The following is a 60948-nucleotide window of genomic DNA, read 5'->3' as shown; positions in this document are numbered from 1 at the left end:
AGCTTCAAACCTTCATGTTCTCATTTGGGGCAGGATCACAAGTTCTAATCCACAGTCATACTGACCTGCATTCATCTGCTTCTTTTTTATACCTCATTCAGGGCAGCTAAGGTGAGTTTTATCTCTCATACCTCCTATTTACTATGATTCATTGGCATTCCTACCCAAGGCCTAAGGTTTAATTTGCCCACCAGAAACAAACTGCATTTACTCCTTTAGGGGAAGATCTCCAGGCTTAAATCCACATCCATAAAAATATACCCCATTTATTTTATTTAGCTGTGAATCCATTCTGTGTTTCCTTCAGGAAATGCATGTTTCTAGTTCAGAGAATTTAATCATTTTAAATGTGAAGAGTTTCATGTTGTTCAGAGAAGGAGTTTGGTCACATGACAACCAGAAGAATCTGCAGAATCTTTCAGCTTATTGAAGTTAGGTCAAAATATGTAATGTGTTCTGTAAAATGGCACACACACGTAATTTATAAAATATGTAAATAACTGATTAATTGCATAGAGAGAGCTTTTTCTTACTGTTCACTTGAGGAGGTCCCTATGTCTCCCTGTCTCTACATTTTCAATGTAGTTTTATTGTCAATGACTGATGGCCACTTCAGCCCTTATTAAGGAGATGTTTTTAGATGCATGGACATGGTGTCGATACCATCAAGTCCTCAACCCCACAGAAGAATTTTGAATAAAAAAAATACACGAAGAAGAACAAATTTCTGGTTCAGACAATCCAAACCTCTGGTAGCGAAACAAAGTTACAAATAGTTTTTTCATTTTCCGATTCTGAATTTTCAATTACGAAAAGAATGATTTATTGATTCATTAAATAATCCACTTTGAAAATGAAATTCAGGTGAAAATAAACAATCAGGCAAAGTAATTATTTATAATGTTTTGCTAAGAAAGGTTTCAGAGCTTCCGAAGAAACCAGCAAACCAACATGTTTTTATTTCTTTGAATATAAGTTATTACTTATGTACACATCAAGAATATGACAGCACAGTGACCACACAAGTGCAAATTGCACAAATAACAGGCATCACATTAACAACAGCAATTGTGCTGGACATCAATGAGCTCCAGAAGAGAGAATCAGTGAAGTAACTGGACAATCAATCAGTCAATCCATCAATCAATCAGTCAATTAATCAATCAATCAATCAGTCACTCAATCAGACAATCTCAGATAATTTCCGTTCATTTATCACATCTCACCCTTGCGTTATAATATTGCATGCCATTTCATATATCACTCACATTAATGTGCAAAACTTCTAGTATCTTCTTGGCGTTTTTCTGTAGTTGCCACAAACATGCCTACACCCCCAAAGGTGCAGCATTGGCATGGTTGGTGCGGCTGGTCCAGTCCGTGCTGGTGTTTGTGGTTAAAATTGTGGCTTTAGACCTGTGCTTGTGTACAGCATCCTCAATTCAATACATTCAAACACTCTGATAAATATACAAGACATTAGATATAATATATGATACACGTACTGTATATTCAGTGTGCTGTACTGTATGATACACATAATTCACAGTCTTTAGTAAGTAATAGCAGAGCTGGAATGTATATTCAGTCACATTCATCAACAATGAGATGCAATGGAACACTATATTTGTGGGCATGTGGAATGTTTGAGAAGGACATTTGGCAATAAATAATTAAATAAACAAATAAATAAATAACTATATTTAAAAAGTCAATTCATTTTAACAGCTTAAAGAGATTTTGTGAAATCTTCTGGCTTTTTCAGTAGGACAGTGTTTTTCACTGGGCTCAGAAAGTATTTCCCATTATAAGCAGCCAGAACTGTAAGTATTGTGTGCATAGTATTGCTCATCTATACCATTATTTATGAATACTAAAATTATCAAATAAATTAAAATAAAAGGGCATCATGATGCCATGAAAGATCTCTGTACCATTCACAAAAAAGTAAACATATATGCTAATCACAAAACATGACTTGACCAATGACTGTATATAAAAAATGAGTACTTTGCATTTTTCTCAGTAATGCATTTTTCTTGGAATAAAATGGCCTATGTGATCTAATTAGCTGCTATCTAGCTGGATCAGATTAGCGTTGTTAGCCTAGTGTGAGACTTAGTAGTAGGACTGCATAATATTTGCATTGTTTGCATGTCATTTGCATGTCTGGGTCAGTGCTCTTGACCAATTTATTTTTTTGATCTGGGCTTGATTCCAAATATTGTTTAATACAGTATTTTTCCTTTTTTTTTCCTCATTACTGGGGCATAATGACCCTCTTGCAGTAGCTGGGGGGTTAAACTGGACTGTAGTAGCTTCAGTTTGTAAACAGTTTGACTGAAATCTAAATAATTTGGTAACTAAATACACTGACTGCACTTTTACTGTTAAAACCTTAAACATTAAACTAACAAAAATGGTTATGCAGTGGGAAAATCCAACCCCATTTGCTTCTGGTATTTAGGCTGTGCTCTAAACTCAATGAAGGCAGTCTGAGACACTTGGTCTGGGAGAAGGGAGCAGGCCTACCAAATATTTAAGTCAATTTAATCGCAAATTAAACCCCATGGCTGTTAGAAACTGGATAGTTTACAACAGCATCATCCCCAAAAATGGCTATGCAATGGACAAATCTATCCCTATTTGCTTCTAGTCTTTAGGCAGTGCTCTAAACTCAATGAAGGCAGTCTGAGACGCTTGGTCTGGGAGAAGGGAGCAGGCCTACCAAATAAGTATGTGAATTTAATCGTAAATTAGACAACATGGCTGTTAGAATTAGCATTGTTTACACTGGCATCACCACAAAAATGACTATGCAGTAGGAAAATCCATTGTCATTTGCTTCTGGTCTTTAGACAGTGCTATAAACTCAATGAAGGAAGTCTGAGACGCTTGGTCTGGGAGAGGGGAGCAGCCCTACCAAACATTTTAAACGTTTAATTGCAAATTTGATAACATGGCAGCCATGGTTTTGACTTAATTTCTCTGAATCTGAATGGAATGGAACCCTAAGTATGATGTCCATGCTTATATACAGTCATTGGACTAATTTAACCAGTTAGAATCAGCATTGTTCACATCAGCATCACCACAGAATCAAAAGTGACAGGAAAATGTACAAAAAAAATAATGAAACAAAACCCAGTACAAAAAAATACAGTACAAAAAATACCATAAGAGAAATAAACAGGCTGATATAAGAGTGTTCTGACCCTTAGGTGAATGTGTTCAAAGTAAAACGAGAACAATGTGTCGTGTAGCACTGCCATAGACTGTTCACCTCCAACATCTGGGATGAAAAGTGAATCTGGACACCGCATCAAAGCCGACATCACCTTCAAAGCGGACGTCAATTCCCTCCTTCTTTCCGATGGCGCTGATCTCCTTTCAAAACAGCTAAATGTTTCAAGCAAATAAAAGCCCGTCAGTTCTGTCTGCAGGTTGATGTTTGAGCCATTCAGCTCCCAGAAAACGTCTCAGAGAACCCATTAAGACGTAATGGATGATAACGATGACTGTCTCTCATATGAACCTTCTTACTGATACTAAACAACTTTCACCTGCCTCTGCCTCACCCACCCTAAAGATGACCATCACATGCCCTCCTGCAGACCCTCACTGCCGTACGCTAGCGTGATGATCGCAGTGTTCAGCCGGCTGCTTGGTGACTCCACCGAACACCTCCACCTCGCGGCTGTTCCAGGGAACGATGTTACCCAGCATGCCCGTGCTGCAGTGGGCGAGGGCGTAGAGCTCGGCGTGAGTGAGCACCCGGTCCCACAGGTTAAACTGAGAGAGCTCTCCCACCAGAGCCCGCGAGGCCACAAAGCGAAGCCCACCCATGGAACTCTGCAGGAGAGGAAAAGACAATATTCAATAATGGTTAAGCCAAAAATCAATAATTTCGAGAGAGTTTCTCATGAGAAATCGATTATAAACACTGATTTTCCTTTTTATAGACTTTTCAGATATCATTCTTACAGGCTTCAACATGACTGCTAGGACCGTTTTAAAGTATGGGACATACTTTTATTTCTGTCAAAATATTCTACACTACAGCAATGATAATCAGGTCTATTTGAACTTATTAAATTCATATGGGTTAAAAATGATCTACTGGCTGCTCAGTTTAGCATGACCACCTTATGGTTTACCTGTCAGAAACCAAACATGTCTTGACTTAATCAATGCATTCCAGGGCATTGATCCCATTTTCTCCCCAATTTAGCACAGCCAATTACCCAATCCACTTACTATGACTCCCCCTATCACTAGTAATGCCCCAACACACCAGGAGGTTGAAGACTAACACATGCTTCCTCTGATACATGTGAAGTCAGCCACCGATTCTTTTCGAGAGAGAGCCATCTACCCACCCGGAGGGAGCAGGGCCAATTTTGCTTTCTCCGAGCGGCGGCAGCTTGATGGCAAAGCTGCATGAGCGGGAGTTCGACACTGAGGCTTGGTTGATCCTGTGCTCTGTTTCATCCAAATAAATTGTAAAATAAATAATGCTGTTGGCCTATATGGACAAAAGTATTGGGACACCTTCTTATTCATAGTTTTTTCTATATATAAATCTTTTTTGTTGGAATAACAGTCTCTACTGTCCACAGTAGTTAACAGAGTGTTAACAATAAACTACATCACTGCAGTAAAGCTGAGAACATGAAGATATCTCCAGGTATGGTGAAGAATTGGTGCCAAATTAAAAAGCCATTACTGCAAATAGAAGTAAAGCGCTTTTTCATCCTTCCATCCAACCGTTTTTTGAATTTGTGTGGTGATGAAATGTAAAATGTAATTCAAAAGGCACAAGGGAAACATTTGACTTAATTCCAATCATAGTGAAAAGTCTGCTGTGTAGGAAAGCTGGTAGACTATGAAGAAAAAAATATGTAATTAACTCTAATTAACTCTAATTAACTTTAACATTTAAATTCCCTACCCATTCAGGCTTATGTGGGCTTTCTCAGAATTCTCAGTAATTATATATTTTTTCCTAAATAAATCACATGACCTTTTCTGGTATATTTCTGAGAATATTCCCTTCTTATTTCCAACCATGTGACTTTATCCCAAAGGCCAGTGGCCATTAAAGCTGTGGCTTAAAAGAAGCACAGCCCCAGTAAAAGCAGGAAAAACTCAGCAGTAAACTGGACAGGCTGAGGAAGTCTTTAATGAAAGGAGGAGAAAAGCAGAATTTAATGAGGGAGTGATGAAGATAAGAGAGAGAGATGCACACAGGAAATGAGTGGATAGAGGACCGAAGAGACTTAATTGAGTTTGCAGAAGCCCTGAGGTTTTCCAATTCCAACTGGTTTTGCTAGAGCAGAAACAGCAGCTTTCTAACAACTGCAGGACTAGAACCAGTAACTGCACTCAGTAACCGACTGTAAAAAAGTAAATGGAAGTTTTGTGGGTATACTGTTTGTGAAATAATAAAGAACTGCAGCGATTCTTCTGCTTCACACTGATGTATGTTTGATGAAACTCCATTGTGAAAAACAGTGAAAACTGCACTTCTTTTCCACAGCCATGCTTTTGTAATGTGTGCAACATATGGTTTTGCATTCTCTTGTTAAAAAAAAGACACAGGCTTTTTTGTCATGTTGCCTTATATAACATACTATAAAAAGAACATAAACTTAATTAAATAGCAACATTAGCAAATATAAGTTTTAGTGTCCAAAATGTCTGTCTCTACTACGCTAGTGGTGGTGGTAAATTACCCAGCTATGGTTAGCAACCTTACCGAAGCTCGGTGATTACCTGTTCAGCAGAAAATAAGAAAGCTCATTGTTTCCACACTGTTTGCATGCTGGCAACCCTGGGTGTGGAAATGGGACTGGGGGAATGGCATTGTGCAGATTTGGAGGTTAAAAACCACAGATTACTGTGACGTACCACACAATTCAGGATACTGGCTGAAGCTCTTCTGACAAGAGCTGTCAGTGCTTAAATCTAGCTTTTTTTCTTAATATCTGATGATACATCCTGAAAATTTAATGAGTCACTACAGAAAATAGAATATTTAATGGTCCTTTAAGAAGGTTTTTAAATTTCCCTGTAAAGTTGCCATTTGGGAGATTCTTTGTTTTTTGTCCAATAGTGATAAAATGTTGTGTAATTTTATTTTGTATATACTGTGTTTTGATTTGATTTTACAAATCCTCTAAATAAAAAACATGTAAAGATAGTTTTAAAATAAACCCTTTAACAAATGTTAAAATGCTGTTTGCAGATTTTTTTAAGCATATAGTCAGCATATTGGAAGAAACCAACCCTGTCACAAAAAAAACATTGCATCTACAAAAACTTTACAGGGTATTTTCATTGATTCATACAACATAAACAATGTAAAGAATCACTGCTAAATTATATTAAATTATGTCAAAGTTTTTAACATGAAAATGTCAATATATAAAAATAATATTTTTTTAATTACATAAAATTACAGTAATTGTCAATTGAAACTGATAAACGTGTTCTCTGTTAAAGACATTAAATTGTTCTCACCTAGAAACATGTAAACTGAGTGAGGGAGCCCAGAATGTTTGCACATGACTGCACATACACATATGTGTCACATACACCATATGTGACCTATTGGTATTTTGCATTAAATCTACACGCAGAGCGGAAGTGCAGCCAATTGAGCGATTCTGTGCTATCGCTCCATAAATCTGGTCACCCAGCATCTGAGCCAGGGAATGACTCACCTGTTCCTGGCCCAGGATAAGTGTTCCTCCAGGCCGGATGGAGTGGCGGACTGCCAGGTCCTTCCCCTCACCTTTCAGCTTGCCCCCCAGATAGACGTGCCACACTCCAGCTCGTCTGTTCCAACTGACACACACATGCTGCCATGCGTTTACTGTCAGGTTCAGGGTGAACTGCGCCACCTACAGAAGGGAAGGACATTAAATCAATTAAAAAACAGCGTTTCTGATATTTCATAATATTTCATTAGCACACATTTTATGTGAGACAGCTCCCTGGGGTTCCATCCCTAGAGCTGCATAAATGCTTGCATATTAAACTATAAAATCATAAGCAGAGCTTACGAGGAAAAGGCTGAATCGCATTAAAACTGAGTCTCATGAGTGCCTATTAGGTTACTATTTTGAGGAAAAACACAACCTCAGGGATGCTCATTCCAGTGGAGTCCTGTCAACACCATGCTGAAATTCAGCTACCAGTTTAAAGAGTAGCAGAGGAATCAGGGAACGGTAACAATATGCCACTCACAGCACAGTCCTGTCTACATGTGACAGCTTAGCTGGAAACACAGTCAAAAAAATTGACAAAAAAAATAATACTCTCCGTATTGCTGTAAAACTCGGCAGCAAGTTATGTCTCAGGCAGATATGTAAATAATTATAAGTGTGATCTAATTAAAATGAAACATTGTGGGCCCTATTCATTCCTTTTCACGCCTTGTGCCTGCCTGCGCTGTTAAAATAGCAACGAAGTTTAGGAATATATCTACACTGATGGGTGTGGTGGTCTGAAAATAAGGTGTGTTCACGTAAATATCTGGCGTGTTTCTATCTTGGTGGCAGAAGGTGAATTTTTTCTCTCCCCACATCACTCCAAAGGGAGATGCGCTTTCCTCTAAGCGCGCTGGGATGCTACTCGGCAATGATGCATAAGTAGCAGTTCAAAAAAAGGCGTGGCTGACTTCACATGTATTGGAGGAGGCATGTGCTAGACTTCACCACCCTCCTGGTGTTGGGTCGTTACTAGTGATAGGGAGAGTCCTAATGGGTGTGTTGGGTAATTAGGCATGTAAACTAGGAGGAAATGGGGGAAACAAAAAGAAATAAAATAAACTAAACAGCCAGTCAGAGGGAGGCTATTTTGGGTAGTCTACCTCTTAGTGATAACAGTTGGCTAGACATGCTTTTACAACACATTTGAAGACATTTTGCCTAGTTGTCAGACTTGGATGGGGGCACATCATTGGACAAGAGAAGCAGGATGGTTGTTTAGACATCTTCCAAGACATCCATCAGCCATCCATCAGCCAGCTATCGTCACGTCAATGGACTAGAACCTCTTTGTATGTAAAGACGATTCCAGGTTCTGTTTTAGATCCGATATTAGTGATACAGAGCAATACAGTATGTGCACGCCATATCGCTTGCCTCTCTTGGCAGGCCTTCCAACTGGCTTTTTTTCAGCAGGATAATGCTCGCCCACATACAGCAAGTGATTCCCAGGAATGCCCCCCCAGATTTCAACACTTCTTTTTGTTTTTTGATCAATCAAGTTTTTACAGGACCAGCTGGTATGCCAGCTTCGGCAACCTTTAAGTATGTGCACGACATCCTTTGGCCATATGTGTTGGCAGGGCTTGGCAGGGCTTCCAACTGAGATTTTTCAGCAGGTTTGCATCTTGACAACCGGGGTGTGGAAATGGGACTGGGGAATGGCAGCGTGCAGATTTGGAGGTTAAAACTCACACAAATTGATATCCCACAGTTCAAATAATAGGATACTGGCTGAAGCTCTTCTGACAAGAGCTGTTGGTGCTTAAACTTAGCATATTTTCTTGCATAATATCTGATGATGTATCCTGATCATGTTATGAGTTACTGCAGAAAATTTAATATTTAATGGTCCTTTAAGAAGGTCTTTTCATTTCCCTGTAAAATTGTTATTTTGGATTTTTTTGTTTTTTTTCCAGTAGTGACGAAAGGTTGTGTAATTTTTAGGGCTTATTACTATCCTCTTATTAGGGCTTTCAACTGGGATTTTTCAGCAGGATAATGCTCACCCACATACAGCAATGGCTTCCCAGAAATGTCCCCCCAGATTTCAACACCTCTTTGTGTATTTCAAGCAATCGAGTGTTTATGGGAAGTCATCTTCGGCAGCCTTCAAGGATTATACACAGGATCTACAGGCCCAGCAGCAACATCTGTTTTTAAATGTGCAGCACGATACAACTGGGAACCTGTATACTTCCAAAACCAACAGTATCTCACCTTGTATCCAGGCTACCCATTAAAAAGTCATTATTACATTCAAATTAAATTAACTATTGTTCAGGAATGGCACAATCTGATACAAAATAAATGGAAAAATAGCTGTAGATGACCTAAAACAGGCTATGGCACATTGGTATTCAGTATGTCACGTTTCACAGCATTGGTGCAGTGTGTACCTCATTATTGATGATAAACTCTATGGGGCCGTGCACCAGCTGCTGCAGCACCAGCTCATGACTCTGCTCTGGCACGGCGTAAGAAAATCCAGTTCCCAGGACGCTCTGCGTGGGTCTCAGCCACATGCAGACGGTGATGGCGTGGAGGGCAGGCATGGTGTGTTTCACTACAGCGTACATAGAGCTGCTCCTCACAGGAAACGAGAGCCTGTAACCTTCTGGAAACCTGTTCTCAGACAGACCTGCTGAAAACACATAGCCATATATATATATGAACTGGATTAATGAAATGTATACTTCTGATATATTATCAGTCTATAGGTTTAACTTACATATCATCAATGTCACAATAAAATTCATAGTAAATTCATAGTACTGAAATATGATGAATATATGAAGATACTGGACATCCTTCATACTCAATCAAAAGAAATGTGTTTGAGGTATTATTAGCACTATTTTCCCCTTTATTGTCTTTCAGTACATGATATAAAAGGAAAGGGATGGAAATGTATTTTATCACCACTGAATACAGTGAGTGCTGCATACAGTATATGCTAGAGCTGGGCAATATATTGTTATTCTATTAATATATTGTGATACATTTTTTTATCGTATGGACAATATACTTCAATAAGAACACAGAACACTGATACTTGTACACAGAACACTTGTACATTTCATTACAGAGAGAGTAAAACATCCTGTTTAATTGAACAATGTGCAGCAAAAAAAAAAAATGACTGTACTACTGTATGCATGAAACAGCATTAGAACAACAAAATCAGTCAGATTCAAATATTTTTTTTTACTTAACCAGGTTATTAACTGAATTTTCTTTTGTATGTATTTGTTTATTCATTGTCTTTGTTTTTGTTGTCTGTTCTGACACAGAGATACGAGCATGTTTTTCTGTACTGTAAGTAAATTCCACCAACTTGTTGTGTGGTCATTAATAAATAATTTAATTGAATTGAATTAAACAGCCGAATCTGTAACTGTCTTTTTAAATATCGTAATACAATATGTTTATCATATAGTCGTAGCTCTATAAGCACATGATTACATACACCAAAGGCAGTGGCTTACTGTTCATATTGATATTGGAATTATATCATATTGACCGAAATGATTAAAAAATAAACGACCACAAAGGTGTTTCCATGTTTCCTTTCTAATGGGGAAGCTGTAAACAAAACTGTAATAATACCTTTCTTTCAAAGTCATACAAGTGCTGAAGATTAATTTACACAGATTTCTCTTCTAAAAACTGTTTATTTGGGTGAGTAAAGAGCTTCCGTTTTTTTTACAGTATTTAGTCCAAGGGTAAGCGCTAGCTGCGGTTAGCAATGCTAGACAGCACTAATTTAGCAGTGCTAGCCGCAGTTAGCAGCACTTAGCGCTAGTAAATGCTGCCCGAATGCCCGATAGCACTAGACTAAGGAGTGTTCCGGTAACCCAGGGCACTATCAGCTAGCGGTTTGCCCCACGTAGAGTACAGCAAGGAGGAAGAGGAGGAAGGAAACCTCAGCTATGAATGTTGGGGATAAATATTTCCTGCCATTCCAGAGGATTGAACCAGGTCCAAGCTTACTTTTCACGTCTTTTGGCCAAAACTGCTATTTAAAAAGTCATAATCTGAGTCAAATATACTCTCAACCAATTTATATACTGTAGTTAATATCACTTAATTGTACCCAAACCACTATATTACTTGTTTTTATGCTGTTCTTTAAAACATACTAATTAATATATTATTTTAATTTGATGTTCATTATTGATAGTCTTTAGATTTAGAGTTTTAGACCACTAGGAGAGATTCATTTTTGAGAATCTGGCTCTAAAACTAAATCCTTAAGCAGTAAACAGAAGTCCTCTGCCAACAAAATCCACAATCGCTAACTGAAACAGTATTTAATGCATGTAGTTAACAATCACTAATAGCAAATGCCAGCAACGTATCTATCAATAATTCATGCTCTGTTCTACAAAGAATAGCAGTCTTTAGTAAAAGTACCAATACGTGTTTAATCATACATGAAGTCGCTTTAAGCTTATGTCGAATCTGATGAAATCCTTGGTTTATTGGTGCAACAACACAGCAGGTTATCTCCTGAATACCATGATAAGAGCACCATCACACGATCCAATCCGCCCCAAAACCTCAGCCAAATCAATCCTGTGCTGGATGAATAGAAGGAGTGCAGAAGGCGAAACGTGATATAGAGTAAGATGTATTGGACTGTCTATTTATAGCCCCTCAGTGGGCGGCTAAATATTGAACAGTTCTGCATAATTGATCCAGCGCACTGAAGCGGTAATGAGTTTTCCGTTAAAAATCAACCTTTTCTAAAAAACTGTAATTGCAGACACTGTAAGGCCTTGAGAATATTCTGCAGAAAGTCTCTCCTGGCTTCTGTTTGTGTTTATGGTTTCTTTTTAATATAGAATTTCTTTTCTTTTTTATGATTTTGCTGAAGATTTGCAATATGCAAATAAATAGATTTGGATATGCAAATAAATGTAAGAAGCAAAAAATATTGTCAATTGATAAAAAAAAATGTATCATATTAATCACAACAATATTCTGTGATTAATCGTGATTAATCAAGTTAAAATGCTAGAACCTCTTCTACAACTTCTTAGCAAGGAGGGAGACAAAACAAATGTTTTGAAATAAATGTGTATTATGGTATGAATAGTAAACTGGCTTCAATATTGTATCTTTTTGTAGTTTTGATGGTTTTGAATTAGATTTGTTTATAGTAAAAATGTTAAAGCTTTATCATGAAACCTAACAAAGCTCAGACAAGGATGCTTTAATAGAGCTTCTTACATTTCCAGCGTTTGTCCGACATTCATATCCAGAGTAATTTACACTTTAATCTTGTTACACAGGAAGGAAAATGAGCGTAAGGACTTTTAAACCAGTTAAAACAGAGAGACTATGTAAAAAAAAGGGCGGTAACTTCTAAATAGTGCACGCAAAGTTTCTGTTTTAACCATTGAATCATATTAAAATAAATTAATAAAGCTGAAAATTATGTTCTGACACTGTGTTTGTTTAAGTATAAGAAAATAATGGTTTGTAGGATGGAGAGCAGTGTCTTCACTAGGACTGCAGCTAATGATTTTTTGGTAGTCAACTAATCTGGTGATTTTTTTTTATTAGTCAGCGATTAGGAAATCACCAGTCAATGTCACCTGTTGTATAGTAATAAAGCTTGACAGCTTATTTAAATGTATTTACAGCAATCATCAATGCATGTTATCACAATGTAATAAAACGTAAAAATGTAATAAATGAATTATTTATTGTATTAAATAATAGAAATAAAAGTGAAAGCAGTCTATCAAATGAAGAAAAAACATAAAGAAATAAAGAAATTAAGTAATTTTTTCAAAAATGTGTCAAAATGTTATTTTTTTCAAGCCAAACCTAGGAGCTGTGCAATTATTGGCAACTTTTTTGATGCCATTTCTAACGTGTTATTTAGCTGTCAGATATTCTATATAAAATATATAAATGTATATATTATATTTACTAAATAAAACATTAAGAAGTCCCTTTCTAAATGTGTAAGATTCTGTTTCTGTGTTGCTCAGATGATATAATACTTGGTTTTGTGTTTGTTTTTTATGGGTTTAAATGAAAATTGAAGTTAAAACGAATTGACATTTTTTCACAACAATTATTCAACCATTAAAATTTGAGTGAACACATTTTTATAATTGATGATTAATCGACTAATTGCAGACTAGTTGTTGGGTTATTATAATTACATAGGTCCAAATAGGACTTAAATTCAGTAAAAGTAAACAGTCTGAGCCTGTAATTTCAATAGGAGAATGGAAATGTAATATTGTAATATAGAATGATATTATATACTGTCTCTAATGCTTGTTTTTTTTTTATATCACCAAAACTAATCAAAAAACAATTATGTTATGTTTCAGTAATTCTGGTTTACTAGTGATACACTAGCCAGTATATTTAACATTGCTCATTTTTACTCTTCATGTCTTTCTTTTCTTTCTCTCACCTTGCTCTAGGCTGCTGATGCGCTGGTGGATAGCGTCCAGGCCTTGGTCAATGTGATCTTGATGTTTCTGAGACTGTTGTCGAAGGTTTTTCCTCTCCTCCTCCAGCAGCTTCATCCTTCTCTTCAACTCTTCCTCCAGATCCTCCACTTTCCTCTGTACCGCTGCCCCCTGACCCTTGCTGGTGCTCTGGACCTTGATCTCGCTTTTTTGTCCCGTCTCTGTGAGGTTGTGAGTCAACGGAATCGCCAAAGGAACCATTTCTGACTGCGAATTAATAAAACTACAGTTATTCAGATCTTTAGATTCTTATTTAAGAAAAGCAATGGAAAATCAAAGGAATCATTTGGTGAAAAATCAGACTTTCTAGCTTTTCCATATATATGCAAACTTGCCTCAAGACATGTTTAGTTACTAAAGTAGTTTTTAATAAATTAGCTTACATAGTTTCTTAAACAATCTACCATTTTTTCGGCTATAGAAACTGACAAAATAGCACAACAGAACTGTACTTTTGCACACTTTCAGGCATAACAATTTGCCATACAATGTTTAAAAAAGCACACTCAGGTCTTTATTAGAGTACTAAATATTGTTAAAGCCAGTTTGTGATGATTTGTGCATCTTCAGTGTTAATTCTGAGATATTTAGCTACAGTTTTGCTGCTTGTTAGTGAAATTTGCACAAAAACTTCACTAAGAAACTTCAGAGAGAAAACATGTTTTGAATGCTTAATTTGACCTTTGAGGAAAGGGTCCATTTAAGTACTTTTTTCAAATATATGTCAAAATGTCTTTTTTCCATGCAAATCTTTGAGATGTAAATTTATTGGCAACTTTTTTTAATGCCGTTGCAAACTTTTATTCTGGTTACATCTTTAAATTGTTCTTTAACTGTCAGATGTTCTACATAAAGTCATTATATTTACTAAAACATTAAGAAATCCCTTTCTAAATGTGTAAAATTATGTAGTGTTGCTCAGACAATATAATACTTGTTTTTGTGTTTCTAATTTCTTATGGGTTTAAATAAACAAATTTAAAGTGAAAATAAATGGACATTTTTCCATATAAAAACACTTTAAAAGATAATGTAATGTAATAAAAACTTTTTAGTGTGAAAAAGTCATGTGACTTTATAATTTTGTATAAGAAAAGGCTACAATGTAATGTTTTAAAACACTATGTTTTAAATAAATTGATTCAGTTTCAAATCTGAGATTGAGGTCAACATTCGCCAGGGGTCTTAATGACAGGTAAGAAATATTTATCCAGGCAAAATTCTTGCTGTCTGGAGTTAACATGGTTCTATATGCATTTACTACTTGAAGAATGTCTTTTTAAATGGCTATGGATTACAGAAGAACAGGAATTTGGAGTTTTAAATCTTGTATCTTGAATTAGTATGACTTAGGAGTAGGTAATATAGTAAAACAAAACTCAGTTTTAGTGATTTTCAGTTACAATTTAGATTTATTTTATTCTTATATAACGTTTAAAGTTTAAATCGTTTTATTGCTTTTCCTATTTGTAGGTAAGCCAAAATAGCAACAAACAACACAATTTAGAGCTATCAAAATATTCAGACCACCTTTATTTTCAAGGGAATCAAAACTGTGCAAGCACAATAAAACTTGTATAAAACTAATATAGAAATGAAAGTTTAACTTAGCCTACTTTAAATAATGGCAAGCAGCTCCCTTCAAACTCACAAGCAGCTTTCATACTGAGCAGGGTGCAAAAAGGAATCATTTCTTAATATTTTAATAATTTCTTAATAATTTCAGATTCCCAACTAACAGAGAACGTTATAAAAAAAAGGTTTAAAAGGTTTACAAAACATGTGACAGAATAATGGTTTTCATTATGTGACAGAATAATGGTTTGCATCACAATGTTTTTAGAACGTTTCTCATATAATGTTCCCATCTAGATGAATAGTAACATTATGAAAACGTTAAAAGTAAAATTCGCAAAAACATATGAAAAACAAAAACACTGTCACAAGTGACATTGCAGTGATGTTACCGGAATGTTTAAAAAATGGTTAAATAAATATGTTTTAAGAACATCCAGGAAACTTGACAGTCCTAAGACATATTGAATGTTTAATTTAACATCCAGAAAATGTTCTACTAACCAAAAATTGTGAGCTGGGTCGACTTTAATGGACCTACATTGCTTCTTTTTTGAAGTAAAGGCTATTTTTAGAAGATAGTAAAGAGTTCTTGCTTACAGACACAGACATTTAACTTGTTGCCATCACTGTGATGCAGGCGCGAGAAATATTGTGCATAGTGCAAATTCAGCACTAACCTCGCTGCAACATTAGTCTGGATTTATGACAGCAAAACCCACCATTACCCCACACTGCAGCAGCCTAAGCCATAAAATTACACTTCATCTCCTCAAAGCTCAGAATCATAATGTGCTTTCAACTGCATCCCTGCTTCCACGTGATCACACACGCTCACACCATCACAGATCACTCATGGATCATTGTGATAAAGGATGCAACCTGTCATTCCAGCACTACAGCAGGGGATGCTGTTTCTCATTTCGCTCTCACGCCTCACGCTGTGAAACTGTGACGTCTAATCGATGCTCTTCTGAGGGTTCTTCATTAGTGTAGAGGAAGTCGTGCATTATTGATCTCTCGTGGGGTTTTAATCACGCAAGCGTACGTGGCGTAGGAGCCCAACCACTGCAGCGTGGTGATAAAGCACAGAAATGGCAATGATGTCTCCATCTGAAGCCAAAAAATGCAGGAGTGTAAATCTCCCTGCTCTCGGCTTGGCGCTTCGTGAGCGGGGCACAAATGGGCTGTAGTCAGCAGGGAGCTAAACTTTACAGTCCCTTCATAACCACCCACCAGGCTGCTAATCACACACACAGGGTGTGTTAGTGTAGGGTCGTTCTGGAAATGATCACTCTGTGACTTTCGCTGTGTTAATACTCCTTTGCTAAGGGATAGAACTGCTTTCTTTTTATATCATAGGCATAAGCATAAACTAGACATCAGCTTTCAATTAGACATCAGAAGGATGTTGGACTTAGACAGTACTGACAGTGAATTTTAGTTGAAAATGACAGTCCTGGGTCTTAATACACTGAAAACAGCTTGCAGTCAAATACTGTTTTTACATTAAATGGTTCTCTAAGTGATGCCACGTGAGAACCTGCATTGATTCCACCAACAGTTCTTCTGTTGGGAACCAAACACCAAATCATACTAAACATCAGACAGATATTGAATTCTGCCTGTATAACACCTTGATTTAAAATTAACAACTATGTAGGGGTGCAAGAAAATATCGATATTGTATACCGAAAATCAATATTGTATATTGTAAACCTCAATCTTATCCACAATGGGCTGGTGTGGGTTTAGGTTTTTATTCCATTAAAGCAGAGGCACATCTGATTCTACTTGTTCAATCATCGATTCTCACCCATTAAACAAATATCAAATATCTCAATCATATTGTAAACATGTATATCATATAAATTACATTGAACCACAGTGGGTTTAAACCCTCCTTACTATAAAGATAGAGGTGTTGTTTTGTGTCGTTAAATCTCAGATAATCACTGATAAGGTAAAAAAGTAAACTTTTCTTTGAATCTTTGATTATATTACTATGTTAGTGGATTTTTATACTATGATTTTTCCTAAAATTTTATGCAAACTATCACAAATTATCACCTGCATCACAATACAAATCATATCGCCAGGTTCTCGCCAATACACAACCCTTCCTCTATGTGTAACAATGCTAGAATTTTGTGGGGGGGGGGTTAACCGATTTCACAACCAATGTTTAAACAGATAATATTGTTTAACTGTGTTGGTGGACAGGTAGCTAGGGGTTGGACTGGACTGGACTAACATCATAAACTAGATGTTAATGGTTTTATTTTGAATAAAAAAAGAATATTAGTGCATCTATTAAAGATCACATATTTTATTTTCTACTGTTTTTATTTGGTGCTTGTGTAGCTATAATAAAAAAAATCTTCTTCTTCTGACTTGACCCTAAAAAAATGAAAATGTCTTATGAACCTCTTAGATCTACACAAATGACTTTCTATTATTCTATTCCATTATATTATCAGAATTCACTGTGCTGTCTGCATAAACATAAACTTTTCTTTTACTCAGATTTTTTGCATAGTGTTATAGTTTTAAATATTACCTTGCTTACAGTATCACAACATACTGAATCGTAACCCTTGTACTGTGGCATGTATTGTATCACCATGTACAATCCAATAGATCCTGTAGGCTTAATATTAATGTCAATTATCCATCCAGATTAGTGCCACTGCAGGAGGGTCAGGTGTTCTATAGGTGGGTCTAAACACACTGAACAAAAGATGCATTGAAATGACTAGGTTCAAATATGTACATTATTTGTATTCAAATGCATGAAATGAAATGAAACAAATTTTAGTTTTTTTTTAAATTATTACAAAAAAGGTAAATCAAATGGTTCTGTAAATCATACCATATGAGATCCCCTTTATTGGTTCCAGCAACAGTTCTTCTGTTAGGAAGGTTAGACTAATATTTCTGCAACCTTAAAATGATTGAAACTTTTAAGTGAGCCTTGCAGTAACCTTCCAATCCCAACATTCAGGGAATCTAGAGGTATAAAAAATGTAAGGTTTTTATTTCCCCAGAACGTTTAGGTACCAGATATGACTTGTTTAAAAAAAAAAAAAAATAGAATGTTGCCTTAACCTTATGTAATGGTTCCCCTAAACTGTTAGGTAAACGTACTGCATTAGCTAGGTATCTTCCCAATATAATGATTAATGAATGTTAAACTAAAACTGCTAAACATACACAGTTTTAAATGTATAAGGTGTTAATAAGACACAGTCCTGGGACAAGGCAATGTGTATTGAAATGATTGGTTCAAATATGTACATTATTTCCATTCAAATCCATATAACACAAAATCGATTTTTGTTTTGTTTGTTTTTCTCACGCTCTTACAAATAAGGGTAAATCAAATGGTTCTCTAAGTGATACATATGAGAACCTCTATTGTTTCCACCAGCAGTTAGTTATTCAGTTGGAAACGTTCTACTAACATTCAACATGTCAGGGTATTAATAGTGCACACGTTTCCAACTGAATAACTAACTGTTGGTTATAGATGAATACTTTTTGATTTGAGAAAATGAATGTCAATGTCAGGGTTCAATTTTTCCAACATTGTGCCCATTATAGCACAAAAACAGCCTGTTTATCTTCTCTTCAACTGTTGGTTAGCTTTTTTCAGTATGTGATGCCATGTAAAAACCTTTATTGATCCCAGCAACAGTCCTTCTGTTGGAAATTGTTCACCAATATTAAGAAAAAAGGTGGATTTGAACGGAAATAGTGTACACATTTGATCCAAGTGTATTTAGACCCAGGACAGTCGAATTAACACCTGTAGTGCACCATTACTTTTTGATTTGAGATCTACAGATTTTTTTGAGTATTTTTAATATCATAATAAATATGTAACAATATTTATTATGTTATTATATTGACAATATCAAGATTTTTGTTTTTAACATCGTGCCCACAACAGCACAAAAACAGCCTGTTTATTTATCTTCTCTCTCACTGTTGGTTGGCTTTAACTATTTAGGCTTTTAACATGTTGCTCTCCCCCCTCCTGAAGCTCCCTCCTCACCTCCAGCTTCTCTATCCTCTCCTTCATGTGCAGTATGGCTCTCTCCAGCTCCTCCACGGCTCCTCCAGCTCTCCCCTCGTCACCCATCATCCCCCTCTCCCGCTCCCTCTCCTCCTGCACCACTCCCCCTCCTCCGGTACCCTCGCACTCCGCCAGCTTCCCTGCCAGTTCCCGGATGGTCCTGCGGTCAGCCCGGATCTCCTCCTGCTGCCTCTGCGCGGTGTGCCGGAGCTCCTCGGCGGCGGCGCGCAGGGACCCCGACTCCTCGTCCCCGTCCTCCTGCTGCTGCTGGTCCGCTTGGACGGCCTTGGGCTCGCACTGGCCCGGCGGCACGGGCGTGCACAGCAGGCGGCTGTAGACGACCCTCTGCTCGCTGCCCGCGCCGCCTATGCTCCCGGTCAGCCCGTAGAAGGTGGGCGCCTCGGGGCCGCCCGGAGCCTCGGTGGCGTGGAGAGCGTCCAGAGCCCCGGCTCTGGCCACGGAGCCCGGGGAGAAGGGAGCCGGGGAGGCGGAGCGGTTCTGGGTGAGCGGGGGAGCCGCTGGAGAGCCGCTGTGGACCGCGGCGATGATGCAGATAACAGCGCCGATGAAAGCCACCATCCCGGCGGCCAGGATAACAACGATGAACTTCAGGGTGGCGGTTGAAAAAAAGCGATAGATATATAAAAAATAAAGAAAAGAAAAAGAAAAAAGAAAGGGGACTGGATGCTTTAAAAAAGGGAGAATAAATTAAAGATTTTAAATAATGGGAAAAAAACTGAAAAACGTAAACACAAAAAATGTGTTTTGACTGACAGGTCAACGGACAGCTTTCTAAAAGAAATAATGTAAAAAAAAAACGTAGCTAGGTGTTAATTATATAAAAAAATATATAACGGATAAATAGATAAATAAATAAAACCTAAAAGCCAACAAAAAAGAAGCTCAAAAACGAAGCTTCCAGTCTGCCCTCCACAAACTACATCGCCTTCCTCAGTCTCAGTAAGCTGTACAGCAAAATACCAGGTTAGAAGGAACAGCTGATGCTTTCTCCTCAGACGCCGTCGCTCATCTGCTCTCCTCTTCCGCAGAACAGCGCCCCCTCTCCCGCGTCCCTCACCGCGCCGACCGGGAGAAGCGAGCGCAGCCTGGGACCAGCGGAGTGGGCGGGGTAACCGCGGATAGGCTCATAAACAGCCAATAGTCTCGAGTTCAGACCCGCTTTGAGAAATCTCCGTCCACACCCAGCTCAGCACACCCAGCTCGCGCGGGCTCAGCTCAGGAGGCGCGCACGTAATAATAAAAAAAAAAAAAAAAAAAAAAAAAAAAGGTACTTAAAAAGGTACTTATGGATACCACCTCAGCGAGAATGAAGGCACACACACATATTTTCTAGTCCTTGTAGAGATATATTGATAATAAAAGAGAAACAAATGTTATTTAGCCAATAATGAGCTTACATAGTGATTTTGGTCTGTCTTCAACTTAGCGAGTAATCCAGCTCAGAAAAACAGTTACCAATTCAATTAATTTTCAAACTGGCATAATTGAGATTGTACATATTTTATTATTTAGAAGCTGCAAGAGGAAATTTCAGTAGATAGACACTTGCTTCTGTCAGAACCCTATACAGAATGATTTTACATGGCAGTGATTTTCATATTTGACACTTTTCCTAAACTGAAGTACCAGTAGGTTATTTTTGCACCATGTTTAATATAAAAGCTTCAGGTAAGGTTGAAAGGGGCTGCTAACTATTCATAAAAAAGTAATATGAAATGTAAAGGAAACAATGTCTTACTTTAAATGGTTCTGATTGTTTACATATAAAAAAACTGAAGTTATTATGTAAGGACTAAATATCGTAATCGTCAATCAAGAATTGCTCATATAATTGAAGCATATCAAATTTTTTTTTTTTAACAATACCACCCAGCCCTAGTTTGCATTGTGCTCCAGCCCAGGTGAGGCCGGCTGCTGTGTCTGTTAGCATTGCTTTGCTTTTTTTAACCTTGCTGTTAACAATCATGTCATCAATTCATAATTAAAGCCCTCTGCTAGGTTTGTAATTGCAAGTTCTTTAACTAAAAAAGTCTGTCAAATGTTTTATTTTGTCTGGTGCATGTTTTAGTTTTAGTTTGTCTGTCATTTCAGAGCATTACTACTTTCTTTATTTATTTATATGTACATCAAGGGCCATTTCCTGCATATTAAAGTTAAGCCAAGACATGGTTGTGATTTTTTTATGTTTTCAGTTTTAGAGGCTAGGCCCGTCACAATAGCAATTTTTTTGTGGACGATATATCTTCTCAAAAAGTATTGCGATAAACAATATTATTGTCATTTTAAGGCCATTAACCACTGAGATAATGATAATATAATAGCATGATAATGCAATTACACCGTTTTAAAGAAAACACAATTTTAATTAATATTAGTTTGGGAAATATAGACTTTTTAACTTTTTTTTACCTACTGCAGTCCAGTGGTTTAATAACTGTGTGTATGGAGTCACAGTTATTAAAGCATTTGTCATGTCTGTCTACAGGACTGAATAAAATACTGTTTACTGTTATACAGTATATGTAAACAAACATTCAACTAAACATAATAGATGATGTCACGATTGTCTAATATTATTGAGGTCATGTCCATTTATTGTACAGTAAGTCGACAATATAATTATTGTAACAGGCCTATTAGAGGCTATTATATCGTAAGCCATCTTTTCAAAACAAGCAAAAGAAGCGAGAGATACAATTCCATAGTCATAGGGTCTCATTGACTTGAGGTTGACTGTCCCAATCAGTGTCCTACTGTAGGTCCGAATCAGTGATACACACTTATTGTACAGTCGTATAGTGTTTAAATCATGAATAATATTTAAGAAAGTACAGGGATCAGTCAAAAATAGACTGCTGCTCTGCCCCAGATAAGCGTGAGCTCATGTCCTTCTGTGGCAACTGTCCAAGAATGTTACTGTGTTAACCACTGACCCACCTCTGCACAGCTTTCATAGACTCAAACACATTCGTTCATAAGCAGATGGCGCACGAGAGACTGCAAAATTGCACTGTAAGGAGATTAGACTCTGCAGTGTTATGTCTGATATGATGCCAGATATACAGTACAGCTGGGCTGGACAGCCATTTTTTACATGTCCCAAGGTATTTGGGAAAAAGCAACCGAAATGTGCTGACATGCCAAATGTCACGTGACACGGGACTAGTGTTGTGGGACCTCCTGCATTAAATGTAAATGTGATTTGTGCTTTACCTGTTTGCATGGACACTGCCAGTCACGATCATTACTACCCAGTGCGCTGTCTACTGTGTGTGATATTAATGTTAAATAACATCTTCCATGACATAACCCTAGTACACACGAGACAATGTGAATCGAGGAATACCAAAAGTCATGGGACATCAGCATGTAAATTTATCAGTGATCATGAAGTATTATCCACTGGGGTTCCCCAGTGTTCGGTACTGGGACCCCTTCTCTTGTCAATATACACCGCCTCTAGGTCAGGTTATCCGCTCACATGGCTTTTCCTACCATTGCTTTGCTGATGACACCCAGCTATACCTGTCATTCTCACCTGAAGATCACTCAATCTCTGCACGGATATCGCAGTGTCTCTCTGACATATCATCATGGATGAAGGAGCATCACCTTCAACTAAATCTCTCAAAGACTGAACTTCTGGTTATACCAGCAACTTCACTATAACCATCGACTCTCTCTCTCTCACCGACAAAGGTTGCCAGAAACCTGAGTGTTATGTTTGATGACCAGCTCTCCTTCACGCACCATGTGGCCTCAGTGGCTTCGTGCTTTATAACATCAAAAAAATGTGATCGTTTCTGACGCAACAGGCCACCCAACTCCTGGTACAAGCAGTCGTCATCTCACACCTCGACGACCTCCAATGAACGTCGCCTCGCATTGCCAAACATTCACACAAAGCAATCCAGACTGTTCTCATACAGAGTTCCCCAATGGTGGAACAAACTACCTTCTACTACCAGATCAGGAGAATCTCTCACTATCTTTAATAAACTCCTGAAGACAGAGCTCTTCAAAGAGCACTTACTCTCCTAACACCTCTAACACACTAACTACTTCTAACCTAATTTCCTTCTTCCCCTCCTTCACTCCTCTATCCTATTATTTCCCTTTGGCCTCCTTTAAGCCCTGTCTAAAGATGTTTTTACCTTTAACTTCTATTATTTTTGTACTTCACTATGGTAAGTCGCTTTGGACAAAAGCGTCTGCCAAATGTAATGTAATGTAATGTAATATATTACCTCAAGGCACAGCCTGGGAACACCCACGTCTGTATAATGTGTGAGGTATTATCTTTTTAGTGAGTTACTGAGTGAGTACTGGCCAGAGTGCTCATGGCAAGGCAACAAGAATTACGTAAATTTGAGCAAGGTCTGATAGTGGGAGCCAGATAGATGAAACCTCTATAGTTTCCTCAAAATTTCTCAATTCACAGTATCAGATGTGTATGGGAACGCACAATTGAAGGTATTAAAACATATAGTAGACAGCTCAGTGGGTAGCATTGATCATGACTGGAGGCTTCTGCCTATTGGAGGCTTCTGTGTGTGTAAACAATGCTCATCACATTCAATGCTGGAGGCACATGTTTAAAATAACCTTCAGGTAAGTTTACAGTTTAATGCATTTATTTTTCAGCTTTTGATGGACATGGCAAAAGTCATGGGACACAATACTTTTGGCAAACAAGAAGGGTAAGTATTGTTTTCTATTCCTTGCAGAGTACAGTCAGGATATATCTTTACTAAGCAGAGTTCAAGTGGGGTGAGTTTGTGGAACAGATGCGATGAGCTTCCAAAGCTTCCATTTATTATTAGGGGGAAAAATAGAGAGAGAGAAAACGAGGTACTGTTTATAAAGCTGTAATTGATCACCATTGATTTAGAGCACTGACACAGAGTGTGAACTGGGACACACTGTGTGTTAATGAAGTGGGTCAGCAGTTCTGTGGATCCCCTCATTTACTGACACACATCACACTCTTCTTCAGGCTGTGCAGAGAGACACTTATTCATTGCCACATCAGCCGCAACCCAGTTTGAGCGAAACTGGAGCTCACAAAGCCGAGTCTATTTTCAGCCACGCTATTCTTCTATCCATCGATACAAAAGCACAGATGATGACATTGAAAAATGTAACACCCTGAAGGTAAATCTATCAAGATGGCCAAATACATTTTTCATCAGGCAGAAAAATGCCAAAAAACATGGGCTGGTACATTTCCACTCTGCTGCAGAACTCTTCACGTCCTTAAAGACCCTTGGGAGCCAATTTTTTTTGTCTTTCTAATTAGGTTAATTTGGCTCCTCGGGGTCCCCAATGTAAATGAACAAAGTATGTCATGAATATCCTAACCCGAGTCTAATAATGTCTGCTGGATTTCACCAGTATTTCTCTCCTCTCAGTGTAAAACATGGGCAGTCCTACAAGGGGTACTGATGTCAACAGCAACAGTCCTAATTTCCAAGTTTCAAGCAGGAAATTTAATTAGAAATGCCTCCACAATTTGAGTTTCTTAATTGAAAAGTGCCTTATCAATCCCAAATTCAGAATCAAAGATGGCTGCACCAATCACAACTTATTACGACATATTTTGGTTGGATTTACCACAAAAGCACCAATACTTCATTTTCAAATTTGGTTGTAGTGAACAGCAAAGCCTTAAGCTGTTTTGAAAGAGTGTACCAGTGTCAGAATGTTTAACTTTCCAATGTAAATGGAACACAGCTTAGATTTAGTAGGTAAGTGAGCTAGCTAACTAGCTATTCAGCTATCTGCATGTTTAGTATGGCTAAGGTTTATTCACCGAGAAGTGCCAAAAAATTCCAAATAAAAATATATTGTCATTTAGAGCATTTATTTGTAGGAAATTAGAAATAGCATAAATAACAAAAAAGATTCAGAGCTTTCAGACCTCAAATAATGCAAAGAGAACAAGTTCATATTCATAAAGATTTATTGTTGAATTGAATAACCCTGTTTTTTAATCACAGTTTTCAGGCATCTTGGCATGTTCTCCTCCACCAGTCTTATACACTGCTTTTGGATAACTTTATGCCACTCCTGGTTCAAAAATTCGAACAGTTCAGCTTGGTTTGATGGCTTGTGATCATCCATCTTCCTCTTGATTATATTCCAGAGGTTTTCAATTTGGTTAAATCAAAGAAACGCATCTGTTTTAAGTGGCCTCTTATTTTTTTCCTGAGCTGTATGTGTATTTGGATTCTTTGCATTCCCTTTCAGAAAGTAAGGTATTATCCCATAAAATCTTGATATGTTATAAAATTCTGGATATAGTGGCATCGTTACAACATTACCAGCAAATGTAGTAATTATTATTTTTTTTATTGTGGAAAGCTTCAGAAACTTGACAGAATTGAGCAGATTGAGAGCTCTGCTGCAGCGTGAAAAGACTGGCAAAGCACCGGCTTTAAGGTTCTGTGAGAAAGAGCTGGGGGTTAGCCAGGCTGGTCCTCACCGTGTGGGCAGAGTGTGAGTGTGCGTAGTGGTGAGTGAGCCATAGCTTAGCCAGGGGATATACCACTCCTGTGGGCAAAACTGGAGTCATGTAGAGCTGCAAAGGAGAGCCGGGGGCTAACCAGGTTGCTCTTCTTTGAGGGGGCAGCACCATCATAGTGTGTATCAAACTATATATCTATATATATATATATATATACAGCTCTGGAAAAAATAAGAGACCACTTAAAAATAAATTGAAAACCTCTGGAATATAATCAAGAGGAAGATGGACAATCACAAGCCATCAAACCAAGCTGAGCTGCTTGAATTTTTGCACCAGGAGTAAAGGCATAAAGTTATCCAAAAGCAGTGTGTAAGACTGGTGGAGGAGAACATGCAAAGATGCATGAAAACTGTGATTAAACACCAGGGTTATTCCACCAAATACTGATTTCTTAACTCAAACTAAAACTTTATGAATAGGAACTGGTTTTCTTTGCATTATTTGAGGTCTGAAAGCTCTGCATCGTTTGTTTTATTTCAGCCTTGATTACGGATATTAAAACCCCAGTAAGCCCTACAGATCTGTGAAATCACACGTGCAGTTTAAAGTAAAAAGCTATTAACTTGCAACTTCTATGTCTCAAGGCTTTATGTGCTGCCAAGTGATTGAGGGTTGCCAGTAACGGTGGTAGGCTGCGAGTCTGAGTCAGCCGCTAAAGCTCATGTGAGGGAGCGAGGGCTCTCTTCATGTAACAGACTTACTTTTGGGTTTTTGGAATCAGTTCGCGTTAAACACACATTGTGGTTATGTTTTACAGTGCCGTGAAAAAGTATTTGCCCCTTTACAGATCTTTTTTTCTCTTTCTTTTTTGTCATACATTACATTTTTCAGATTATCAAACAAACTTTAAATATATATATATATATATATATATTTTTTTTTTTTAATTTCATTTATTTAGGGAAAAAAGCAGTCCAGACCAAACCGTCCTATCTGCTGCTTTTATTTTGTCACAATATTAAGTTCACACCCAGACCATTCTCAGAGAGGTTGTAGATAAGAACATTTTGTTGATGTTTGTGGAGTGTTTTTTCACATTTAAACTTTGCTGAACGTTTCACATATCACCCAAGGTTGTTATATTTAAAAAAACACACGTTAAAATGTAGATCCAGGGGCTTGACGTTTGTTGAAGGAAAAGCATTTAATTAATTTGTTATGTCCTACATTTCTCAGTAATCTGAAAAACAAGTAATCTGAGGAAACATGAGGAAGAAGAACAAGTGTCCTGTTTTTCACACTAGAATCTGCATGACATGAAAATTTAACTGGCAGGAAGGAGGGATGCTCAGCCTGAGGCCTGTTTGTTGTGTTTACTTCTACAGCAGTGAGTCAGTGCTGCCCTCTAGTGTACATCTAAACAACCAGGCCTGCAGGACATAACAGAGCTGTGGGGAAACCATATCAAAGAGGAAGAGGTACGGAAGCCTGTGGGTAAAACCAGCAGTGTGAAATATTGTGAAAAATTCTACACTGAACAAAATCCTGAAGCTCTGTTGTTACTAATGCTATATTTCATTTACCTCAGAAGATGGATGTCGGCGTTAGGAATTAGCTGACCGTGTTCCAGTTCCAGTTAAAACATCTCCAGAATGATTTTTAGAATCATTTATATCAAATTATTACAGCAAATCCAACCAAATATTTACCAAACCAAATAGCATTGTTATCAATACCATTTGGACACATTATGGAGTATAGTGAATAAGGTGTGGGGACAAGATAATTAAGTTGTGCTTTAGAATCTCTTTCCCACAACTTTTAAAAGTCATGGCCATGCATTAGTATCTCGTTTGCATGCTTAAATAAGCCATAGCCACACATTAGTAGTTTTTTATGCTTTAATAAGTCATGTCGGATCTTGTTCCTCACCATAAAAAGTTGTGGCCACGCATTAGGATCTAATTTTTATGCTCTAATAAATCGTATCCACACATTAGGATCTTGTTGTCACACCTTGTCCCACACAGTTGTGTCTATGCATTAGTAACTTGTTCATATGCCTTAATAAGTCATGGCCACACATAAGGATTTTGTTTCCAACACCCTAAGAAGTCGGGCCACGCATTAGGATCTCATTCCTATGCTTTAATTAGTTGGTCCCACATCTTATTGAGTTGTGTCCTCGCATTAGGATGTCGTTCCCACCCCTTTATAGGTTGTGGCCATGCATTAGAATCTCGTTTTCATGCTTTAATAAGCCGTGTCCATGCGTTAGGATCTCGTTCCCACCTCTTAATAAGCCGTGGCCACGCATTAGTAGTTTTTATGCTTTAATAAGCCGTGTCGGATCTTGTTAGGATTTTAGGATCTTGTTTCTCACCTTAAAAGTTGTGGCCACGCATTAGGATCTCATTTTTATGCTCTAATAAACCGTATCCACGCATTAGGATCTTGTTCTCACACCTTAATAAGTTGTGTCTATGCATTAGTAACTTGATCCTATGCCTTAATAAGTCATGGCCACACATTAGGATTTTGTTTCCAACACCCTAATAAGTTGGGCCACGCATTAGGATCTCATTCCTATGCTTTAATTAGTTGGTCCAACATCTTAATGAGTTGTGGCCACGCATTAGGATCTCGTTCCCACCCCTTAATAGGTTGTGGCCATGCATTAGAATCTTGTTTTCATGCTTTAATAAGTTGTGTCCATGCATTAAGGTCTCATTCCCACACCTTTATAAGTCGTGTCTATGCATGAGGATCTTGTTCCGACACCTTAATAAGTCATGTCCATGCATAAGGATCTCGTTCACACGTCTTAAGTTGTGGCCACACATTAGGATCTCATTCACACACCTTAATAAGTCATGTCCATGCAGTATTATTTTTTACATGGTGTCACCTTAGGGGTTCCATAGGACAGTACTATTAATTGTGTGTAATTGATTTAATGAGACTACTATTGTTGATGTGTGGTTCAGCCATCATGGTTTCTGAACTCTGGGTTGTTGAGACTCACCCAACCGTCTGAGAAGGAAATCTGACCGTTTCAGTTGAATTTCCTGCTTGGAATTTTGGAAACAGATCCCAACACAACTTTCAGTTGATTTTAGGGGTTAAAAGAAAACTAGTGTTTGTTCTAAATGTTTGTGGTTCAGTTCTTAAGATGTAAAATCAGCCAGTGTTTTCTGGATGTGAAACAATTAATTTTAGAAACTATGATGCCACAGTGCATACGACTCAAGTACAGGCATTTTATTTATAGCCCAGCCCAAACCAACCAACCAACAAAACCAATTAATACATGCCTGTTTATCTTAAATGTATATATATAAGCAAATTAGTACTAAAATATGCTTCAGAATGGCCTAAATTAAGATCGCAATTAAGATTATGATGAATACAATGAATGACCGGCTCAGTGAGTTGTTCAGTTGGCTCAGTGTTCTCCTTTATGTTGCCTGGGGTGGAGTCTTGTGACTACCAAATCCTCACGCATCAGAAAAGGTATTGGTAAACATTTGTTGTAATAATTTTCACACTTACCTTAGCGTTAAAAGATTATACTTACTGGACAAACTCTATATCCAGTGAAAGAATCAGCTTTGCTTCTGGTCCTTTAGATTATGCTGTAAACTCAAGGAAGGCAGTTTGAAACAGTTGTTCTGAGAGAAGAAGGGAGATTACAAATGAGTGGGCGAGTCTGACTCTTCCTCAGGTATCATGTAAAGGCTCTGATTGCAATTTTAACAACATGGCTGACAATTGTAGCTTTGTATCTATAGAACTCAACTTGCTATATCTGTAGCATACAATCAACCAGCATAGACAACAAACAATCTTTCCATGTTAGATTTAGTAAAAGAAATGAATCAATTTATACATTGTAATATTTTGCTAAATTAGTATAAACATGTCAGTGATAGGGGTGGGCAATATTATATCGTATACAATATATCGTGACACAGAAACATTGTGATAATAGGGCTGTTCTGTCTTAAAATTAGTCTATTATTTACTGTGAAGCTTTAGGTGTATTTATTGTATAATTGTTTTAGTTTGCCGTTTATATGCATGCACTAAATATTCTGCAATATTTTTTGCTGCATTATATTATTTTATGCTATATTTTTATATACTATTATACTATATTCCTATTATATTATATATTATTATACATTCCTCATATTTTAGTTTTCCTATATCGCCAAGTATATCGATATCGCAAAAATACCCTGAAATATCGTGATATTATTTTAGAGCCATATCGCCCACCCCTAGTCAGTGATATAGTATGTATAATTAAATGCATTCATTTGTATTTTTTTCAGGCTGTAATATTGGTGTATTGTTTTAATGATCTACATTTTACTACATTGTGAATTAGGGATGGAAGATAATATAAAAATGATCTGTCTGCAGATCATTGCTTAAATGGCATATATATTGTACTACAAAACAGCAGAACATTCAGGCGCAGGCTGACTACACCCAAATGACTAGACTGCTTTCATTTTACTGCATTTTCACTGCTGAAGGGAAGAGGTGCATATTAAATGTACACAAGGCAAATCACCTCTGCCGAACACAACACAAACTGCACCTGCCTTAAAAACACAAGCAAGCATTTATTCAAACTCTTTACACACTATTCTAGGCTCACTACTTCAGAGTACAAAAGTTTATCTTTCCCTCCCCAGACAATTACAAAACTGTACAGGATACACAATCAAAATGCTTTTTTTTTATGTTATTATAAAATCAACCTTTAAATTATTATTTAAAAAAAAAATCATTATCATTAATTATAGCAAATAAAAATGGTATCATCATCATCATCATCATCAATAATTCCACAACAGTCCAAACATTATTCAGAAGCTCTTTTTTGGCCAGCTTGGCCGACAGAGGACTAAAGGAAAAAAACAAACATTTGTAACAGAACGAACAACAAGATCTACACAGATTGAGACTGGCTTCAAAAATACTTCAGAGTGTACAATTCAGCATTAATACTGCAGCACTATATAAATAGATAAGGCAGAATCGAACCTTATAGATCAGATTTAACCTCGTAATTTCTCTCGGTGGCCTTGGTCTCACTCAGACATTCACACATGCACGGGTTCAGAGATTTGCAGGACCAAGAGACAGTCAGGCTTTATAGAAGAGGAGCCCCATTTGAAAAATTAAAGGGCCATTATGTAAGAGCAGAGTTCCTGGTATACACAGTGAGATGAGGGCGCTGCCTTAAGTGCACCACCATGTTGCAGAATTCATTTTATAATGGGCACAAAAATCTCTGGCCTCATGTAAAGTTGAAGAAAAAAAAAAAAAAAAAAAAAAAAACAATAAATCAAAACACATTTCCCCACACTTTGTGTCCATATAGTAAGGTTAAGGCTAGGCCAGTTCCTCCTGTGCATTCATTACTCTTGATGCTGGATGAGCTGAAGCCACAAGCCATGCAGAACCATGCCAGCAAACCCTTTCTGCATGATTGAATAAATTAAAAAAATAATAATAATAATAAAAGCATTACAATAGCAGTCGCTTTTTCATCTTTAAATAAGAATCAACACACAATGCCAAGTTTAAGTGCAGTAAATTTTCAACAGACTTGTCAAATGAACAAGCAAAACACATTATATATGTAGCTGGCTGTCAAGGATATCAATCAGCTAGTAATCAGTTAAAAGCTCCCAACAAATCTGGCCATCGAAGTGAATCTGGAGCTCTAGGAATTACAAGCCTTGAGCTCATCTATGGCAGTACGGATGATTCTCCTGGTGGGGATTTGGGCAGGGAAGCTTACTTTGGTGTTTGCCTGCAAGTGTCGGTCTTAGTAGGAAGATTACTGAAGCGCCAGGCCAGATTAGCCTCAGGGGAAGGAGCTGGCACTAATGCTGCACTAAGGCCTGGCAATAATAGCACAAGTTCAGGCCAAGATGTCACTGTCACTGCCAGTGCCAGTTCATTACCCGAGCCTTAAATCTACAATTGTTCCTGAAAGCACTTTTGAGAAAAGTAAAACAAATCGCTATATAATAATAAGTGCAGGGCTTTTTGGGATTTTTGGGAATTTTAACACTCACAGTTTTTTTTGTTTGCTCTGGTCTGAAATAGGTAATGGGTTTGTAAACTTCGAGTTGAGAAAGGTTGTTTGGTTGGTTTTCACAGTAGGAGAAATTCAAGCACATCAAATTGTGTCACAACAAACCATATGAAATGCATCTTGTTGTAAATCCTGCTTATTGGTCCAAACTGTTAACGGTGGGAACAAGAATGTAATTACAGGAAAAAGGTCCTGGACAGTATAAACTGGTTAACAGGTTAAACTGGTGACAATACATTTAGATCAAATTTGCAGAATAAACCCTGTTTTCAACACAAATGATCTGTTGCAGAGTTTGCTTGGGGCCAAAACAAGACCACCTGCTACCACTTTAAAATAAGACTACCGTTATAAAGGGTTTATAATTGGTTTACAATTAGTTTATTAAGGGTTACTAATTAGGTTGTAAATGCCTTAAAAATCATTAATAATCAGTTATAACACATACGTAGAAAGGGCAACAATAACATATTGTTTGCCAAATAGTGAACACACAGCCATCTATATGGTTGCCCTTTCTACAAATGTTATAACTGATTATTAATAGTTTTTAAGGCATTTACAACCTAATTAGTAAGCATTAATAAACTAATTGTAAACCATTTATAAACCTTCTTATTTAATATAAACCTGTCTTATTTTAAAGTGGTACCGACCACTTTCCTTTTAAAAGGTCTCAATGCAGTTATTTTGGTCCCCAATCAAGTGTGTACCAAAAAAAAAAAAACCACAAGCATGAAGCTTATTCTGATTTAAAGTGTCTGAAACATACTGTTTAAACGCAAAATATATATATAATATATATTATATAATATATATATATAATAGGTTGGACATTTGTTGCGCAACAATTAGAAGGTGGTTAATCCAGATCCAAAAATTAGAAAATCATCATAAGATTTTGTTCCAACTGCCTGAATGGCTCTTCTGCAGCTCAGCTACAGACAGAGAGCCAACCATACAATGTTGTAACAAAATTCCTGAAATGAATTGCTACTTTCTTTAAATTATAGCTGCTTTTCTATGAAAAACCAACATAAATGTTGTTTGTGGAACTTAAGGGACAACATAAAATACAAGATAAATGTAGGATGATCAAATGTAGGCTGATTAAACCAAAAGGTCCTAAAAGTGGTCCAATGTGGTCGGATTCTAATAACTACATATCTTATCTAATAATAAAGTACTACTGGTAGTTATTAAAGATGATTAATAACTTAATAATAAACCTGCTGTTTAAAGGGGCTGGCCAAGAGATTGATGACTCCCACTGCCAGCAATCTGTGGATCATAAAAAAAAGCTGTGGATCATATTCTAAGATGTCCTCAGCTCATCATCAAAGCAACAGCTGCCCGATAGGTCAAAACACGAGATGATTTCAGCCCTGCACTATGTGTGGCTTCTTCTCTGCGAGACTCCATAACTCATTTTGTGACACCAGCGTCCTCCCCTCCTTTCTGCAAGTCTGTGCTTCCTGCTTTAAAACAAGCTGGGTAGCAGTGTGTGGCCCAGGGGTTTGGAGCTTGTCTTTAATTAAAGTCTAACTGGAGGGGAAGACTCTTCTATCAGCAGGATAGAATGAGATCAAAACCCCGTTGCCTTAACAAGCGCCACATGTCGGCCAGCGCTGCTCGTCTCTGAGGAATACACAGCGTCTGCCTCCAAATGCCCCATGCTGAGCTTTCACAATCTCTAATGTTCACTGAGGGAAAGGACACGGATATGGGCGACTGCAGAGGCGGTAACGTGACTCGTTGGCTAAAGGGGGGGGGAGGACCACATGCTGAGGGTACAACCGAGGACATGTATTAGATCATCGTTCCTCCGATGATTGATTTCTATTATCATTTGCAGAAAAAGGTTGAGTAATCTAACGGCATCTAAAACTAAAAAGTCTAAATGTTGGTCCTTGAAGTCCCAGATTTTGGAAGCAATGACAAATGTATGTTTCTATACCAATATTTTAAACGATTCAAGAAAAGGCTTAAACGATTCAATAGTGCGTGTTTATATGCACTTAATAGTCTGAATACTAATTGTTTAATCCAAACAATGCGTTTACATGAGGTTTGGTAATCTGATACTGGGAAAACTCTGGGTTTACACAAATGTTGCAATAACTGGATTTCTACTTTGCAAGCAGCCAATAATCTCACAAAAACATCACTGCTTTTTTAAGACACATTTTGCAAGTAAATATGAATTTATTTTATGGCCCATTATGGTTTATAGTATGCAACACTGCCAGAATTAAGAATTCTTCTGTCCAATCCAGATTAAAAACTGTTTTTTTTAGGGGGGGGGGGGGGGGGGGGGGGGGGGGGGGTAAGAGTATACATGGGCTGAGAAAACTAAATACTGGTCTGAAATACAACTAATTTAATTAGAAATTATTAATCTAATACCTACGCCTTATCTGTCCACAGAAATTGAAGTATATTGTATTGTAATGTAACTGATTTATTCTGATAACTGCAGAAATCCATGCAGATTTCTTTTTTTTTTTTGAGTAGACATAAACAAAATAAATAAAAAATTATTTGTCTAGGGACATTTAGATATGTTGTCATGATCATAATGTGAAAATGATTGTTGTGCATACCTTTTGTGCAGAGAAAAAACAACTTCATGAAAACTGCTAAAGTGATCTTTTACACAATCTTAAATTAGACATTAAATATAGTTATTCAACTTTTTGATCTGATTACTTTATTTACAATCTAATCTGGATTGTATACTGATAAGATTTTATCCACATGTATTTACACTTGATAGCCAAATGTGATTCTGGTTAATCAGACTGAAATCTAATTGTTGTGTGAGGTTTTAAATGCATCTTGGGTGCGTTAACACAATTTTGTGTACAATTTTCTGTGGCTTAGCTTTATTCAGTAATATAATCCTGATACTGAAGATGTGACTACGTGTTAACAGAGTCTAAGTCCAGTGTCAGAACAAATGGATCTGTAAAAAAAAATACTGTCAACTTTTCCTTGAATCCTAGCAACAAACATTTTCTGTTTATTTTTAATTTTTTAAGAATAACGATATATCCCCAATTTTATCTTAAGCATGAGGTAAAGAAATGTCTTTTGATGCTGCCCGAGTGTGAACATAGCTTTTTTTTATGCATGTAATTACATGCAATTAGTATCATAACGTGTAGATGATAAGCATGTAGATGATGGACTGGTCTGTAAAGGTGCTTTGCTGTAAAAAGCAAGAGATTTGATAAACACATTTTAAATTGACTTTGGGTTTGGCTTAAACACGCTAAATATTAATACCATTGCCAGAAATATAGACAAACATATCCATAATGTCCCCTTGATAAATTATTAGATTAGTGAGAAGTGCATACAATTTAGTACATTTAGTCCTCAGTGAAGGTTTTCCTTTAGTGATGTCTTATTACTAATGTCAGACTGCAATTTATCAGATCATGTTTTCCTTATTGAAGGGGTTTCCACAGAAAAAAATAAAAATGCCCACATAATCCTTCCTTCTACAAGAACCGTGAGAACACTCCTACTCTCCTCTTCTCTCCCTCCTTCTTCCCCTCTATAAAAGTGTATATACTGATAGAAGTGAAAGCCTGAAAGCTAAAGTATTAACTGCAGGCCTGGGGTTAAAAAAAAAGAAAAAACGAAAAAAGGTCCCATGAGAAAGACTGAGATAAGCCTATCATTATTACAGTGCCATAAAAGTGTTGGTAGGTGCTTTCAGGCAGTTGGTTGATCATTACACCTGAGGCTGCAGGAGAAATGATGGCCAAACACACCCAGAACATTTTAAGTGTATATAGGATATATATCCTTGTGTGCTGTTCACACTTCTCGTTTGACAACAAGAACTGAAGTTATATAAAACAAATTAAAAAAACTAAGAAGCATCTTGACAATCATACCAAAAATGTATAGACCATAGGTGCTAAAGTGTTGGTTTAGAAGCAGGCATCTAGTGTGCACTGATCTGCTTCCCTGTGGCTAATATTCAGGCGGCGATTACTGGCTGAGAGTGCAAACAGTGTGAGATTTGATCTTGTAAAACAAGATAAAGATCACAATCCATTTCAGCATCTTTGTCCGAACCTCGTTTCTCTTGCACTTCAATCCAATGCAACGTCTTAGCAAAGTAAAGGGAGCTTCTGGTGAGACTGGTGAGCATAAAAAATAAAATGGAATATGAACCAAATACATCCCCACACTTTACTCACAATCTCCTAGATGAAAGGATGAAAGGTAGTATTTGTGGCACCTGCATTCAGAGAGTTTAGCTGGTTCTGCCAGCTATGTCACTGTGGCTGGGGTTTATGGTTGGTCTTATTTGAAGCAGCAACATGATTAGCGTAGCATGGAGAAGAGGATGAAGGCGGTAGTCCGTGCGGATGGCAAAACTCTTTGATGGTGACTGTGAGGAGGTTAGTCGTAACGTCCGTGACAACCACGTTAGCACACTGGGCAGCCATTTCCGGATGCCAGTCCAGTTCCTCTTCCTCCGAAGCTTCCTCAGATATGGGAATCTCGGGAAGCTTGGGTTGCCGATGGCGACAGAAATGGTAGTGCCGCTTGCCTCGCCTGTCGCTTCCGTGCGGAACCGAAAGGTCAAGGATGTGCTCGTTGTCCTCAGACGAGGATGATGACGATGATGAGGAGGAGAACATTGGAGATGAAGGCAGGAGAGATTGGGCTGCCGATGGGTTGGATTTCTTGGGTTGGGAGTCTTTAAGCTGATTGCTCTGTTTCGAAGTTGGTAAAACAGAAGAATTTACCTCGGATGACTTGTGGTCGTGAGCTGATAAAGGTTGGTGGGACTTGGTTGGCGCTACAGATGTGGGATGACTTTCACCATCCGAGACTTCTGAGCTGGAAGCAGATGGAGGAGGCTCGTTTAGTGCTGAAGGAACGTCTGAGGTTGCGACTTTTGAACTCTGGGATGAAGACTGTGAAGACAAGCCTTTACTGCTTGATTTCTGACCACTCTCTTTGTGCTCTACCGCAGGCTGATTGCCAGAATTGTCCATAGGATGAGAATTGAACGTTTTTCCGAACATTGAAAATCCAGAACCAGATACAGGAAGCTGCAGTCCTCTGTACGAAACCTCTCCGAACCTTCTGCTCTTGCCAATCACCCTGTTTCGAGAAGGAACCTTCTGGCGAGCGGTGTGAGACTGGTGGGTGGTGCTCTGAGTCCTTTTGTTATTGGCTGAGCCACCACTCCCAGCTTTGTCAATCATTTTCAGATTTAAAATGACCCGCCCCTTCTTTACCTCACGTGGTTTCACCTTCCGGTTCAGGATGCGGACCGTCTCTGAGAAGGGGCTGAGTGAGTGACCGACTGACTGGGATAGAGGATCGGAACGAGGCAAGGGTCGCCGTGACATGCGATGACAGCGGTGGATGTCCTTCTTCAGTTTGGGCTGAGCAGCTCCGGACTGCAGCTTAGCATTTGAAGGGCATGTGGGTGTGTACGTAGGTGCAGGAAGAGGTGGTGGTGCAGGCTTGGAGGATGGCTGGGGTCGGGTGTGTTTGAACTCCGGGACTCTATGGGGGGTGTCTGAAGTCTGCGCTCTAGACTGGAGAACAAATGTACATACATACATACACAGAAGAAGCAAAAAGAGAATAATGAGCCATTTTATGACAGATTAAACATGTTTTATTAGCCAAGACAGTTTTCATATTACTATGTTGGACCAACCTTTAGGAGCAGTGTTTTAGGCTTGGGCCCTCTCTTCTTTGGGCCATAAAGCTCTTGTTCCCTTTCCCTGTTAGGAAAGACAAATCAGGATATTAGTGATTCAGCTTTTAGCTGTGCACTTCCTTTTGGTCTGTAGGCTAGAAATATTTATAGCTTGCTCTAGATTCAAGCCTCTACTGCCTGGTGTCTTATAATATCAGACAAACACATATACAAAGGAACTTATGAAGTTGTGAACACTCAGATACTATGCCAAGGCCAACCACACTGACAGACCTAACCCTGACTGAAAATGTGTGGGATGCTATTGGACACACCATCAACACTCCACCAATATGCAGGAACAGTGTGAATATTCAACATGCATGGAATGGATTATCGCAAGACATCATTAAGAACCTCTACAACTCCATGCCGAGACATCCAAACAAACCAACATTTAATTCTGGGTGCTACTATTTATCCAATGCCTTCAGTTATTTTTCTGATTAAACACTTAAAACACACAAAAACTGACAGCAGACACAGCATCAAAGCAAACCAAGAGATGTGTGTTGCTTAGTTATGGGTGTAATCTGATGTGGCTAGAGATGACTGAGTGCTTCCTGCAAGCATGCCTCAAACGGTCCACCACTGACTCATGCAGACCACTTCAAAAACACACAAAACAGCACAACTCAAAACACACACACACACAGCAACAGAGAACCATACTCCAGTAGTCACTTTCCTCTAAATGATGATTCTTGAACCATGAATGAGCCAGCAATGTATGCAAGCTGCACATTTAACCACATCCACTTGCTCATTTCCACGTACAGCACATGCAAACGTTCAGGATCTTGGGCCAAACTGCATTCTGTTTTAAACTCAGCACACTGTGAAGGTTCAGAAATTTAAAACCCTGATTAGCCAATCATTCAAGAAAGGCACGTCCCCAACTGTCATTAGGAACTCTCAGTTGTATCAAATGTCCAAGCTTTGGACATGATAGATATAGACAGACAGATAGATAGATAGATAGATAGATAGCCAAAATTATCCTCAAAGGGTCTGTGTCATTCTCAACCACCAGCAGTTCACCTTATTCTACTTAATAATCATAAGTCTTTAAACAGCTGATTGGTAGATAGGACGGACAGCTCTGTAGTAGATTCTTTGGTAGGGTGCACCGTGCATTAATAGATTCACCTAAAATAAACAGCCGTTTTAAAATACATTGCCTGGCCAAAAGAAAAGTAGCCACCTGAAATTAACTAAGTAAATGACCGGGGTCGATGCTGTTGGTCAGGTCTAGGTTCAGCAACAGTATGTGCTGAAAGAATGGGGTCAGCTGACCACCTGAATATACTTTCATATTTCTTCACTGATGGCACGGGCACATTCCAAGATGACAATACCAGGATTCATGGGGCTGGAATTGTGAAAGAGTGGTTCAGGGAGCATGAGATCATCATTTTCACACATGGATTGTTCACCACAGAGTCCAGCCCTTAACTAATTCCAGAAGCTTATTGAAACAACGCCAAAGTCAATGCGTGCTGCAATCAAAGCTAAAGGTGGTCCATTGAGACATTAGTATGTGTGAGCTTTTTTTTTGGCCAGGCAGTGTATTTGGAACATTGTTTAGCAAATTCACTGCTCATGAGTTTGAAATCTACTGAAGATTTACTGTTTTAAGACATTTTAAGGACGGTTGAGACTTCACAAGCGGAGGTGAACAGTCGGGTGCATATAGATTGTCTGTGCACGCCTATGTTTTTGGCACAGCACACACAACTTTTTCCACATTATATATTCCCACAACCACATTTAGGTTTAAAGTTAATTTTCAGAATATAATAGTAAAACTTACTTCTGTTCAAAAGCTACGACAAGGCGGTCATCAAGAATGTTCTCCTCTGGCTCCCAAGTGCTGTACCTACAGGAGAGAAGTGTCAATATTGGACAAATTCACCTTCAGCTTCTTTAATAAGAGACTTAACTACGAGCTAAACTACTGACTTACTTTATAGCCCATCCTTTCCATTTCACCAAGTACTCCATTCGGCCCTGGAATAAAAACAAAGGCACATTGTGAGATACCGGACTTTATCAATCTAACCTTGCATAACCCTAGCTAACCAAAGCTAGTTAAAAAAATGAAGAGACCACTTTAGTTTCTAAATCAGTTTCTCCGATTTTGCTGTTTATAGGTGCATGTTTGAGTTAAATGAACATTGTTGTTTTATTCTATAAACTACAGACAACATCTTTCCCAATTTCCGAGATCAGAAATCAATATTTGGTGGAATTACCCTGGTTTTAATCACAGTTTTCATGCATCTAGGCATGTTCTCCTCCACCAGTCTTACACACTGCTTTTGGATAACTTTATGCCACTCCTGGTGCAATTCAATTCAAGCAGTTCAGCTTGGTTTGATGCATCTTCCCCTTGATTATATTTCAGAGGTTTTCAATTTGGTAAAATCAAAGAAACTCGTCATTTTTAAGTGGTCTTATTTTTTTTTAAAAGCTGTATATGAAAAATAATAACTCAACCTAGCTAAGCTAGCTAAATAGCTACAGTGGGGAACATGTGTGTAAAAATGTAAACATTATAATTTAACTAGCGTTAGCTACCATAAACAAGCTGTATTATTCCTGCCATAGTTTATAGATTAGCCAGCTAATTTATGTATAGTTTGTTAGCTAACCCATCTCAGTTAGCCAACAGACAGTCATGACAGCAGCAACCCCAACCCGTTCATATTTGTTTGCGGGGCTCTGGGTGCTTTCCAATAACATTAACTAACGCTAGCTAGGGTTGCTACAAAGGAATCAATAACGCTTTAGAATTCAGCCAAAAATATTCAACGTTTTTAGCTATTTATCTAACTTTCCAGTCCTAAAAACGTCGTAATGTCTTGAGTACAGAATCGCTCTTTGTCAAAATTAGCAATTCGCGCAGACACAAAACAGCTGGCGCCGTCATACTAGCTAACGCTAGCTAGCTTAGCCTAGCTACCTAAGCTAGCATCCATCACTCTACAGCGCTATTAAAACCCAGTGGTGGCAAATCCAGGTCCAGAAATTTTAAAGCCGCCCCAGGATTTCGTTTCACCCGTACTGGTCTATCCGCTGCTGCAGCTAATACACCTGCCTCTACGGTTGCATCAAAATCCTGGAGCGGAATTTTACTAGCTGAATATGGGTTTTTCAATTCTAATAATAATCAGCAATTTCGCCACGATTGTGAATAAACACCAGGTCCAAAGTACCCTAAGCTACCAGCGGGATAAACAAACGCATAAACTGTGCTGTTTATACAGGAAATAAACCCCGCATTGTCACAAAATCAGCTCTCTCCGCTAGCTTAAGTTTAACCGTAAGGAAAAGTAGGCCGCAGCGGAGTGAAAAATCCCTCCGCCGCTCGGACTAACCTTGCGGACGCGCCGTTTCAGGATGGCCTCGGCGGCAAACACGCGGTCACCGGCCGCGGACAGCTCCATAATTCCGGACAGAACAGGAGGATTCGGCCGGTGATCAGCTCTGGAGGATGGAGGATAACACCGCGGCTGGGGGAAGACGGAGCTGCACAGACCAGTCACACACACACAAACACACACGGAGGGAGGCAGCCTGGACAGTCAGAGCAGCCCAAAGCAGTTCCCATAGTCAGAGCAGTGGCCCCATTCGCGACAGTGTTAAATTTTCCCACCCGTTTTCAGACAAGCCCCGCCCTTTCTCTGCAAGGATTGGCTGGCGGTGTTCTAAAGCGGGTCGTGGATTGGCTAATAAATTATTCTCAAGGGCTGCCAGTCGACCCACTGTCCAATTGCGGTCCGATCCTAGCGCAGGAGCAGCGGTGGTGGTGAATCGAATGCGGGTGGGGAAAAAAAGGTAGAGCTCGCAAATTCTCACAAAATGCAGCTTATAAAGGTTCCAGAATTATGGAATTATATTGAAAAAATGCCATGCATTGTTCATTAATCATAAAACATTTATTTAAGGAGTACTGCTACAGTGAAACAAGCTAGCTAGCTAACATTAATTAAGTACACAGGATAGTATTATGTATTTTAAAGGCAAAGGCAACGAATAAAAATTGTTTTTATTAATTTTACAAGAAGAAAGAACGGATATTTTGCACATATACATATTTATACAATAAGTCTAAAAAGTTACAAAAGACACAGAAGACTTACAAAACATTTTATTTATTGCCTTGTATTAGCATGTAAGTGGAAAAACGTTCAAGTCAAGTCAAGTCAAGAGGCTTTTATTGTCATTACATCTGAGTACAGGTACACAGTGTGATGAAATTACGTGAAACCATGGTGCAACATAGAACAACAAGTAATAGACAACATAAAGTGCAGGAGTGACGACAGTGCAACATAAAATTATAAAATTATAACACTAAATAACAATAAATACAATAAATACAAAGGACGAGACAATTTAAAGACAGGACAGTGCAGTACCGATACGGTATAATAAGTGTATAGTGGGGATAAGGTGCAGAGATGTGTGACATACTGTAACATATAGAACATATATAATCACAGCAGTTACTGAGGTAGAGTTTATAGTTTTTAAGAGTGCAGCAAATAAAGTCATGTCAGCCTCTGTGTGCTGACTGGGTGTGTGTGTGGGTTCAGTTCTTGGGAGTGTAAAGGGGGGGGGGGTGTACAGTTTAGTTTTGTGCGAGTGTGTTGGGTGAGTGGTGGGTGGGGTGGGAGTTCAGTTCTGTCTCTGTGCGTTGAGAAGTCTGACTGCCTGGTGGATGAAGCTGTTGCAGAGTCTAGTAGTGGAGGCTCGGATGCTCCTGTATCTTCTGCCGGACGGCATCAGAGCGAAGAGTCTGTGTGAGGGATGGGTGGGGTCGTCCACAATGCTGGTGGCTTTGCGGATGCAGCGTGTGGTGTAGATCTCGGCGATGGAGGGAAGAGAGACTCCGATGATTTTCTCAGCTGTCCGCACTATCCGCTGTAGGGTCTTGCGGTCTGAGGTGTTGCAATTCCCAAACCAGACGGTAATGCAGGTGCTCAGGATGCTTTCTACAGTCCCTCTGTAGAACATGGTGAGGATGGGGGGTGGGAGATGTGCTTTCCTCAGTCTCCGCAGGAAGTAGAGGCGCTGCTGGGCTTTCTTGGTTATGGAGCTGGTGTTGAGGGACCAGGTGAGGTTCTCTGCAATGTGAACACCGAGGAACTTGGTGTTATCCACAATTTCCACAGCAGAGCCGTTGATGTTCAGCGGGTGGTGGACACCTGGAGCTCTCCTGAAGTCAACAACCATCTCCTTGGTTTTATCCACGTTAAGAGATAGGTTGTTGGTTCTGCACCAGTCCGTCAGCCACTGCACCTCCTCTCTGTATGCTGACTCGTCGTTCTTGCTGATGAGGCCAACTACAGTTGTGTCATCAGCGAACTTGATGATGTGGTTTGAGCTGTACTTTGCAGTACAGTCATGAGTCAGCAGAGTGAACAGCAGTGGGCTGAGCACACAGCCCTGGGGGGCGCCAGTGCTCAGTATGGTGGTGCTGGAGGTGTTGTTTCCAATCCTGACTGATTGTGGTCTCTCAGTCAGGAAGTCTAAAACCCAGTTGCAGAGGGAGGAGTTCAGGCCCAGCAAGCTCAGTTTTCCGATCAGATGCTGAGGGATGATGGTGTTGAATGCTGAACTGAAGTCGATGAACAGCATTCGAACATAGCAGTCTTTGTTGTCCAGGTGGGTGAGAGCCAGGTGGAGCGCAGTAGAGATGGCATCGTCTGTTGATCTGTTTGGACGATACGCAAACTGCAGAGGGTCCAGTGAGGATGGGAGCTGGTTTTTGATGTGCCTCATCCTCGTTTGGAGGAGGTGTAGTCTTCCATGCTGTCGTGTAGTTCTGTGCTTCGAACCTTGCGTAGAAGGAGTTCAGTGCATCTGGAAGGGAGGCATCACTGTTACAAGCAGGGGGGGGTGACTTGTAGTTGGTGATGGTCTGGATGCCCTGCCACATGCGCTGAGTGTCAGTAGTGTCCTGGAAGTGGGCGTGGATTTTCTTTGCGTAGGTGCGCTTTGCCTCTCTGATCCCCCGGGAGAGCTTGGCTCTAGCTGTTCGGAGGCCAGCCCTGTCCCCTGACTTAAAGGCCTTGTCTCGGGATCTCAGCAGCGCACACACCTCTGCAATCATCCACGGCGTCTGGTTGGGGCGGGATGTGATGGTTTTGGAGACAGTAACATCCTCAATGCACTTGCTGATGTAGCCAGTCACTGAGTCTGTGTACTCCTCCAGGTTGATGGAGTCATCAGAGGTAGCAGCTTCTCTGAACATGTCCCAGTCAGTGTGCTCAAAACAGTCCTGAAGAGCAGAGATGGCTCCTGGAGGCCAGGTTGTAACTTGCTTCTTCTCTGATTTGGCACGTCTGATGAGCTGTCTGTATGCTGGGATGAGCATGACAGTGATATGATCAGAGTAGCCGTAGTGGGGGCGGGGCTCTGCTCTGTACGAACCGGGAATGTTAGTATACACACAATCGAGCAGGTTAGCTCCACGGGTTGGAAAATCCACATGTTGGTGAAAACTGGGCAGCATAGCCTTCAGATTACTGTGATTGAAATCACCAGCAACAATAAACAGTCCGTCAGGGTGTGAGTTCTGGAGTTTGGAGATAACAGTGTACAGTTCTTGCAGAGCGTTAGCATTAGCACCGTTAGCATTAGCATTAGCACTGGGTGCTACATACACTGCTATTATGTACACGCTGCTAAGCTCTCTGGGCAGGTAGAATGGCCTGGCTCTGACTACAGCAAACTCCACCAGCGGCGAGCAGTAGCTGGAGATCAGCGCAGCGTTGTTACACCATGCTGTGTTGATGTAAACACACACCCCACCTCCACGTACCTTGCCCGAGAGGCCGAGAGTTCTAACTTATACAAAAATGTTATTTGAAAATACAGATAATCGTATGAAAATGTAAGTAGTAACATAAAAAGTCAGCTGAAAAATAATTACTCCAACATTTCTAAGGAAGTATTTTCGTTAATTAAATCCTCTAGAGCTGGGATCCCCAATCTTACCCTCCTATATCCTCCATTCTCAACCACCAGCAGCACACCTAATTATACTTATTAATCTTTAAACAGCTGATCATGGGCTTGTGCTAGGACCACATCACAGCCCTTGGTGGATACGAGCGACACCTCTGTAGTAGAGTTTTGGTAGGGCAAAAATCTGCAGCACTAACAGAGAATTAATAGATTCCCATGAAAAAGAGCTGTTTCAGAGTCCCGAATCAAGCTTAAATAGTTGGAAAGTTGTTTAAGAAATGCACTGCTCATGAATTTAAAATCAAATTAATCCCGAATAATAACGTTTGACTTAATTGTTAAACGGGAAAAAAATCGTCGTTTGGAAATTACTGAATAACCAAATGACCGACCAGGATATGGACAGGGAAACTTTACAAAACACATTGCGTTTTAATTCCAGATTAAAACAAATGTGTATAAATATTTGGTATATATTACTGATCGTAGTAAATGAAATAAAAAAAAAATGCTTAAAAGAATTAAAAAGAATAATACTCAATCAGTCTGTTGAGAACGCAAACCAAATCGACTGTGAAATTGTTTAATTTGCTTTAATCTCTTAAAAGCCCCACTTATGTCATCTGTTTATTGGTGCGCAATGTGAACAAAAACAAACAAAAAAAGCCCTTCACAAAACCAATGACAACAAAAACTTTAGTATATATTAGGCTTTTATTCAACAGTGCAGATTCTATAACTAAAAACACAGGGTCAATACATACAATACACCAAAAGAGATGGACAGAACAACCAAAAAAAACTGACAAGAAAAATAATAAAACTACCTCCTCTTAAAAAAAAATCCAGCTCAAGCCCAGCTGGTCAACCAAGAAGGAGAAAAAAAACCCTACTCTGGTTGGCTAGGTCATTAACTATATGGACCAACAAAGGGCAAGTTGTTTTCTGGACCAGCTGGTCTTGAGAGGGATTTTTTTTAGCAGGGTTGTCTACACTGGGTAAGTTAAAAGAGACAATAAGACTATAAAGGGCAGCTGAAAACGCTGGTACCTTACTCATTTTGAAGCTGAAATGATAAAACAAACGTATGGATGATTAGGTGTGTAAAAATGTACAGTAAATGTCTGTTTTTGACAAACATCGCAAAGAAAACAAAACAGGCTAACCCTGAGGTGACTGATTAGAATATACTTGACATATTCGTTATTAACTAACATAGTAAGCTGACCCACTGTTGACAAAGTCCCTGTTACTTAAACAAGTGTGTGTTCTTCATTATTCCATACCAAATATCTGCCGTAAAGCTTTAGCCTTGTTAGCATTTTACCTGCTCTGTTAAAACAGAGTTTTTAAGTCAGTTCGAACTTGGAAGCCAAGCATTGAAACATTTTTTTTTTCAGCAGTCTTGATACATTTACAAACAGAAGTGCCTGAACCAATCAGCCCAGTTATAGCGGAGTTTCCCGCCTTTAGGATTGGGACATACCATTTCTAAAGTTGGTGTGGGGGGTTACATTGTATCCTTATGTTTCTGCCAGGTGTTTGATAGGAACATTTATTTGTTTATGCTTCAGCATTTATACTATTTGAATTTATAGCCTGTAAGTTCATTTATATATGTGATAATTTAGTTAATTGGAGCTATTTTAGTTGGATTGGCCTGGAGCGAGGGGCAAAGCGTTTATAAAGAGGAGACACAGCAATTGAGGGGATTATTTACTCTCTAGATAATTCTATGATGCGTTTGTTTCTTGGGGTGTTACATTGGTGCATATCACATAAAACTAAGCTTCTTTTTGTACGTTTTTGACAAATTAAATGATGGATGCTTAAAGTGTGAACACACTTTCCAAAAGCTTTATTTAACATTTATCCCACTGCTTCAGATCAGAAACAACATGTCAGACCCAATCCAATTTCACTTTTGTACCCCTGCCCCTTGTTTTAAGTGTAACCCTTCCCTTTGGAAAAGAGTTATAAGGAGAAGGGGTGAAATTCTCCCTCCTAAGAATTGGGACAGAATATAAAGCACCCAATACAGATAAATAGTTAGAAGTGGAGCTAAAGTTTAGCAACCTAGCTGCTGCTTAAATTCTTAGCTTAGTTTAGCTTAGCTTAGCTAGCTAGGGAATCATATGTTTTCAGAAAGGGGGCAGTTGGTGCAGCAATTGATTATTATTGTCCATTTCTTAATTATCCTGTAATGGGAGCTAAAATTAGCTTTATTTTATTTATTTATTTTTTTTTCTTCCAACTTAAATGCTGCAGCCTCTGTCTCCTGTTGCACCATTTAATTTGCTATCTACCTACTGAGACAAACTACTAGCAATGTTTTTTACGCTTGTTATGACAAAAATGGCCATAAAACATTGAAACTACACATTAAACTATGGTAATATAGTGTTTTTTTGTAATTTTTAAGAATAAAAGTACTCAAATTTGTGGGTCTATTTGGTTGCTTGTGTCGCCATCTTGCAAGTCATTTTTAGTCCTTTGCTTAGAGTGTGCTTGTAAAAAATACCAGTTTAAAGGGTCAAATGCCCTTAACATTTTCCTCTAAACCTTTAGCCTAACAAGAATCGGGACACCCTACAAAACAGAGGCATAGGGTTAAGTGGTAGGGCTAATGAGTGAAATGGGATTGGGCGTTGGTATTTAGAATTGTGACCCAACTAATGCTACTAAAGTCTGACACCATCTCACATCTAAAGACAAGTCATAGACTTTTTAGTCCCAGGTTAAGATTTTGCAAAGACTAGGGATCTTGCAAGGCTGCAACTAGATCCTTTCTGAGAATTTATATTCATTTTTAATATTATTATAAATGAGAAGACACATCAAAGAGACACTTTTGATCACTCCACAGCTCCACCAGTTTCTCCTCCTTTTGTACACTCCAGGAGAACCTTGGTTTCCTAGCTATCACCTCATACAGTCTCCTCTATGTCAAGTTCCGCAAACATACCTGTGCTTGCTTTGCTTTGTGGCTTACCGTAGCTCTCCTATTGGTTGTTAACATTGTTGATGTTACTGTTTGCGTGAGCCAAGTCTAAAGACTTACGATAAAATTAAACAGTTGATTTTATTGGAACGCCAGGACGAGAAAAAGACTGACTTTAATCTAACACTAAATGATCGAGATGAATCGACTCTGGCAAGATTCTTATGATTTTATCCCGAAACTGGAAATTTGACAGCGGAATCGTTTAAAAAATAGTTTGGTGTAAGGTCGGTATTAACTGTACAAACAATTATTTAGTTTTACTAATAATTTGTAATTGACAATATGATGATCTACATGATCAAAAATATAAAATGCCAATTAACATTTACATTTAGTTCAGCTGTCTGGTCTGTGTAGAATCATGATAACTATAAAATGGAGTGCTCTGTTGGTGCCAGGTGGTTAAGACCACACCCACACCTTTAGTGCCCTTCTCCCTTCAATAATTCAGAGCTCACAGACGTGTCAATAGTTCTCTCTCTCTCACACACACACACTCACACACACATGCTGAGAGGGCAGCAGCAGTTCACAAACACAGCAGAAGGATATTGGGAGGGTATTAATTGTTAATAAGGCTTTGTTTGTTTATTCGTTTGTTTATTTGTTGGTTTGTTTTGCTATATTAACTGATCAGCAGCAGGATGTCGGGATTAAACAGTGACCAGTTACACCGCTCCACTCTGAGGATATACATGGTGAGTGTAAACCCTGTTTATCAGTTTATAATACTCTTGACCTTTTGACTTATTGGGTTGAAATGGTTTATATTTTACAACAATGTAACAAATGTCTTTAATGCATTATATTTATAACCATGTATAAACAGTGGAATACGTTTTGAGTTATTTATTTTAAACTGTCATTAACCATAATCCCACTGTACTGTGATATACACTATAGAACATCACAGCTCTAATTAACTAAAGTGTTTGTTTCCGTGTATTGTAAATTATTGTTATACTTGTATGACTGAAACTCTATTGTTCATTGTTCACCTTCATCATTCAATCACTTAATCAGTCAGTTTATCAAACTTAATTTCAAATAATACATTGATAGTAATTGTAGCCAGTTAATAATGGTCAGACATTATACACATTATATGATGATAAACATGATAAATAATAAATAATAAATGACCATTAACACAAGTAAATGACAATAAAGCAAAAAAAAAAAAAAAAAACGTCTGGATGTTTGGGTAGTTTTAGCATGAGAGTCTCTTACTTTCAGATGTTCATTTAAAAGCTTTTTTAAAGCAATGTTAATTGCTTCTATTAAGAAGAGTAAAGTAAAAGTAATTTCATTTTAAAACTTACTTTACACTCGTTGTACAGCAGTACATTAGATTTCAACTTGCGCTGCTGAGCAATAAAAAGTTAATCATTCATCACACAATTTGCTGTAATTAATCACAATCAATCGCAAAATCTTTCCTTCTTTACACTTAAACCTCTTATAATGGACATTCAAAAACTCACAATGGGATTTTACAGTATTTACTTTTAAATATGTTTTTTTAATTATTATTTAAACACAGGGTTTTCGCTGTGAACTATTTTTAAGAAGCAGTTGAATTTGAAAAAAGTCACAAACATCAATGCAAAATACGAGAAATGAAGAAGGAACTAATCTCCTCAAGGAGATAAATGGGGGATTAAATGGGAGAGAAGAGGAAAAATGGAAAACTTCCCAGAAGCAGCAATGCATGTATGAGAGTGTGTGTGAGAGTGAGAGAAAGAAAGACAGGGAAAAGAGGGAGAGGGGGACGCAAAGAGTATCCATATTGAATTAATATATTTTCATATGTTTCCATATAAATAGATAAATAGAAAGTAATCAACCTCCTGAACTTCTGAGCAGTAGCAACACTGTTTACATCACTAAATTTAGCCAAAAACACAAAAACAATATGTATATAAAAATAATAAAAATATGTAAAACATTAACAATTAACTAACTAATTAACTTTTAACATCTATTAACTGAAAACCCAGGATTTATTATTCAGTTATTTGTTCTAATACAGAAAACATTGTGTGGAGTCCCACAGGGCTCTGTTTAAGGGTTTATTTAATTGATGCTTTCTACAGCTGTAATATGGGAGTAATTATGGGAGAAAATAACAGAACTGTGGGGCTATGTACAGAGTTTGTTGCAGTTAAAGCTTAACAGATCAAAAAATAAATAAATATATTAACTTGGCACAAGAATTGAACAATACTCAAGGTTTCAGTATTGATATTAGGAAAGGAAACATTTGCATCATGCCATTTCTAACATGTACAACACTTTCTTTCTCTCTTTATTTGTCTCAGAGTTTAATGGACCAGTATAACCCCAGCTTACAGAGACTGATCACTCTGGGAAATAACTACATTCAGGCGTTCCAAGGTAATGAAGCTTTATCCAATAAGAGATGTGTTCAGCTCGTGCAGAGTTAAATATGGATAAAAGAGAAAAAGGAAGAAGGAAGGTACAGAGAGAGAATCTGGATTTTGGCCTCCTGGATGAGACATTGCTCTTCAACATGGAACCGGTCAATCATGGTCGTTAACAGCCGAATAATCCACGACTTTCTGTGCGTCATAATAGTAGATAATAATGCCTCATTTACGTTATCTTTGATATAGCCATATAAACCTAAATATAACCGCATCAGATTGTTATCACTGCTTTGAAAAATCCAGGCTTATTTTATTATACTGATACTGAATGAGGAAACTGTTTGTCTTTGCTTGATTGGAAAATAATTGACTACAGTATATCAGAGTGTAATAATGAATGCTATGAATGCTAATGGTGTATTTTGTGTATATATGTGTGTGTAGCTCTAGCTGTGACCAGTGAAGCCTATTACAGTGCTCTTGCTAAGATAGGAGAGCAGGCCCTGCAGACCATGTCGTCTCGTCTACTGGGTAAGGCTTTATCTCTCTCCACACGCTGCTGAGCATAAAGGAGTACAGTTGACTAAAGTGTTCACCTTCTACAGAACATTTGTGACTATTATATTACATTTGTGACTATTATATATTAGAATTATGTTACATATATTGATGCTATTGAAAAAAAAGTAAAACAAATATCAAGCAATCTCCCAAACAAAATTGTATTGGTCTTAACTGCACAATTATTAAAATTATCCCTATCAGAACGTTTGTCTTTTTAAATATATTTAAACACGTGGATATCTGAATTGAACAATATTTAGAAATTGACTTAAGCATAGGCTGTAAGATATAATAATCAAAAATGTACACAGTTATAGTTTTCCCCAATTTAGCTTAAATATCTTCAGTTACATGTTTTCCACTCCTCCATGCAGAATTCTTTCAGCTGTGTGATTTTTGAGGCATTGTTTGCTGCACAGGCTTTTTCAAATCACTCAATAGCATCTTAGTAAGATTAGGGAATGGGCTCAGAAGTCTCAGTTTCTTTTTTTAAGCCATTCCTAGGTGAAAATAGAGTTTAAAGAGGTCAGAAATCAGTATTTGATGACATAACCCTGGTTTTTAATCACAGTTTTCATGCATCTCTGCATGTTCACATCCACCAGTCTTACACACTGCTTTTGGATAACTTTATGCCTTTACTCCTGGTGCAAAAATTCAAGCAGCTCAGCTTGGTTTGATGGCTCATCCATCTTCCTCTTGATTATATTCCAGAGTTTTTTTTAATTTGGTAAAATCAGAGAAACTCATTATTTTTAAAGAAACTCATCATTTTTAAGTGGTCTCATTTTTTTCCCCAGAGCTGTATATTCTTAACATTTAATAAATGTTAATGAAAAACTATTATATAGCAAATTACGTTTGTACAATTTTGACACAATGTTTACAGATTCACCAGAGGTCAGATTCACATTATCTCAAAAAAATATAAAACATAAACTTCTACTTTATTCTGTTTTACTAAATTATACCAGATTAATGGTTTCTTACGGATATATAGTATTAGTAAATTAGTATTAGGTTAGATTTAACACCTTCTATTTTTGTAAGTTTTAATTCCTTTTAATATATTATTAGTTCTCCAACACAATCTAAGGAACAACTGCCATATTCACATTATGTCAAAAGTAGAAATACAAGGTTTTTTGTGACAGCACAGATACGCTATACAATATATTGCCATTATATTGACATTTTCAACTCTCCTGTATCCTGCTACCAGAGAGAAAGACTGGCATACTAAACCATGCCACATTAACCAATGTGAAATCAGTTCTGTGTTGACTAACCCGCTTTATTGCTGCTATTAGCTGAATTGTAGGCTATGGCCTTCACACACGCAGATACAGATCTGAATTTATTATACACACTGCACTTTGCTCTTTTCCCACTGCACCTCACACACCACCTCACACCACTCAGGAATGCTTTAGAGTGTGTGTGTGTGTGTGTGTAAGTGTAGAGTTGATGGATGTGAAATATGTAATATGAAGAAGTTGTGTAACATTTATAACAGTAGGAAAGAGCGAGAGAGCAATAGACAGAGAGAAAAAATAATGAGTAATGGAGAATGGAGGTCTTTGTGTGTGTGTGTGTGTGTGTGTGTGTGTGTGTGCCTTCATGTGTGTTCAATGTTGTGCTATCAGGTAACACAGGCTGCTCTGTGATGATAAATTATAAATGATGACAGACCATCAGCTGCACTGTGTGTGTTTAACCTTTAAAAGCCTTTTACACACACACACACACACACACACACACACACACACACACACACACACACACACACACACACACACACACACACACAGGTTCTTACACTTTGTAAGGATGAGGCTTTATTCTTATGTCACATATAAAAGTGAGAATGTGCTGCTGGAAATTAATAAAAAATTAATATATATATAGATCAAGTCAGGGGGTTGCAGACATCCCACCCTGCAAAAACGTATTTTAGGGTGGTAGCATTAAGGCCTCGACGCACAGGCACAAACAATGTATATATATATATATTTTTTTTTTTTTACTTTTTTTCACTTTAATATTTTAATCTCTACTTACTACTATAGAATATGACATATAATTTAACATATAGCATTTGATTAATAGAGTGGATAGAGTACAGCAGCTCATTAAGTCCTTGCCAGTCAGTTTAACTAATGTTAGCAATGTTAATGAAAGAGTAAACCCTGTTTAAACTCACCTAAACATGCTTTCTGCAGTAATTAGTAATTTAATCCACCACGCAGAGACCAATTATATTTTTCGGGATATTATATGTAATTTGCAGGCATTAAGTAGCCTCTATTCAAATCTGGGAGAGTCCTGGAACCTCCGTGAGAGGTGGGATCTCTGAGGCTGTTGACCAGTGGTGGTGGTGGTGGTTATTATTATTATTGTTGTTATTATTATTATTATTATTAGTAGTAGTAGTAGTATATTGGAACATCAACTTTATACACATTTTACACAGAAGTGTACAAAAGTAATATATTTAACTATAACACCCATGTACCCATGCAGAAAAGATGAGCCACAGGATTTTATTCCATGACATTTTGATACAATAAAAAGAACAACATAAAAGGTTTTTAAGATACACACTTCTTTTTAATAATAATATCCCCAATATGTATTTAATGTATGCCTAGTATGCATTGTATATCATTGCTGGTGGATAAAACCTCATATCTTCTTTAAATCTTTTTAAAATAACTTTAAATAGAAAAAAATAAGTTTTAATAGAATATGATGGAATAATCAAAGCCATTTTGGACCAGGTTTGTGTTTGGGTGTGTGAATGTGTGGTGTGCTGTTGATCTGTAACAGAACCAGTATAAATATTCAGTGTGTGTTCTGGCAGGTGATATACTGATACAGATTTCAGAGAGTCAGAGGAGACTCACCAGTGAGCTGGAAGGAGTGGTGAGTTATTTCTCTTCATTTCTTTTCTCTTTTTCTCGTATTCTTCCATTCTATTCTTTTATTCTGCATGTGTATAAATTATCTGTGATGAATAATAACGTGTGTGTGTGTGTGTGTTTGTGTGTGGGTGTGCGTATGTGTTTGTTTGTTTGTGTGTGTGTGTGTGTGTGTGTGTCTGTCTGTTTGTGTGTGTGTGTGTGGTTACTTTAGTTTCGCTGGTTCCATAATGACGTCCTGCAGGAAATGGAGAATAACGTCAGGCTGGACAAAGACTACGTATCAGTCAGTCACATTTACACTTGTTCTTATTGTAAAATTAATATTAAGAATATCAGGATTGTGATGTGATTCATTACAAAATGTCATTGTTGATGTTTGGCCTCCAGGGCAGCAGGAGGCAGTATGAAATGGAGGTGAGAAACCAGGCTGCTGCTTTAGAGAGACAACTGAGGAGAGGAGGCGTACAGGTAAATCTACATACATGTGTGTGTGTGTGTGTGTGCATTTTTGTGCATTTGTGTGCATGTTGGTATGGGATGTAAAAATGAATCTGATACCAGTAATTATTTGATCTATTTTATTAGAACATATTATTATGATTTATTAGGTTTGACATAACGTTTGCGTCTATTTGCCAAATAAAAGTCTTGGTGTATTGTGTATTTTTTCCTAACTAATATTTCTGAATTATTTCCTCGAAAATTGTAATCTAGTGTGTTAACATTCACTACATAATCTGATTATTTCAGAACACTTTAATATGTTAACCTGAATTTGGGTTATATGATTGCCCAATTAGATTATTGCCTGACTTACACGAGTCAGATAATAATAATATTCAGGTTTTTGCTTTGCAACTAGCAATTAAAATTACAGAATGAAACACAGCAATAAGATGTAAACATCATGTAAAACCCAAAATTCATGTTGTGGCTTTTTTTTTAACACATCATAGTGTCAGTCACAATTTAAACAGACTGTACATTAGCTAGAAGATGAAGATTATTTAGATCCTTCATTTTCATCTCGCAGGTGCTATGTTATATGTAACTCACTTTCTATTTTCCAGGGTCTGTTTTCATGTATTGAGTAATCTGATTACTGTGCTAAAATTATTTTCTCTCCTTTAGATTTCTTAAGCAGACTTTATTAAGAATAACATTTTTTTTCATTCATAAAGTCACTTAAAGGGGATGTTTTGTACCTAGTTAAAATAGGTCTGTTGGCTACACAAAATGTTTATGAAGTTCTATTCTTGCCAGTTTCAGTCCCTTTTAGAATAAGCTATTTAAGGGCTCTGTCACTTTTATGCATATAAGCTGTTTCTAGCCATGCCCCAGTCTTATGCTGAGAGTTTACCACATTAGTGTTAGCTTGTGCTAAATGGCAAAACACACAAGCTAATCTTCAGAAGATGAAGATTATCTAAATCCTTTAGTTTCCACGTTGCACCAAAAGTGATCATCTCACAGATACTGTATTAAATAGAACTCACTTTCAACTTTTCCAGGGTCTGTTTTCGCACATGCGCAGATGTAGAAACCCAAAAATACTCTGGTTAAGAGTTTACATGTATTGAGGAATCTGGTTACTGTGCTCAAAAAAATACTTTCTCTCTTTTAGATTTCTTAAGCAGACTTTATTAAGAATAAAAAGAAAAATCATTCACAAAGTCACTCAAAGGGGATGTATTGTACCTCTTTTTCCACAAGTTAAAATAGGTCTGTTGGCTACACCAAACATGTTTACGAAGTTCTATTCTTGCCAGTTTCAGTCCCTTTTAGAATAAGCTATTTAAGGGCTCTGTCACTTTTATGCATATAAGCTGATTCTGGCCATGCCCCAGTCTTATGCTGAGAGTTTACCAAGTTAGTGTTAGCTTGTGCTAAATGGCAAAACCAGAGACTGTAAAAAAGATGGACGCCGTGTCGCCGTTCCCATTCATTTAATGAAAATGAAGCCAAAATCTTCCGCCATGTTGGTGATCCTGAGACCCGAGTCTGTGCAGTAGAGACCAGAGGAGGGAGAAAGACTGGAGAGACATATTTAAATAACTCCGCCCCTGAGGGCTGCCTCGAGGTCACAGGCTCCAGAGCGGAGCTGACGCTCTGTTATTGGTCCCACCCATAACCAGCCCTTTTACAATAACCACACCTTTTTAAATAGAGCTGAATAACGTTTTTAAAAAACGAATTATGTGGGGATATAAAAAATTAACAATATAAGCATAGGTTACACTAGCTGTTGCATTTAAATAATGGAGGTAGAATTACAGTATATTGGAAAAAACGTGATCGAAAGTTGTCTGTTTTGCTATTAAAACCTATGGGGATGGGTGGGGTTACACAGCTTTCTGAAACCGAACAGCAGGGGGCGCCCGACCTGTGGTGACTTCACTTTTGAGAGACGATGCTCTGTCCAGCTATATAGTATAGTCTATGGGCAAAACACACAAGCTAATCTTCAGAAGATGAAGATTATCTAAATCCTTCCTAAATTCCTAAAGGATTTAGATCCTAAAGTGTATTGTGATCATCTTGAGGGTGCTGTATTAAATGCAACTCACTTTCAACTATTCCAAAATCTGTTTTTGTGCATGTGCAGATGCATAAATCTGTGAATACTTTGGTTAAGAGTTTACATGCTCTGAGAAATCTGATTACTGAGCTAAAACCCAGCTCACCCTATCAGATTTAGCAGACTTTTAGACTTACTCAGATGACTACTTGAATAATCAGATACCTGTAGAAATAATCTGTTTCCAATCAGAATAAGAAGTGCATGTAGACACGCTCACTGTGAGATTAGACTTTCACCCCTCACATGTGCAATAATGACAAGTATGACTAAATATTCCCATGTTAATAAAGAAAGTGTTAAAAGTAGAGAGTAAGATGTTCCTGATGTTGGTGTTGACATGCATGATGCATGTGTGTGTGTTAAGTATTATAATAAGTATATAATTTTGTGTGTGTATAGGACAGTACTGAATATGTGCAGTTCCTGAGGGACAGTCAGAGAGAGGCACTGAAGGAAGAAGAGAGGAGATATCGCTTCCTTGCAGAGAAACACTGTGGCCTCACTCAGTCTATCGTATATCTGATGAACAAGGTAAATCTTCAATTCAACGTCTGCTTTAAATGACAGCATTCAGTACCATAGAGCTGCATACAGCCTCATAGATCCTCATAGATCTTCATTTTAAATCTGACCAGCCTTACATACACTATACATCCAAAACTATCCAGACACTCATTTGAATAAGTGAGTTCAGCAACTTTCTATTGTACCATTATTGACACAGGTACTTATTTGTGCATGCCCTGCTCGTTAAACCACCTACAAAAAGTACAGCTCTGGGAAAAAATTAAGAGACCACCTCAGTTTTTGCTATTTATAGGTATATGTTTAAGTAAAATGAACATTGTTCTTTTATTCTATAAACTACGGAAAACATTGTCTTAATGTCATTTATAGAATTTATTTACAAAAAAATAAAATACAAAGAAGTAACACAAAGAAAACAAGTTCATATTCATAAAGAGCTCAAAAATCAATATTTGGTGGCATTATCCTGGTTTTTAATCACAGTTTTCAGGCATATTGGCGTGTTCTCCTCCACCAGTCTTACACACTGCTTTTGGGTAACTTAATGCCTTTACAACTGGTGCAACAATTCAAGCAGGTCAGTTTGGTTTGATGGCTTGTGATCATCCATCTTCCTCTTGATTATATTCCAGAGGTTTTCAATTTGGTAAAATCAAAGAAATTCATAATTTTTAAGTGGTCTCTTATTTTCCAGAGCTGTATTTGCAATATAACAGGACTCTCTGGATCAGCAATGCATGAGTCTAAAGTTACCATGCCCAATACCCAAAGCTGTCCAGTAGCTAAAGGAGTATAAGCAGTGCGACTGACTTCTCTACAGTGCTGGAGCTTCAGCCAGACCCAGGACAAGTTGCAGTGGCATTTTTGATCTATAACTAATCATCCAATATTAATGCACAATCTCACTAATGCTCTCATGGCCGAATGCCATCAAATCGTAAATCACGAATCACAGCACTGTTCCTTTGCAGAAGAATAGAGGCTGTTACTGCAGCAAAAGGGAAGAACAAACTTTTTTTATTGCCTGTGATTTTAAAAGCAACTCTGGAGAAGCAGATGTCCTTTATGGGCATATAGTGTACCTACTGATATACTCATACTAACAACTCTCTCACAATTACTCACTTAACCTAGTATAATAGAAAACAAAAAAAACATTAAAATGAAATAAACTGGTGATTGATAGTTTGATTGATAGCGTTTTGTATGATTGTATTAAATGTCTGAAATACACTCTTAAGTTGCATTTATATTACAATTAATTATTTTTCTTGCTCAGATTGGATTTAGTAGTCAGATCTTCACCTGTCTGCCTGCAATGTGAGCAAATTTGTCCTTGAAACTGCAGGCATACAAAAAAAAAAAACAGCACTAAACTCATAAATACAGAATAAAAAACATTATATCTGAACCTTCACAGCCATGATTAATGTCCATAAATTGGAGACATATCAGATCTAAAATCACATATGAAAATGACCCAAATCGTATTTAAACATCTTACTTTTAATTTTTATGAAAACTCTTTAAAATGTTAAGTATAAATTGTTATAGTAATTTTGATTGTTTTGCCTTTTAATTTCATTTTTAAAACTTTGGCAAGTTTTTTGATTACTAGTACAGTCAATAGTGATAGCCTAACTCATACATACCCTCATTCTGCATTTTTGGGTCTTACACACCAACAGTTATTTTTTTAAACTCAGAATTAAACAAGATAATGAATTCTTAACCTGCTCTGTAGTTGAGGATAAAATGAGGTCATGCCTTTTGCCAAAGACAGGGGGTGCTCTGCAGCAGAGAGCTGAGGGATGGAGGGATCAAGTGAATCAAACCAGAGTGTCTCGTCCGCGCACACCATCCAGACTGGAAGACAACTACTCAGTTAGAAGCTCCAGACTGGAGGACAACATGGTTAGAAGATCCATCACTGAGTATACTTATCAGTAATGGTTTTAAATTTTGACACTTGACTGCATAGTTGGTTAACTGATGTATCTGTATGATCTGTCTGATTTCTTCTTTCTTTCTCAGGTTGATGAACACACCCGGAATTGGGCAGAACAGTCATTAGGCAAAGTGCCCTCTAGAGGTGAGGAAGCTACACAGGGCAAGCAATAGATCTTATAACACTGCATTGGTGCTCCAATTGTATTTTCCTAAAATCTGTTTGAAATCCGGTGTTGTGCTGAATTCAGCACCCCCGCCAGTAATAGCACCCCCTCTCGGAGAGTATTTGTAAGTAAATTTAAAGCGCTTTTATCAAGAAGACGATGCATACGTGCTGCCGAGACAGAAAGGGGATGCCTTTCATGGTGGGGATGCAGATTTCGGTATTAGTATGTTGCCAAATTCAGTATTCCCCTCCAGGAAAAGCACTCAGGTGACATGACTATTTTTGACTATTTCTTAGTAGTCAGCGTAGCTTAAAACAGCATCTTGGGTATTTTCATTTTCTAAAAAAAGTTAAAGCCAAGAACATGCACACTTCTGAGAGGGGGTGCTTTTCCTGGCGGGGGTGCTGAATTCAGCACAACACCTGCTTTCAGAAATCAGGAGACAGATTCAGAGTTGACCGAAAATCATACACGGGCACAGCTTCGTTGGCTGTTGCTCTCTCTCTCTCTCTGCCCGTCTGACTGACTAAAACATTTTGGTAGGACCTTACATACATTAGAAACACTGCAGGTGGGTGCAGGAGGAGGAAGAACAGGAGTTTAGAAGGGATAAAGTGAGGGCACTTGGGGTATCATCATTGGGGGGGTTGATGGTCGTGACCTTAGGGAGTGTTTTTGTAAAGAGGAATAGGGGGATAGGGAGTGAGACAGTTGAGAACCTAAAGAAAGCACAATTTGTTGTAGACAGAATCTCTCAAACCCCAGTCTTTATTGTTTAATCTGGACTTTCGGACCTCTCAGTTTGGGTTTAAGGCAACATAGCAGGTGTGAAAAGGGCATCAAACCACAGTCCGGACCAAAGAAAAAGAGTGTTGGCCGACCAAAAGAGTAAAAAATTGGTGTTTTGCCGAAATCTGACTCCGCTTGGCGTACAGGCGTCATGCATCAGTATGGACACAAACTCCCAAACAGTATGGGAATATATTTATTTATTTATTTATAACAGTAGAATAACCTTTATTTATAAACAGATACAGTGTACATGAAGGGAAGTCGGATTCTGACAGAGAGCAAGATTTGGTCACAACACCTGGCAAAGCAACTCGCTGAACTCATAACTAACATTCTTTAAACCAATTAATATAAAGCATAGAGAGACTCACTTAACTGCAGTGTGAAACCAGAACTAACCGGATCAAATATATACAATGCAACAAAGATACAACTCGAATCTGTTGAGAAGATTGAATAACTTATCTAAGTGGATTGCTGTGGTAATGAACTTGGTATTAGTAATGGAGGAACTTTTGGTGCTTGTCTTGGAGGAACTTTTGGTGCTTGTCTTGGACCACACACTTACTTCACTCTGGTTTTAATGAGGTCATTGTTGGTTGAGTGATGAAAAATACATGTTTAAATCCAGACTGAGACACATCCGTACAAATTTGATTGTAATCACATTTCAAATCACCTCCAAATGTGGCTTGTCTCTGATTTCTTGTAGTTTCTGTCTGTCCACATTACCTAAAATTAATCTGGATCCAATCTAAATATGCCCAGGAGGAGATTTGGGCTGAGAGTCCAGTTTTATAAATAAATGTAGTCTAAATATCTAATATTTGGCATTTTATAAGTATTATAGCAGTATTATAATTACTAACTTATTTCAAACTTCCTTCACATTCTTGGGTAATTTAATCTACTGAAATGTATTCTTTCTTAGTGTATTGACAAATAATTTTGCTTAATTTAGGAAATAATGCTTAAAACAAGCTAAAACATCTGCCAGTAGAATAATACACTTTCAGTAGATATGATGCCTTAAAACAAGGAAACATTTGTTAGAAAATATTCTTATAAAATAATGACAGCAATGCAAAAATGAGAAATTTCAGATATTAATGTTAAATTTAGGAGATTTTGACTTGCTAAGATGTAAATTTTGCAGTGTAAAGTCTTAAAGCACTCAACACATACGGCCTTATTGTCTTTCACCAGGTCCCTCCCCACAGCCCACCCGCTCTCGCTCCGGCTCATTCGGAGATTCTCTGGGGTTGGGAGGAGGCAGGATGATGCGAGCGTTGGTGCCACACCCGCCCTCCTCTAACCCCACCCTTCTGTCGTTCTCCAGAGGTGAAGTGGTCACAGTGCTTGTGCCAGAACCGCGGAACGGCTGGCTGTATGGCCGTGCTGAAAGCTCCTCACGGTGAGAGGAGACCCTTAAACTGCTGTTTTTGAACATTAGGATGATATATATACTGTATACACTGTACATATGTACACAATATGGACAAAAGTTTTGGGTGTTTACCAAGCCTGGTACCAATAGACTGATGTTTATTAAATGTTACAGAGAGCCCTATTCTTCTGGCAATACTTGTGCATCGTAAAGTAGCTAAATACATTTAATAAAAGGGGTGTACACAAACATTTGGACACATACAGCTCAGGAAAAAAATAAGAGACCACTTAAAAATGACTTTTTTGATTTTACCAATATAATCAAGAGGAAGATGGATGATCACAAGCCCTCAAACCAAACTGAACTGCTTGAAATTTTGCACCAGGAGTAGCATAAAGTT

At 38.0% G+C, this 60948-nt stretch overlaps 2 protein-coding genes across 3 annotated transcripts in view; one reads left to right on the top strand and one right to left on the bottom strand.

Moving 5' to 3' along the window:
* Positions 1 to 936: 936 nt before the first annotated feature.
* Positions 937 to 40909, bottom strand: cbx6b (chromobox homolog 6b). Its single transcript, XM_049467875.1, has 10 exons — positions 40661 to 40909; positions 39247 to 39290; positions 39094 to 39159; positions 37239 to 37305; positions 35837 to 37113; positions 18906 to 19635; positions 13216 to 13480; positions 9173 to 9417; positions 6726 to 6905; positions 937 to 3852 (listed from the first exon to the last, which is right to left on the bottom strand). The coding sequence occupies exons 1-10, from the start codon at positions 40727 to 40729 to the stop codon at positions 3619 to 3621; spliced, it is 3177 nt and encodes a 1058-aa protein (XP_049323832.1). The 5' UTR covers positions 40730 to 40909; the 3' UTR covers positions 937 to 3618.
* Positions 40910 to 47724: 6815 nt separating this feature from the next.
* baiap2l2a (BAR/IMD domain containing adaptor protein 2 like 2a) overlaps positions 47725 to 60948 on the top strand; it is a 16282-nt gene continuing 3058 nt past the window's right edge. For both annotated transcript variants that reach the window (XM_049468208.1, XM_049468207.1), the window contains exons 1-10: positions 47725 to 47960; positions 49584 to 49659; positions 50097 to 50183; positions 53080 to 53141; positions 53352 to 53423; positions 53528 to 53608; positions 56121 to 56252; positions 58029 to 58163; positions 58284 to 58341; positions 60365 to 60572. In XM_049468208.1, coding sequence (XP_049324165.1) covers positions 47907 to 47960; positions 49584 to 49659; positions 50097 to 50183; positions 53080 to 53141; positions 53352 to 53423; positions 53528 to 53608; positions 56121 to 56252; positions 58029 to 58163; positions 58284 to 58341; positions 60365 to 60572 — 965 coding nt within the window. In that variant the 5' untranslated portion in view covers positions 47725 to 47906. The remainder of the gene's footprint in view (positions 47961 to 49583; positions 49660 to 50096; positions 50184 to 53079; positions 53142 to 53351; positions 53424 to 53527; positions 53609 to 56120; positions 56253 to 58028; positions 58164 to 58283; positions 58342 to 60364; positions 60573 to 60948) is intronic.

The sequence above is a fragment of the Astyanax mexicanus genome, chromosome 19 (assembly GCF_023375975.1).
Source record: "Astyanax mexicanus isolate ESR-SI-001 chromosome 19, AstMex3_surface, whole genome shotgun sequence".
NCBI classification, from domain to species: domain Eukaryota; kingdom Metazoa; phylum Chordata; class Actinopteri; order Characiformes; family Acestrorhamphidae; genus Astyanax; species Astyanax mexicanus.
Note: the sequence above shows the minus strand (reverse complement) of the source record. Positions and strands in the feature narration are given on the sequence as shown.

What these genes read in the sequence shown, in the direction of transcription:
- cbx6b (XM_049467875.1), bottom strand. Translation starts at nt 40,729, where the DNA reads ATGGAGCTGTCCGCGGCCGGTGACCGCGTGTTTGCCGCCGAGGCCATC. An exon ending in CTAAAACACTGCTCCTAAAG is followed by an intron (nt 37,114 to 37,238) that starts GTTGGTCCAACA and finishes TTTGTTCTCCAG; the next exon opens with TCTAGAGCGCAGACTTCAGA. An exon ending in AACCATAAACCCCAGCCACA is followed by an intron (nt 19,636 to 35,836) that starts GTGACATAGCTG and finishes TTAAAATCTTTA; the next exon opens with ATTTATTCTCCCTTTTTTAA.